This window comes from Ovis canadensis, chromosome 2, assembly GCF_042477335.2.
Source record: "Ovis canadensis isolate MfBH-ARS-UI-01 breed Bighorn chromosome 2, ARS-UI_OviCan_v2, whole genome shotgun sequence".
In the NCBI taxonomy this organism is placed as follows: domain Eukaryota; kingdom Metazoa; phylum Chordata; class Mammalia; order Artiodactyla; family Bovidae; genus Ovis; species Ovis canadensis.
Genome location: NC_091246.1, coordinates 141,913,301 through 141,974,248, shown reverse-complemented (window position 1 = coordinate 141,974,248; position 60,948 = coordinate 141,913,301). Strand labels below are relative to the sequence as shown.

Genomic DNA, 60,948 nt, shown 5'->3' with positions numbered 1-60,948 from the left:
TGCTGTTTACTGAGGTGGAAAGGTGTGGAGGTGAGTGGCTTTTGAGGAGGGAATCGGAGATCTATTATGGTATGTTATATTCAAAATGACATTAAGTAGATGGTTTAATATACGAATTTCGAGTTCAGAGGTAAAGTTTTGGCTGAATATATAATACCGGGAGTCATAGGAGATGATGGTGCTACTGCCCATGGGCTCAGATGATCTGTTCCTGAAAAACAGTCGGATCAAGTCAAACGTTTCCTGACTTAAGAACGTGTCATGCCTGAGTGCCCTGTTTCAGGTAATCCCCACGTTTCACAGGCAATCACCATTCATTCCAATTTCTATTGCCATTGTTTCGTTTCACCTGTTCTATTATAGGTTTTCCCTTCCCTGTCTGAAAGTAGAGCATTCCTATGAAATGTTTCACAACCTGAAATGGTGTGAGGAAGCAATTACCTTAGGACACATGTTGCTAACTGATGCACAAAATAAACTGAGATCCTGCACAGACAGTTCAAATCTGGTGGTTTGTTGCTGAGATGCTGACTGTTGTTCCCGGGGAAGAAAGTTGGAGGGGCCACTTTAGCTGCTTCCAGTTGCTCACCACCTTTATAATGGTGGTTGGTGGTGGCTGCAAAATAAGCGCTGAATGTTACTGCTATTTTTCATCTTTTTTTGGTAAAATGAAAATCCTCTTTGGCTTTCTTTCCAGTGTGAAAACCAGGTAAAAGTGAAGTGGTTATAAAACAAACTTTTGAAAAGCAGGGGATAATACAATAAGGGGATAAGTACAATAAGCATTGTACTTTCTTCATCATTGTCCAAAGTATTTTCACCTTTGTGATTTCTTTGACTCATGGATTATTTATATGTGCACAGTTCAATTTCCGGATATCTGAGACTTCTCTAGTTATCTTAATGTTGTTGATTTCTAATTGAATTATTGGTGGTCAGGGAATAGATTAGGTAAAATGGCAATTTCTTTTGAAGTTCATTGAGAATTATGAATTCATGACCTAAAATAATGTGTATCATGATAAACCTTCCATTTTCACTTGAAAAGAACATGTATTCCTCTACTCCACAGTTGCTGGATAACATGCTTTATAAAAGTTAATTATGTAATTAGGTGAAGTTACTTAATGACGTTTTTTCATATTCTACATATCCTAGTTTTTTGAGTGTGGTTGTGTGTTGGTCTAATTCTATCCATTTCTGAGATGGGATATTAAATTCTCCAACTATGATTTAACTAAGATTAAAATCTCCAACTAGGATTGTGAGTTTCTCTATTTCTCTCTTTAGCTCTGTCGGATTTTTCTTTAAAGTTTTGAAGTACTGCTATTAGGTTCATACATTTCAGAATTATAGGTCTTCCTGGTGAAACAATCCTTTTATCATTATAAAATATTCCTCTTTATCTCTGGTAATACATGTTTTGAAATCTGATTTGTCCTGATTTCAGTTCAGTTCAGTTGCTCAGTCGTGTCCAACTCTTTGCCACCCCATGAATCGCAGCACGCCAGGCCTCCCTGTCCATCACCAACTCCCAGAGTTCACTCAGACTCACGTCCATCGAGTTGGTGATGCCATCCAGCCATCTCATCCTCTGTCGTCCCCTTCTCCTCCTGCTCCCAATCCCTCCCAGCATCAGAGTCTTTTCCAATGAGTCAGCCCTTCGCATGAGGTGGCCAAAGTACTGGAGCTTCAGCTTTAGCATCATTCCTTCCAAAGAAATCCCAGGGCTGATCTCCTTCAGAATGGACTGGTTGGATCTCCTTGCATTCCAAGGGACTCTCAAGAGTCTTCTCCAACACGACAGTTCGAAAGCATGAATTCTTCGGCGCTCAGCCTTTTTCACAGTCCAACACTCACATCCATACATGACCAAAGGAAAAACCATAGCCTTGACTAGACGGACCTTTGTTGGCAAAGTAGTGTCTTTGCTTGTCAATATGCTATCTAGGTTGGTCATAACTTTCCTTCCAAGGAGTAAGCGTCTTTTAATTTCATGGCTGCAATCACCATCCGCAGTGACTTTGGAGCCCCAAAAAGTAAAGTCTGACATTGTTTCCACTGTTTCCCCATCTATTTCCCCTGAAGTGATGGGACCAGATGCCATGATCTTCATTTTCTGAATGTTGAACTTTAAGCCAAATTTTTCACTCTCCACTTTCACTTTCATCAAGAGGCTTTTTAGCTCCTTTTCACTTTGTGCCATAAGGGTGGTGTCATCTGCATATCTGAGGCTATTGATATTTCTTCTGGCAATCTTGATTCCAGCTTGTGCTTCTTCCAGCCCAGTGTTTCTCATGATGTACTCTGCACAGAAGTTAAATAAGCAGAGTGACAATATACAGCCTTGACGTACTCCTTTTCCTATTCGGAACCAGTCTGTTGTTCCATGTCCAGTTCTAACTGTTGCTTCCTGACCTGCATAGGTTTCTCAAGAGGCAGGTCAGGTGGTCTGGTATTCCCATCTCTTTTAGAATTTTCCACAGTTTACTGTGATCCACATAGTCAAAGGCTTTGGCATAGTCAATAAAGCAGAAATAGATGTTTTTCTGAACTCTCTTGCTTTTTCCATGATCCAGAGGATGTTGGCAATTTGATCTCTGATTCCTCTGCCTTTTCTAAAACCAGCTTAACATCTGGAAGTTCACGGTTCACGTATTACTGAGCCTGGCTTGGTGAATTTTGAGCATTACTTTACTAGCATGTGAGATGGGTGCAATTGTGCGGTAGTTTGAGCATTCTTTGGCATTGCCTTTCTTTGGGATTGGAATGAAAACTGACCTTTTCCAGTCCTGTGGCCACTGCTGAGTTTTCCAAATTTGGTGGCATATTGAGTGCAGCACTTTCACAGCATCATCTTTCAGGATTTGAAATAGCTCAACTGGAATTCCATCACCTCCACTAGCTTTGTTTGTAGTGATGCTTTCTAAGGCCCACTTGACTTCACATTCCAGGATGTCTGGCTCTAGGTGAGTGATCACACCATTGTGATTATCTTGGTCATGAAGATCTTTTTTGTACAGTTCTTCTGTGTATTCTTGCCACCTCTTCTTAACATCTTCTGCTTCTGTTAGGTCCATACCATTTCTGTCCTTTATCGAGCCCATCTTTGCATGAAATGTTCCCTTGATATCTCTAATTTTCTTGAAGAGATCTCTGGTCTTTCCCATTCTCACTTTCCCATTCCCACTCTGTAGTTTTCCTCTATTTCTTTGCATTGATCACTGAGGAAGGCTTTTTTATCTCTTCTTGCTATTCTGTGGAACTCTGCATTCAGATGTTTATATCTTTCCTTTTCTCCTTTGCTTTTCCCTTCTCTTCTTTTCACAGCTATTTGTAAGGCCTCCTCAGACAGCCATTTTGCTTTTTTGCATTTCTTTTCCATGGGGATGGTCTTGATCCCTGTCTCCTGTACACTGTCAGGAACCTCAGCCCATAGTTCATCAGACACTCTATCTATCAGATCTAGTCCCTTAAATCTATCTCTCACTTCCACTGTATAATCATAGGGATTTGATTTAGGTCATACCTGAATGGTCTAGCGGTTTTCCCTACTTTCTTCAATTTAAGTCTGAATTTGGCAATAAGGAGCTCATGATCTGAGCCACAGTCAGCTCCTGGTCTTGTTTTTGCTGACTGTATAGACCGTCTCCATCTTTGGCTGCAAAGAATATAATCAATCTGATTTCGGTGTTGACCATCTGGTGATGTCCATGTGTAGAGTCTTCTCTTCTGTTGTTGGAAAAGGGTGTTTGCTATAACCAGTGCATTCTCTTGGCAAAACTCTATTAGCCTTTGCCCTGCTTCATTCCATATTCCAAGGCCAAATTTGCCTGTTATTCCAGGTGTTTCTTGACTTCCTACTTTTGCATTCCAGTCCCCTATAATGAAAAGGACATCTTTTTTGGGCGTTAGTTCTAAAAGATCTTGTAGGTCGTCATAGAACCATTCAACTTCAGCTTCTTCAGCGTTACTGGTTGGGACATAAACTTGGATTACTGTGATATTGAATGGTTTGCCTTGGAAACGAACAGAGATCATTCTGTCGTTTTTGAGATTGCATCCAAGGACTTCATTTTGGACTCTTTTGTTGACCATGATGGCTACTCTATTTCTTCTGAGGGCTTCCTGCCCGCAGTAGTAGATATAATGGTCATCTGAGTTAAATTCACCCATTCCAGTCCATTTTAGTTCACTGATTCCTAGAATGTCAACTTTCACTCTTGCCATCTCCTGTTTGCCCACTTCCAATTTGCCTTGATTCATGGACCTCACATTCCAGGTTCCTATGCAATATTGCTCTTTACAGCATTGGACCTTGCTTCTATCACCAGTTACATCCACAACTGGGTATTGTTTTTTGCTTTGGCTCCATCCCTTGATTCTTTCTGGAGTTGTTTCTCCACTGATCTCCAGTAGCATATTGGGCACCTACTGACCTGGGGAGTTCCTCTTTCAGTATCCTATCATTTTTACTTTTCATACTGTTCATGGGGTTCTCAAGGCAAGAATACTGAAGTGGTTTGCCATCCCCTTCTCCAGTGGATCACATTCTGTCCGATCTCTCCACCATGACCACCCGTCTAGGGTGGCCCCACACAGCATGGCTTAGTTTCATTGAGTTAGACAAGGCTGTGGTCCTCGTGTCCTGTATTAAGGTGGGTCTTTTTTTTTTTTAATACTTATGTATTTATTTTTGGTTGTGCTGGGTCTCCACTGCTGCACTCGGGCTTTCTCCAGCTGTGGCGTGTGCGGTCCGCTTTCCATTGTGGTGCATGCACCTCTTGCGGCGGTGTCCTCTCTTGTGCAGCACGGGCTTCGATAGTTGCAGCACTCAGGCTTGGCAGTTGTGACTCTTGGGCTTAGTTGCTCCACAGCACATGGAATCCTCCCAGACCAGGGATCGAACCTATGTCCCCCGCATTGACAGGCGGACTTGCATCCACTGTGCCACCAGGGCAGTGTGTGTCTCTTGTTGATAGCACATAGTTAGGTCTTCCTTTTTTATTTAGTCAGACAATTCCAGTCTTTCAGTTGGTTTGTTAGATTTATGTACATTTGATGTAATTCCTGGTGTGTTCAGTTCAGTTCCACTGTTTTTGCTATTTTCTCTCTGTCTCGGCTATTTTTTATTCCTTTATTTCTCCTTCCTATCCTTCTGTTTGGGAGATCATATTTTTTACTATTCAGTTTTAGTTCCTCTATTGGCTTTTTAGCCCTGACACCACAAGCCAATAAAACTCCGGATATCTGCTTCAGGTCTAGCTGCCCCATGCAGCCTAGACATGGGAACAGCCTGTATGAGTGGATTTCATCTAGTGAGTGCGGGTCCCCTTTTTAAGGCTTGAAGGCCCTTCCAGTTTTTGCCTGCAGTGGGGCCTCTCCAGTATCTTCAAATAGTTGATTACATTTTGTCCACAGTTTATAACTGTTAGCAGTGGGAGAGTTATTCCGGTGGTGGTTACTCTGCCATTACCAACACTATATAACTCTCAGTTCTCTTAATCCTTTAAAAGTCTTTCTTATTATCTACGAGAACACCTCAGTTAGATATTGTTATTTAACATCACTTTTTGTTCTGTCCAAGAGATCATGTCTCAGACTTTAGAAGATAATAAAATCTAATAATAGATTAGATTAATAGAACATAATAATAATAATATAACTTAATAATCATGTTTCATACTTTATCCGTCTATCATTTTATTGACAGCCAATCATACTGCTTTTCCAATTGTAGCTATAATTTTAAGTTTTATACAAGTAAAATAAGTGTGAGTCTGTATAAAGAAAAGTAATTAGCACTAATAGTAGAAGGGTTACACAGTTATGGCAAAACATGAAATAATAGTGCTGGGAATACTGAAGTTAGGAAGATTCTTTTCAGTAACATACTTCCTCTGACCCTGAGACAGTGGTGAACGGAAATCTAGAGTAAGGAAGAGAAGTCAGGACAGGGAATAGAGATGAGAGAATTCAAAGGCTTAAGACCTTCAGTCCAGTGCCATTGTTAGAACCAATTTTTGTAACTTTAATGTAACTTTAATGTAAAAGAATACAGCCATTCTAAGAAGTTCTGTCTTTGGTTCTCTAAGATGTTTTTATCCTAATACATTATTAAATTTTGTAAGAATCAGTATAACCTTTTCAATTCCGCTTCTGATAAATGTTTTTTATTTGATTTTTGCTTTCTATTTCTAACCATTTTGAAGGCAGTTTAAAAATACATCTATAAGTTGATTTGCTTGAATGTCTCTGATGAAACTTCAGTTTCAGAAATGTCTATTATTTCCTTTTTTTTTTTTTTTCATGTGTTGATCTTGATCCTGAGGAGAGTTACGAAGTTTTCTTTTAAGTCGTCTAACTCTAGTCCTAGATCAGGTCCATAGCACCTGAAAAGTAACCCCTTTGTTATCCAAAGAATGTAAAGAAAATAAACCCCCAGGGAGGCAGCATTGACTAGAGATTAGAAAAAGGGGCTGTCAGGATGATAATCCAATTTAATCAGCTCTCCTTTTTCTAAACACTCTGCTTCCAGTTTTCCACCCTGGCTTTTTAAGGATTGGTATGACTACCTAGTGCTTACTTGTATTTATACAATGAAGGCAACATTTTATTTTCTTAACTAGGTTTTTAGTCGTTTCACTGTGGAGTAACTGGTTCTTTGATCTACTCTGAAGGATGGACTGAAGAAAAAAATCCCTGATTGATTCTGTTAAGGGCCTCGTGTCATGGACGTCTTACCCTGTCTTTTCTAGTTGCTGCTGTGCGAAAATTGACTTATGCTAAAACACAATGATGCTGTGTTTAGAAACACAAATACTTTTGAAGAGAAGTCAGTGGTCATTTGTATTTTCTTGTATATGTTTTTAAACTGTTTTTCTCTTCATCTTTGGTTTTCAGAAAATTTACAAAGGATATCACAGGTGTGGTTTTCTTTGTATTTGTTCTGCTTAGGGTTTGCTGAGCTTCTTGAATCTATAAATTTGGGAAATTTTCAGCTATTATTCCTTTAACTATTTGTTTTCCTGCCTTATTCTTTCTGTGCTTTCCTTCTAGGACTCCAATTACTCATATATTAAAACTTTATATTGTTCCCATAAGTCACAAAGTCCCTTTTCTGTTCTGTTCCCCGCCCCCCCCCCCCCCGCCCCCGCCTCTGCAATCTTTTATCCTCTGTTCTTTAGACTGGATAATTTCTAATTATCTCTCTTTATGTTCACTTATTATGACATCATAACCAATATTCTTTTAAGTCTATCCATTAGATATTTGATTTACGTTATATTTCAAATCTAGAATTTCCACTTGGTTCTATTTTTATACTTTTGCTTTCTTTACTGATAGCTCTTATTTGTTTAAGGACATAAAGGAAAAGTAAGCTTAGTCCTAATAACTTTTATAATCTTCCTTTGCTAATTTCAGTATCTGCAGAATCTTGAAGTTAGTCTGCATTGATTATGTATGAGTCATGCAAGTTTCCCCCTTTGTCTAGTGATTTGGGGTTTTATTCAAAACATAAATAATCACTGTAGAAACTCTGGATTCTGTTCTGTTTTTTCCAAAGAGTCTTGATTATTTGTTTTGACGGGAGGTTAACTGGGCCTGCTTCAAACTCCACACTCAGACTCCCCTGCAGTTGGTAGCAGCTGAAATTTCTGCTTAGTTTTTAAAGCCATAGATGAACTTCTTGGATCTCTCATGCGCACGTAGTTTAGGAATTAGCCAAAGATTTGGGCAGAACTTATGTGCAGCATTTGAGGCTACCCCTTTTTGATTCTCTTTAAAAAAAAAAAATCTTATTTATTTTTGGGCTTTGTCGCTTCGCTGCACGGGCTTCTCTCTAGGAGCTACTGTCCAGTTGCTGTGCACAGGCTTCTCATTGCAGTGGCTTCTCGTCGCACTGCACGGGCTCTAGGGCGTGTGTGTTTCAGCAGTTGCAGCCCTTGGGCTCAGTAGTTGCAGCTAGAATCCGAGGCTCAATAGTTGTGGTGCATGGGCTTAGCTGCTGGCCATGTGGGATCTTCCCGGATCAGGGATGGAACCCATGTCTCCTGCATTGGCAGGCAGATTCTTTACCACTGAGCCACCAGGGAAGCCCAGACTTCTGTTATTTATTTCTAGTTTGACTCCATCATAGTTATATAATACACTTTCTATAATTCACATTCTTTTTAATTTCAAAGTTTGCTTTATGACCCAGGATATGGTTTGGTTTCTCTGGACACTTTAAAAGAATGTGTATCACGCTGTTTTTGGATAAAGTGTTATATGAATGTTGACTAGGCTCTGCTGGTCGGTGGTAATGAGTTCTTCTATCCCTTTGCTGATTTTCTGGTTAATTTTATCACTCACTGAGTGAGGAGCGCTGAAATCTCCCAACTATAATTCTGTCCTTTTCCTGATACCCAAGCCCTGTAAATGTTACCTTATTTGGAAATTACAGATGTAATTTAAGTTAAGGATCTTGAGATGAGACCATCCTGGATTACCCAAATAGGCCCTGATCCCAATGGCAAGTGTCCTTATAAGAGACACAAGAGGAGCAGTCAGAGACACAGAGGAGAAGGTCATGCAAAGATGGAGGCAGAGCCTGGTGTGAGCAACCATAAGCCAAAGAATGAGGACAGCAACCCCAAACTGCAAGAGGCAAGGAACAGAGACGCTCTCCTAGAACTTCTAAGGGAGCACAGTCCTCTTGATACCTTGGTTTTAGACTTCTGGCCTCCAAAGCTGAGAGAATAGATTTCTATTGTTTTAAGCCACAGAGTTTGTGATCATTTTTTACAGCAGCCACAGGATACCCATACAGTAGCATACCTAGCCTTCCAGGCTCTAATCTGAAAAAGAGGAGTCCAAAGAGACACAGCTTGACCAAGCTCTCACCCTAGAGATTAGACTACCGTCACAACTCTGGTGACAAACTAGGCTAGATCGTTCAGACTCATCAAAGACAATAACTAGAATAACCAGTCTTTACCAGTTTCCACTTAGGAACTTATAAAGCCAATGTTTGTGTCCCATATGTTGGGACATTCATATGTTGGGAAATTCATGTGTTGATGTTCCATCTCCAGTGAAACAGAATGCGGAGGTGGGGCCTTCTGGAAGGAATGAGGTCATGGGAGCAGAGCCCTCATGAATAGGATTAGTGGCCTTAGAAGAAGAGATATGAGAGAAATTGCTTCTCTATCTCTGCTCTCCCCTGTTAGGATAGCAAGAAGGCCATCTCAAACCAGGAAGCACGCTCTTGCCAGGCACCTTGATTGTGCATTTCCCAGTCTCCAGAATTATGAGAAGTAAATGTTTGTTGTTAAAGTCATCCAGTCTATGGTATCTTTGTTGTAGCAGACTGAACTAATAGCAGCCAGTTTTTATAGTTTCTAAAATTTGGAATTTTGGATAATTCTCTTGCTGCCCTACGCAATCTTCTTTTCTTTTCTTTAAATTTTATTTACTTTTTCTGGGTACAGCGGTTCTTCCTTGCTGCACGGGCTTTCTCTAGCTGTGGCGCGTGGGGCCTGCTCTGCAGTTGAGGTGCTCGGGCGTCTCATTATGCTGGCTTGTCTTGTTGCAGGGTACAAGCGAAGTAGTTGTGGCACACAGGCTCAGTTGCTCCACAGCATGTGAAATCCTCCCAGACCAGGGATCGAACCCATGCCTCTTGCAATGGCAGGTGGATTCTTAACCACTGGACCACGAGGGAAGTCTGCAACCCTGTTTTCTTACTGGCCATTTGGTCTCTTCTGCTTCCTTGTGACATTAGCTCACAGTAGCCCTTAGTCTGCCTCGGACTCAGAGCATCATTGCTTTGCTTTCTATTTCACCACTAGCCAGTGTTATCTTCTGGTATTAACAAGGATTAACTAAGTTAAGAGAAAGAAAGTGACCATGGGACCACCAAGGTGTTAATGGATCAGTGGCCCCTGTCTCAAGTGTCTAATCTGATTGGGAGCAGGGGAACATTATCACCTGGTATCAAATGTGGTGCTTAACCATGTGGGGCTGGTTATTCAGATTTTGCCTGGTACAATACAGTAGTAAAGAGTGTGACCTCAGTCTAAGTTGAAATAGCTATGCCACTCTCCACATGTTCCATGACCTTGGGCAGGTTAATCTCTCTCAGTTTTTGTATTTTGCCTATAAAGTAGAGAAAATGAGCCAAGCCTGCCTTACCGGATTGGCATGAGGATTAAATGAGTACACGTCTGGCACAGAGTCAGTGTACAATACATTTTATTTATTATTACTGAGCCTGCCAAGTGTATAACTTTTCCCATTCTGTAGTTCCAAAGATGCCCAGACCAACATGATTGAGATAATACTTTTCTAGTCAAAAACTCATATTCCCATTGCTAAAATAAGCTCCTAAAATCATAACTATTTTATCTACAGACAATATCATGGGGCAGTGTCAAAGCTGCTTCTCAGTCTTAAGCGTTCACAACCTCCTGGCACTAAGCATCCCGTCTCTAGTTCTGCAATCCCTTCCTGCCATTTTGTTAAATACAGCCCCCCGTGTCTCAAAGGTGAAGAATCTGCCTGCAGTGCATGAGGCGCAGGAGGTGCAAGTTCAACCCTGGGTTAGGAAGATCCCCTGGAGGAGGGCATGGCAATCCACTCCAGTATTCTTGACTTAAAAATTCCCGTGGACAAAGGAGCCTGGTGGGCTACAATCCACAGGATCACAAAGGGTCAGACACCAGTACGTGACTGAGCACATAGCAGATCAGTAAATGGAATGAATAGTACCACCATCAGCGTCGCTGATACTATTTAGATATTATTTAACTACTTATTAAAGTATCAGTTCAGTTCAATTGCTCAATCGTGTCCGATTCTTTGTGACCCCATGGGCTGAAGCATGCCAGGCTTCCCTGTCCCACACCAACTCCCAGAGCTTGCTCAAACTCATGTCCGTTGAGTCAGTGATGCCATCCAACCATCTCATCCTCTGTTGTCCCCTTCTCCTCCTGTCTTCAATCTTTCCCAGCATCAGGGTATTTTCTTATGAGTCAGTTCTTCACATCAGGTGACCAAAGTATTGGAGATCCAGCTTCATCATCAGTCCTTCTAATGAATATTCAGGACTGTTTTCCTTTAGGATTGACTGGTTGGATCTCCTTGCAGTCCAAGGGACTCGCAAGAGTCTTCTCCAACACCACAGTTCAAAAGCATCAATTCTTTGGCGCTCTGCTTTCTTTATAGTCCAACTCTCACATCCATACATGACTACTGGAAAAACCAAAGTTTTGACTAGATGGACCTTTGTCAACAAAGTTATGTCTCTGCTTTTCAATATGCTGTCTAGGTTGGTCATAGTGTTTCTTCCAAGGAACAAGCATCTTTTAATTTCATGGCTGCAGTCACCATCTGCACTGATTTTGGAGCCCAAGAAAATAAAGTCTTTCACTGTTTCCATTGTTTCCCCATCTATTTGCCATGAAGTGATGGGACTGGATTGGAGAAGGAAATGGCAACCCACTCCAGTGTTCTTTCCTAGAGAATCCTGTGGACAGAGGAGACTAGTGGTCTGTTTCCATGGGGTCACACAAAGTCAGACATGACTGAAGCAACTTAGCATTGATGCATGTAACGGAGAAGGAAATGGCAACCCACTCCAGTATTCTTGCCTGGAGAATCCCAGGGACAGAGGAGCCTGGTGGGCTGCCATCTATGGGGTCACACAGAGTCGGACACTCCTGAAGTGACTTTACAGCAGCAGCAGCAGATGGGACTGGATACCATGATCTTAGTTTTTTGAATGTTGAGTTTTAAGCCAGCTTTTTCACTCTCCTCTTTCACTTTCATTAAGAGACTCTTTAGTTCTTTGCTTTCTGCCATAAGGGTGGTGTCATCTGTATATCTGAGGTTATTGATATGTCTCCCGGCAATCTTGATTCCAGCTTGTGCTTCATCCAGCCCAGAATTTCTCATGATGTACTCTGCATATAAGTTAAATAAACAGGGTAACAGTATATAGCCTTGGCGTACTCCTTTTCCAATTTGGAACCAGTCTCTTGTTCCATGCCTATTTCTAACTGTTGCTCTTGACCTGCATACAGATTTCTCAGGAGGTAGGTAAGGTGGTCTGGTATTCCCATCTCTTTAAGAATTTTCCACAGTTTGTTGTGATCCACACAGTCAAAGGCTTTAGTGTAGTCAAGGAAGCAGAAGTAGATGTTTTTCTGGAATTTTCTTGCTTTTTTCTATGATCCAATGGACGTTGGCAATCTGATCATACATATTGAAGTACATGAAAGTATTAATGCAATTATATTAAGTATATACATGTCAATTAATGAGGAAACTAAAAAAAAATAGATTTCTAAGAAATAAAGTAACTATAGAGACAAGCTCAGTTAACCATGACCCTTGCTCCAAGAAAACCAGATCCCCTGTTTCCTGCCTAAAAGTTAATACTGATGAGCACAGCGCTGGGTACATACTGGACCTATAGACAGAGTGAGGACGCTAATGTGGGCTCTTATATTTCTTTTTATAAGCCTGGGAACCATGTAATTCCAATAACCCTACCATTTTATGCTTCTCTCCCACTGGTTACATTCTTGTTCTCTCTGATTTCCTAAATATCTCTTACATTCTGTTTTATACTCATTCCTCCCTCTGTCTCACCCGAATAACATTAATTTAGACCTCATTCTGTGTCCTGGATAGCTGGAACAGTTTCCTATTTCCCAGCATCCAGCTTCCTTGCCCCCTTCCTGTACATTATTTTTTAATATACATATTTTAATTAATTTATTTCTTTGACTGTGCTGGGTCTTAGTTGTGGCATGTGGGATACAGTTCCCTAACCAGGGATCAGACCGGGGTCCCCTGCATTGGGAGTGTGGAGTCTTAGCCACTGGACCACCAGGAAGTCCCTCTTGTGCATTCTTTATCCTGGGACCAGAGTGATTTTTCTGTAGTGCAAATTTTACTGTATTGTTTGTTCTTTTGCTCAAAACTCTATTGCTTTCAGGATACAACCTAAACTGCTTAGGTCTTTCCAAATTCTAGCCCAGTGGGTTCCTGTGGTTGCTGTTAAATCATCTGCTGTTAAATCATGTGTTAATGCACCTGTTGGTACCTGTTTTCTGCTGCATTGCCTGGTAGTCCTATGTAGCAAAGCTCCTTCCTAGTCCTACTAACACCACCTCATCATCCCCTTAGTCATTAATGTGGATGTTTGATGGCACTTTGGAGTGCGTCAAGGCTGTATATTGTCACCCTGCTTATTTAACTTCTATGCAGAGTACATCATGAGAAACGCTGGACTGGAAGAAACACAAGCTGGAATCAAGATTGCCAGGAGAAATATCAATAACCTCAGATATGCAGATGACACCACCCTTATGGCAGAAAGTGAAGAGGAACTAAAGAGCCTCTTGATGAAAGTGAAAGAGGAGAGTGAAAAAGTTGGCTTAAAGCTCAAGATTCAGAAAATGAAGATCATGGCATCTGGTCCCATCACCTCATGGCAAATAGATGGGGAAACAGTGGAAACAGTGTCAGACTTTATTTTGGGGGGCTCCAAAATCACTGCAGATGGTGACTGCAGCCATGAAATTAAAAGACGCTTACTCCTTGGAAGGAAAGTTATGACCAACCTAGACAGTATATTCAAAAGCAGAGACATTACTTTGCCGACTAAGGTCCATCTAGTCAAGGCTATGGTTTTTCTAGTGGTCATGTGTGGATGTGAGAGTTGGACTGTGAAGAAGGCTGAGCGCCGAAGAATTGATGCTTTTGAACTGTGGTGTTGGAGAAGACTCTTGAGAGTCCCTTGGACTGCAAGGAGATCCAACCAGTCCATTCTGAAGGAGATCAGCCCTGGGATTTCTTTGGAAGGAATGATGCTAAAGCTGAAGCTCCAGTACTTTGGCCACCTCATGCGAAGGGCTGACTCATTGGAAAAGACTCTGATGCTGGGAGGGATTGGGGGCAGGAGGAGAAGGGGATGACCGAGGATGAGATGGCTGGACGTGAGTCTGAGTGAACTCCGGCGTTGGTCATGGACAGGGAGGCCTGGCGTGCTGCAATTCATGGAGTCGCAAAGAGTTGGACACGATTGAGTGACTGAACTGAACTGAACTGTAGTTGCAGATTCTGGTCTTGCTGAAACAGGAAAAGGCATCCCTTCCTCCCTTTAGAAAATTCTTTCATTAAATGTTAAAGGGAGCAGTCCATTCTGAGTTATATCCCCAGGAGGCACAAGTTTCATCAGCCTGTTTAAAGACCGTTAAGTGGAATGACTATGTCTCACTCCAAAACATCTCTTTGAACCAAAAATCTAAGTGGTCCAGGAGATTCCCAGCCTACCTTGAGTATCTGTCAGTCATTTCCTTTTGCACTGACCCTCATCAAGGGCATGCTGGTTCTCCTAAGGCTGGATCTCTGTATGCCTGAGCCAGACTGACAATGCTGATTGTTTTTTCCTCATTTCTTCCTGGTGGCCCATGAAGGGAGGACATGTCTGTGAGTTATGGATATTATGAGTCATGATCATGAAAATTATTTTTAGTTAAAAAAATTGCAACTTTTTTTTCCTGTCACACACCCTGTAGGATCTTAATTCCCCAACCAAGAATGGAACCTGTGCCCCGTGCAGTGTTAGCTCTGAGTCCTAACAACTGAACCACCTGGGAATTTAACCCAAACAAATCTATTAATATTACAGCAAAAAAGAACTGTGAACTACAATGACTTTTTGAACTATTAATAGTTCCATCACATTTTCCATAGTAATTTCTTCTCTAGAAATCTGGGAGAGGATAGGATGGGAATGTGGTTTTCCTTCTCACTTCCAACACATTTAACCTGACCCCATGAGTCCTTATGGAATCCAGATTTTTGGTCAGCTGTTTGTTGTTGTTATTTTTTAAAAATGTGGTGATATGTACATGAAATTTATCATTTTAATCATTTGAAAGTGTGCAATTCAGTGGCATTAAGTCGCTCGCTCAGTCGTGTTCAACTCTTTGCGGCCCCGTGGACTGTGGCCCGCCAGGCTCCTCTGTCCTTGGGATTCTCCAGGCAAGAATGCTGGAGTGGGTTGCCATTTCCTTCTCCAGGGATCTTCCTGACCCAGGGATCGAACCCGGGTCTCCTGCAATGCGGGCCTACGCTTTAACCTCTGGGCCACCAGGTGTACTCAAAATGTTGTGCAGTCATTAGCACTATCCATTTCCAGAACTTTTGCATTGTCCCAAACGGAAACTCTGTATGTGTTAAGGAGTCATTTTCCTCCTTCCCTTCAGTCCCTAGTAACCTCTATTCTACTTTCTCAATTTTTCTATTCTACGTACTTTATATAATATTTGTCCTTTCGTGTGTCTGGCTTATTTCAATTAACACAGTGCTTTTTAGGTTCATCTATGTAACAGAATTTCATTCATTTTAAGGCTAATTAACATTCCATTGTATGTATATACCACATTTTTTGCCTATCCATTCATCTGTTGATGGACATTTGTGTGCTTAACACCTTCTGGCTATTGTTAATAACACTGCTGCAAGCATGGGTGTACGAGTTTATCATTGAATTCCTGCTTCAAGTCTTTGGGAATATGCCTAGGAATGGAGTCGATGGATCATGTGGTAATTCTATGTTTAACTTTTTGAGGTCTGCTGGTGGACTGGTTTTGAGTTGTATAGATTAATGTGCAGATTAGGCTCCTCCCTAGGGTCCTGATCAGTATCTTGAGCTTTTAACCAATCTATAGTCAACCCTCAAGTCTCCTTTTAGCTAATACTCAGACTTCCTCTCTCTACAATTCTCTTTGCACAGAGTTGCTTAAGAGGAACTGATCTGAAGAAGAAATCAATGCCCTGGAAAATTCACAAGTAGGACAGTTTACAATAAGCTGTCTATGCAGCAAACAGAGAAAAGAAACTTTTCATACCCTTTTTTTTGGTACTCCCTAGTTGTTTCCTATGGTGAGAAAGTGCTGAAGTGTTAATCACTCAGTTGTGTCTGACTCTTTGCAACCCAATGGACTGTATGTGGTCCACGAGGCTCCTTTGTCCATTGAATTCTCCAGGCAAGAACATCCTCCTTTCTCCAGGGGATCTTCCCAACCCAGAAATAAAGCCCTGGTATCACACTGCATGCATGTTCCTTACCATCTGAGCAACCAGGGAAGCCTCCCAGTGGTGGTGGTGGGATGATCAAATTAAAAAACAAACCAAAAACTTTTGAGTAAAAACAAACAGAAACCTTGCTAAGTACAAAATTTTTAAGAAGTTCTGGAAGGAGAACAAGTTAGAAGGAAGTTTGGATCATAAAAATGTAGGCAGAGTTATAGTTATAATTCAGCTTCTGTAATGTTGAAACTGACTGATTCAGTAATTAAAACTTGACTTTATCTTATTCAGTGTTTAATGGTGCCTTAACACTAGCAATCAAGTATTTCACAATAGATAATGCTTATCCATGAAAAACCAAATATTTCTTTTTGCAAAAATGGCGGGATTTGCATTCACGTTTCCATCTTCCATTCTTGCATCAGGCATCAGATTCAATAAACTGACCTACTTAAAATGGTGTTGACATATGATTAAAAGCAAACATACCAATACGGTTTGGAGGCATAGGATTTATGAATTTGACTGAGCCAGGGTGGTCACGGGCTGGGCCCTCATGCGGAGGGACTTCTGGCAACAGAAGGGTAACTTTAGAGTTTTTTGGTTTCTTGCCTTTGTGCATCCTGAAAGCAGGCACTGGGCAAGTAAATCAATAATTAGGGGGTTATTTAAAGTAGAGATTTGTCACCTGACAGACCGCAACCTGTCTATATCCACAAACACAGTGACAACTCTCCCAGCCCTTTGTCCCCACGTGTGTGGTGGCTATTGAGGGTTTCTCATTTACAGAGCAGCTTGGGTTCAAGTTACCTTGCTTGAAAGAAGGAAAGGTGGGTGGGACTAGAGCAGCACACCTACGGGGGCATTAGCTTTGTTTTGAAATCCACCTAAAAGGGATACCTCTTATTAATTTTTGCACTCTTTGTCCTAAAACCAAGCATCTTGAGGTCGAGATTGACTTAATTCACCTTGTTATTCTACAGGTGCTGAGTGCTCAGATGCTCAGGGTCAAGTACCAAACTTAATAGGAAATGAAATTCTTTGTGCAAAGTGAATAAAAGCGATGAGACAGCATACAGCCATCCTGAAAGTTCATAATAGCCTGAGGAGTTCAAAGCTCTGTTAGAGGAGATTGGTATTTTAGAATGTTTCACAGATTTAAAATTCCTCCCACAATCATTCTAGTTGGTAATAAGTAGTTACTGAGGACCTGCTGTTTTTACAGCCCTTGGATCAGATACTGTCTGTATATGACAGGTATGTGCTTATGCAACGTCAGGTATGTGCCTACTACCTGTTGCTCTGGCCAGTGACCTCATCATCTCTGCTCATTGAATTTCCATTCTTACTCATTTGCATCTTTCATTCAAAATGAACATTTTACCAGTATATGATTAACACAGTGACTTAAAACCTTTATGAAGCAGCTAAAATTACAAGACTAACTGGCATTCCCTTTTCTAGGACCCTGTATGGAACTGCATATGTGTGTGTGTGTGTGTGTGTATATATGTATATATATCTGCATGTGTGTGTGTGTGTATATATTTTGGGGGGTGCTGTGTTGGGTCTTTGCTGTGGGCAGGCTTCTCCAGTTGTAGTGCATGGGCTTAGTTGCCCTGTGGCATGTGGGATCTTTGTTCCCCCTACTCCACAAGGGGTCAAAACCACCCCTCCCCCAGGTCCCCTGCCTTGGAAGGTGGATTCTTAACCACTGGACCATCAAGGAAATTCCAGGACTGCATATTTAACACTACAGTATATGTCTTGATTGACATATACTTTAATTTTGTTTCAAAATTTTAAAAAAACTTTGTATCATAAAATGTTTCAGATACAAAAAAGCCCACAAGTGAAATTGTAAGACACTCATGTATCTACTACTCACATTGAACACTTTGCCATTTTTTCTTCGTACTGTTTATTTTTATTTTTAAAAATATTTATTTATTTATTTGACTTTACCAGGTCTTAGTTGTGGCACATGGGATCTTTACTTGTGGCACGTGGAATAGCTCCCTGACCAGGGATCGAACCCCAGACCTCCTACACTGAGCACGCAGAGTCTTAGCCACTGGATCACCTGGGAAGTCCCCATACCGTTTATTTTTAAAGAAAGCGTTAGAGATAGAGTGGAAAACCTCATCTTCCCGTGTCCCCCATCTTTCCCTCCTTAGAGTTAACCTCTATCCTATTCTAATCGCTCATGTCTTTATATACTTTCATAGTTTATGTATGTTTTGTGTTTTTAAAATTTGCATAAGGGGTATCCTTTACCAAAATGTTTGCAATTTGCTCTTCCATTCAACATTAAGATTTACCTACATTGATGCACGTAAGCTATGCCATTCCTTTGAACACTGTTCAAATTCTCTTGTATGAATATACCACTGTTGCTGTCTCCATTTCCTTTCTGAGGGCCATTCAGATTGTTTGTAATATCTTACTATGGTATACAACACTACTATGAATGAACAATCCATTCCTCTGGTCCAGTTAGCTCTGCCTTCAAAATGATGTATCTTAAAATCTGACCACTTTCTGCCTCATCCCACAAACACCCTAGTCCAAAACATCATTTTCTCTTTTAGGGGTTCCTAAGTGTCTCACTCTTGCTCTCCCCTTCCCATTTAGTATATAGTTCACGCAGCTCACGGAGTCTGATTGGGTCTTTTCTTCATCAGAATCCTTCCCCGCATACCTGATATAAAGTCCAAGCTTCTTCCATGGCCAGGGAGCCCCCATGTGATCTCTCCCATGCCCTCTCTTTCTCTACCTTTCTGTAGTTCAGTATGGTCTGCTGCTGAGCTTCTGTTCACTGCCTTAGAGCCTTTGAACTAGCTGTTCACTCTGTCTTATGCCAGCTCTTCCTTCATCTTCCTATGGATTCCTCCCTTTTTTTTTTTTTAATGTATTTATTTATTTGGCTGCACCAAGTCTAAGTTGTGGCATATGGGATCTTTAGTTGTGGTATGTGTGATCTAGTTCCCTGGGATCGGATCCGGGTCTTCTGCTTTGCAAGCATGGAGTCTCAGCCACTGAAGTTCCCCTCCCTTGTCTTTATTTGGGTTTTTGATCAGATAACACCTCCTTTCCTGTTTCTATTATCTGAATTGGTACCTCTTTTTATTTCCTATCCCTTTATTCTGCTCTTTGCTTCCCTGATAGCTCAGATGGTAATAAATCTGCCAGCAATGCAGAACACTTGGGTTTGATCCCTGGGTTGGGAAGATCCCCTGGAGGAGGAAATGGCAACCCACTCCAGTACGTTTGCCTGGAGAATTCCATGGACAGAGGAACCTGGCGGGCTATAGTCCATGAGATCACGAAGAGTCGGACACTACTAAGCAACTAACAGTTTCTTCTCAGAAGTGATCACATCTGAAATCATCTTATTGTTTAGTTCCGCTCCTCCACTAGAATGTAAACTCCCTGGGCTTTATGCCCTAGTTCTCAGAATAGTGCCTAGTGTTACAGATGTTGGCAAGCCTCAGCTGAACAAACAAACAAGGGAGCACCAGTACAAGCCTCAATGCACCTTCTCCTGAACAGTGTCTTGGAAACTTGTTGATGGTGAAGCACAATAAGAAGTGCACGTTTTATACAGCATACACACAGACAGGCACAAGAGTTTCCGCAAACAATATACTACTCTTATTTTTAAAATTCTATTTCAAAAAGAAAGAAAATATGCTAGTTGCAACCCATGGAATTGATTTCAAAATTTGCCAATGGGTTCTAACTCACAGTGTGAAAAACTTTGTTTTAGAGTATATACCTGTAAGTGGTTTTGCTGAACATTCCTGAATTGCTCTCCAAAGTGAAACATTTACACTAGTAACATCGTTGCAGGGATTTCCTCATATCCTTACCAACACATGGTCTTAACAGGCTTTAAATTTTTTTGCCAGTCTGAGTGAAACTATCTGTTTTAATTTGCATTTTCCTGATTACTAAAAAGAACAGCCCAGTGATCTTAACCTAAAAAAATAATGTAAACTATATTATAGTGCCCCCGGAGGACGAAGCGGATTCTTTACCAACTAAGCCACAAGGAAAGCACCAGTAAGCAAAGTGACTTAATCTTTCCCTTCCTTAGTTTAGCAATTCCAAATTCTCATCTGTTTGATTTTAGTGGCACAGATTGCATTTCCAAGGACACAGCACTAAGGACAATTTCAGTTCATTCACCATTCATGCAGTCATTTATTTACTCAACAAATATTTATCGAGGGCCCACTACTGCCAAGGAATTTCGAAGGACAGACCAACAACCTCTCGGCGCCTACCTTCCAGACCAGGAGTTCTTTGTCCCTGGCATTGTGGCACAGTGACCACGGAGCGGGAAGACTCCGAGCAAGTCCCCTCCAATTTTTCCAATCCACATTCTCTTACGTCTTGTTCACAAGCTTTTGTCTCCAGTACACCCAGAGAGGAAGCAGTATGTTCATCTCTTCCTGCAAAGAAGTATTCCCAAGAGAAGTTGGGAAGGAGAAAACTGATGTTTCATTTCAAGCATTTGTTTTAAAATCTAAGATTACAATTAGCCTCTTTTAAAGCAATCCAATTTATTTAACTTTTTCTTCTCAAAGCAACCTTTTTTTTTCCTACTCTCTACATAGATTTGTTTTAAAGCTTCACACTTGATCTCGTTGTAATGTCAGGTTCGATTCAAAGGGCCATGAAAAATCTCAAGTTCTTTCTGACTTAAGTGATTACAAATTTTGACAGAAGAAAGGAGCCCCAAATCACATTATTACAGTCTTTAGCTTCTATTCTTCTATAATCTCTAGACTTTATTATCCCATAGTTAAGTCTTAACTAACATCAGACCTTTCTTATTTAAAAATCACAAGGCTTATGTAAAAGAACTTCCCGTGCTTTCTGGAAAGAAAGATAAGGGATTTAGCTCATTTTATTACTTTAGATAATGGTGTGGTTACCAGATAAGAGGTGCTAGCTATATCGTGGGACAGTGTCTGGGCTGTTGGGAGTTCGTGCTCCAGTCTTTGATTTTTATTTTAAATAACGTAAACCGCACGCCTCAGGGAAAGTGCTAAGTGCGGAGGCTGGCACCGCTCTCCATTACCCCCTGTCTCCCGCTTCCCCACCCCAGCCCCAGAATTCATGCAAATTAGACTGCTATCCCCGGGGCAATTTGACCCATTTTTTCGCGCCATTCTGTAGGGACCGTGCAGCTATGTAAAGAGAGAGGTCCCGCAGCTTCCAAGGCAGTACTTTTCCAAGGCGGATCTTAGTGGACTGCAAGACTATTACTGGACTTTAGCGTATCTGGAAGGGCTGCTTTTTTCTCGGGGCCGAGTGGGTTTTGCGCGGGTGGGCCGTTACCAAAGCTGGCAGGACCTGGGCCTCAACGCGGGAAAGTCGGCCGCGCCCCGCCCCTCCGGCCCCGGCTCTGCACACCCCGCCCGCCGGCCCGCGCGGCTAGGGCTCCGGCTCCTGCGCTGTGGGACGGCGGCGCGCGCGGCTGCTCAGCTCTCCCCGCTCCAGCGCCGGCCGCCAGCATGGACGCTCGCCGCGCGCGGGTGAGGCTGGACGGGCTAAGGCGCGGGATGGGCGCGGTGGGTGCTGGGGGCGGGCTGACCCCCTCCAACTTCGCCGGCAGAGTGCCCTTATCAACGGGTGGCAGTCCTGGGCGGCACCCGTTTAGGCAAGCCCCAGATTTTGTGCACTTGGGGGTATTTTGGAGACTATGCACTGTGTCCAGCGGGCGTGACACCCGGCGCGCGGGCGTGACACCCAGCGCGCGGGCGGTCAGAGTTGTGAGGTTTGAGGTTTGCAGGATGCTTTGCAGCCTGGGGGAGCTCAAGGCCACGTGCGTCCGAGGCACACGTGTGCTGCGGGCAGCAGGGGCGGACCGGTCCCCCATTGTGTCTGCTGGTCCGAACCCTGCCCGCGGGGCGCGGAGGGGAGCGGGACGTGGAGGAGGGTGCTGCCTTGCAGCCTCCCTGACCTTTCCCGTGCGGAGCCCAGGGAGGATGAATGTCTAGTAACTCATCCTCCTGGGCGCTGGCTTCCTGCTTGTTTTTCCCTTGGCCGTGCTGGCAGGCGCATCTAACTGCTGAAAGTTGATGGGTTGGGAGTTTAAAGGTCTTGAAAACCTCTCTTTAGAACTTGGGTTGCCCGCACTTGAGAGGGCACTTACGGTCACAGGAGGTGATTAGTGCAATGGTGGTCTCATCGGTTTGCCGACCATTTGCTCGTTTCCTATTCCCTTCCCCATCCCCCAGCCTTTCTTGCAGCAACAGGACGGAGCCCTGAATGGAACATGGAACGTTACTGTTTACTCTAACGGAAACCGGAACGGAGGGTCTGCCCCAGGAGAGGTTAGAGGGTGGGGGGTTGGGTGAAGAGGAAGAAAATGACAAGCTTAAAATAAATAGCTGGGGTAAGGGGCCCACGTGAGGGGGCTGGGGTACTCTGGGAGTGGGTTGGAGAGGGCGTGTTGGGGGCGTAGTTTCAGAGATACCGCTTCCCGAATGGACCTTGACATTGGCTTTCAGGATGAAGAAAACCACATGTAGCAGGACCTGGAATCTGACATCCCTGGGCTCAAATTTGAGCCATCATGGGACTTGAGTAATCTGTTTCACAACTCTACGCCTCAGTTTCCACCTTTGTTGCAAGGAATTGCTTAGTGCCTGGCACAAAAAATAAAAAAACCTGCTGAATGGTGTTTGTTATTACCTACCTGCCAGGAAAGTCCATGACCGTTTGTGTTGCTTCTTTCTGTCTTATTCTCCAAGCATACATTTGCCTGTTAACTAACTTCGCATGCGCTGACTTGTTAACGCCCAGCCCAGCAATTATTTCCCTGAAAGCTTCCAGTAGAATACCTACCTTGAGGCAGTCTTGTGCCTCTGACTGCAGGCAGGTAGATAGATGATTGCGGGAGGGCGGGCGTGCTAATAAGTTGCTTCAGTCCTGTCTGACTCTGCCACCCTATGGACTGTAGCCCACCAGGCTCCTCTGTCCATGGAGTTTCCAGGCAAGAATACTGGAGTGGGTTGCCATGCCCTCCTCTAGGGGATCTTTCCTCCCCAGGGATTGAACTCCCACCCACGGCTCCTGCACTGCAGGAGGATTCTTTTCCTTTGAGCCACCGGAAATGGTGATAATTCCTGCAGCAGTGTGAGGAGCACAGCTATTTTAGGAGACTGCGGACTCCTTCCAGCCCTGTGATCTTGGGCAATCTAGTTTCACCTACCTGGTACTTTTAATTTGTTCATCTGGAAAATAGGGAGTTTCTGAGACCTCCGCTATTAGGTAGTACCTCTACCTATTATCACATTTTCATGATTTTTAAAAGGACAAGACTGAAACTTCCCAAGATGATTGAATGGAGTCTGTTGAGAAGCACTGACTGGGTGGTTGGGTTCCACCATCATGAAAATAATTTTATTTTCAAGAGAAATGTGTAACGTCAGGTGTAGAAAGAAGATCAGAAAGTTATGTTCCCCCTACACCTCACGTCTTGGCATTATTTTGCAGGACCCATAGCAGAACTTGCCTTCTTAAAGTTTTCAGTGTATGGAGTCACTTCTGTTATTCCATGGCCATATTTCAGATATGAGAAATATAGGAAGTAATACAACAGTAATGATATTCATTGGAAAGACTGATACTGAAGCTCCAGTACTTTGGCCACCTGGTACAAAGAGCCAACTCACTGGAAAAGACTCTGATGGTGGGGAAGATTCAGGGCAAGAGGAGGAGAAGGGCATGGTGGAGGATGAGACAGACAACATCACTGACTCAATGGACATGATGAGTTTGAGCAAACTCTGGGAGGTCGTGAAGCACAGGGAAGCCTGGCATGCTGCATTTGATGGGGTTGCAAAGTTGGACACGACTTAGCGACTGCACAACATTTAAGAAATCTCTTATTATTAAATATGAGGAAATGGTAGAAACTGCTATCTTTTTTACATGAAGTAGATGTCAGTTGCATATTCTAATGATTGGTGCCAGGCAATTCATTGTGTTTATGAAGGAAAGAAGCATTTTCATATCCATAGGGCATATGTGTCTAATAAAAGGGCTTGTAAAAACTTAAGACTTGTGCAGCAGTGAAACTACAGAAAGAGCTGAATGGCCAGCCTAATAGAGCCCTGAAGTGGAATTGGGAATTCTACCTGGGTTTGGAAGACCGACCTTTAACTTGGTTCTTGTACGTTTGTTCACTGGGTTGATATATTTGATTTGTAAAGACTTGTGCAGAAATCACTGTTCCCCTCCTGATTGGCACAAGGGCTGTTTGAAAGTCTGTCCTCTTGAAGTAGAGGTGCTGCCCAGGATTTGAGGTTTGAGAAATTAGCATCACAGTACAGAGCCCAAAGCTTACTTAGAAAGACCTCATTAGCTTGATTTTGGCTGAGGGAAAGAAATCACTCTACCATTTTGTACTTTTGAAGTACAGTCTAATTTCTTTTTTTTTTTTTAAAGGGCAGATTTTAGCAATTTAGCATTTAACGCCTTGGGAGCTCAGTATAATGTTAAGAGTTTGGGAGTTTTTAAGGTGGGTTAAAGGGTAATTCCACAGGTATTTGAATAAATTGATACCAGTGTTCCCTCAAAGGGATCTCTTTAGGATTTTACCTGATTTTGGAAAATTTTGTGGCAATTGCAAACCCTCCTTTTTCTTTGTAGGATATAAGAAATGGACATACCTCCTCTGCACTGTTTGAACCTACTCAACTCAAAAATGATACCTTTCTTTAGATTCTGCAGCAAGCATCCCATTTAATAGTATGGCCATTTCCGTTTGCAGCAAAAGGATTGCAGAGCAAAGAAGAACTTCAAGAAATTCAGATATGTGAAGTTGATTTCCATGGAAACCCCGTCATCCTCTGATGACAGTTGTGACAGCTTTGCTTCTGATAATTTTGCAAACACAGTAAGTGCTGCCTGAGAATAAACAGAATGGAGTCTGCAGTGCTCAAAATGCCCCAAATGCTTTGTGCATGATTAAAACTGCTTGCTTTTTGCCTACATTTCTATACAGCTGTTACGAAAATACAGTATGCACTGTAATTTCTTTTCACTTTTTGCTGTGGTTCTAGGTAGTAATTGTTGGAGGTAGATTAGCTACTTATTCTATCCTTTTGAAATGTCGCCTAACCTAACATGCCTGATGATTTGCCATAACAACTCAGAAATCATTTGTAAACCTCTGAACCATTTTTCTTTGTAACAAAAGCTATTCTCTTGTAGTGCACTTGTAAATGTGATTTGCTCTCTGCACGGTTTACGGAAAATTGGTTCTTCAAAAAGGAAAAAAAAATGCACAACCACATTTATTTATTTATTTTACAGAAACCTAAATTCAGGTCAGATATCAGTGAAGAACTGGCAAATGTTTTTTATGAGGACTCTGATAATGAATCTTTCTGCGGCTTTTCAGAAAGTGAGGTGCAAGATGTGTTAGACCATTGTGGATTTTTACAGAAATCAAGGCCAGATGTCACTAACGAACTGGCCAGTATTTTTCATGGCGACTCTGATGATGAATCATTTTGCGGTTTCTCAGAGAGTGAGATACAGGATGGAATGGTGAGTTTGAGAATTTCACCAATATCAAGCAATAAGGTACATTTAGAGGCATGACATACTTGCTTAAAAATCTTTTTTCCTTATGATTTTCATTTTAGTCATGCCAGAAGGTTTTGTTGACTTTTAAGAAAGTTTTAAGAGTATTTTCTTCATGTCTTAAAGCAGTTTTTTGCTAATGTAATTCTAATAGTAAGGCTTAAGGATTTTTGTAGTCTCTGAAAATCTTAGAAACTTGTAAGAAACAATTGGCCAGCATGCAGATTTCTGTGGCCACAGAAGTGAAGCCCAATCAGAGGAAGCAGAGATGTCCTCAAGATGAGCTCCAGTGACATTTAAGTGCCCAGACCAGGGCCTGACATAGAGAAGGCCTTCAGTAAATGTTGCTTCCCATAGAGGGTCTATACCTGCACCTGGAAAGCCTGTGATAACTCGCATGCAGGAGCTTGAGTGCAGGTGATGACAGTTAGGGCCCTGCCTGCTTCTGCTCTTGCTCCTTCGCTGGCTTTTCTTACGCCTGCTGTCTTACCTTTAACCTCTATTGTCCTGCTCAGGACGCTGCTGCCAAGGATGCGCCTCAGTCCCACTCTTACCTGAGCATGCTGTTGACTTCTGTGCATGTTTTCCTCTTAGCAACACTTTCTCGACAAAGGAAGTGTGTTTTGGGTGCATGCTCTTCAGCTCATTGTGGTCTGACACGGGTCCACTGCCTGGGACCACAGTCGGGCGGCGCTGATATAAGTGAGAACACCTAGCCAGGGAGTGTTTTATCATGACGTAACTTCATGATAGTGTAATGTTTTCTCCTAAGAGGTGATGCTGATCTGAATCAGTGCGTAATGGAGTTATTGGCAGCACTGCTCTCTGAATCTGGGTATGACTCAAACATTGTCTATCGCCTGATTCATTTCTGGGCAGTGTTTCAGTTCTTTGTAGATGCTGTTTGTTGCAACTGAGAAAATGCCAATGCCAATCGATTAAAAGGCTTAAGGATTTGTAGAAGATTTTTTGTCATTTTATGTTCTCTCAATCTGCGCACTAAAAATAACATAAAGGTTATAAAAAGCAATGAGTTTGTTGAAATGTTAAAAAACGCTTCTTCCATTTTGGGACTTTATGGGTGGTATTTTTTACTTCTCTCTTTTTTGTAAGTTTGTTTTCAACAATAACCACAATCAATTTCAGAATGTTTTCATCACCCCAAAAAGAAACCCTGTTCCCATCAGCAGTCACTTCGCATCCTTTCCCAGCACCCTCAGTTCCTGGCAACCACCAGTCTATTTCCTCTCCTAGGTTTGCCTGTTCTAGGCATTTCATATAAATGGAACCAAACAAAATGTGGTCTTTTGTGACTGGCCTCTTTCACTTAGCATGATGTTCCTGAGGTTCTTCCATGTGCCATTACTTTGTATCTTTTTATTGCTGAATAATACTCAGCTATAAATATTCAGACTATATCACGTTTTATGTATCCATTCATCAGCTGATGGATGTTTGAGTTGTTGGCACCTTTTGGCTCTTTTGAATGGTGCTGTTGTGAACATTCATGTGCAAGTGTTTTGTGGATATACACCCCTGAGCATATACCTAAGAGTAGAATTGCTGAGTCATACAGTCTCTATGTTTAACCTTTTGAGGAACTGCCAGACTGTTCCAAAGTGGCTGCCCCATTTTACACTCCTCCCAGGGTTTGCAGGTTCAGGGTTTTCCACATCCTTGCCATACTTGTTTATTTGGTTCTGCTAGTAGGTAGAAAGTGATATCTCGTGATTCTGATTTTCCCTGGTGGCCAACATTAATACATTTTAAGTGACGGAAACATTACTTTTGGAATCTGAAATTTAAAAAATTTTATGCTTACACAAAATGGATTAGAGAGTTGTTGTTAATGTTATTTAGTTCCTAAGTTATGTCTGGCTCTTGTGACCCCGTGGCCTGTAGCCTGCCAGGCTCTTCTGTCCTTGAGATTTCGAGAGAGGTAGTCAGATTCATAGAGACAGAAAGTAGAATGATGCTTGCCAGGAGTTCTGGGGGAGTAATTGTTTAATAAGTATAGAGTTTTAGTTTATGAAGATGAAAAATTTCTGGAGATGGATGGTGGTGATAATCGTTGCAAAACACGGAGCCTATTTAATGTCACTCAACTGTACACTTAAGAATGGTTGAAGTAAAATTAAAAAAAAAAAAAGAATGGTTGAAGAGTAACAACATTGTAAATTAACTATACTCCAATAAAAATTAAAACAAATGGTTAAAGGGGTAAATTTTATGTTATGTATATTAAAAGTAGATTAGAGCATTGAGACATCTGTAATATAGTTTAATACTACCATAAGTATGGAAATCATGAGAGAACATATTTGTCTCTAGGGGAATTCCTTTAAAATACATCAAGATTCTATTTTTTGAAGAAGTGAAAAAAGAAGCTGGGATTTTTCACAGTTTAAAAAATGATTCAGAACCACCTAGAGGCTGTGACTGTGGCTTAGTACAGTGTGTCCCAGGAAAGCTCCTAGTTAATCGGCCCTCAGGTTGTTGTGTTTATTAGTAATTCCTGATTTTGTTACTCAGAGCCGCCAGTTAAACTTGACAATTAAAGCGTTCAGTGCAAATGTATTTGCAAGTGTCTTTTGTTCCAAAGGCATTGTGTAGTCACACTCTTGCGGACTGTGTGACAGTCAGCAAGTCATTAACGCCTCACTTGTTCTGATTGACCAGAGGCTGCAGGCGGACCGCGAGGGCTGTCGGACCCGCAGTCAGTGCACGCGGTCGGGACCTCTCCGCGTGGCCATGAAGTTTCCCACTCGAAGCACCAGGGGAGCAGCCAACAAAAGAACAGTGCCCTCTGAACCCCCAGAGAATTCTGTGACCGATTCCAATTCTGACTCAGAAGATGAAAGTGGCATGAATTTCTTGGAGAAAAGGGCTTTAAATATAAAGCAAAACAAAGCAATGGTAGGTATCTGACTTTGAAGGTGTCAGAACTGATGACCCTTCCCAGCATTTCTCTAAGCCACCTGTTGCTTATATCCGTGTCCTAAGAACTATTTTCCACGTAGCTTTGAAAATGTCATCATATATGCTTCAACGTGTATTTCTTTCCCTTTTCTAACTTTTCTGTTTTTTCAGTCTGTGAAAGTTTTGGGAAATGTACAGGGGAAGCAAACTGAGTCGTGCTGCTGTGATTTCTAGAATTTGCTTGTTTACAGCAGTTACTGTAAACCAATAATTTCTGTTTAATTTCCTCCCTTTCTAGCTTGCAAAACTCATGTCAGAATTAGAAAGCTTCCCTGGCTCCTTCCCTGGAAGGCGTTCCCTGCCGGGCCCCAGTTCAGTAAGTGTAAATATTTGTTTGTGGAATGGTGTTTGGGGTAGGTCTGAGGTGTTGTGATAGTTGAAAGTCCGATTTTGTTATTTTGTGTGATCTTGTAGACAGAGGTGATAGAGGAAGTCTAAAAGATCTCTGGGACCTCTTCCTTGCACCCCAGGCCAGGTGTGGGCCCTCTACCCCATGCTCAAATCACCCCCCTTTTTTTTTGGCTGCACTGCGTATCATGTGAGATCCTAGTTCTCCCATGAGGGATTGAACGCACACTCCCTGCAGTGGAAACATGGAGTCTTAAGCACTGAACTGTCAGAGTAGTTCCTCAAATGCCTTTTGATTGGTTATTTCTCTCCCTCCCACTCAAATAAACTAAGCCCCTCAGGGGTAGGGAAGAAAAATCGAAAGTTGTTTTTTCTGTAACTCCAGCCCTTGGAACATTTCTACCTGGCATGGTAATCTGTCTTTTTAAAATCTGAGAATGAGAAAAAAAGAAGAAACGATTTCTTAAACCAAGTCATGGCCTAATATATGTGATTGTATTCTGAGGAGCTAAGCTTGTGCTACTTAAGAGATATTGTAGAAAAGGTTTTTTTTTGTTTTGTTTTTTTTTAAGAAAACAAGAATTTTTCCTTACATCTTTATCAAATCAAGAGTAAACAGGTCATCCCTTAGTTTGAGAGAAACTGGGCTTGGTGTTACAGAAGCTGAATTTCAATGGCTGTATTATTTCTGGGCTCATTTCCCATGCATTACAGAAAGGATGAAGGAAAATGGCAAGTGGAGCATTCCTTTTACTTATGGGAAAACCTGCCTCAGGAGAAGCTGCCGCTTGTCATTTTGGAATAAGTGGGTCCATCCTCTGTGTTTTCTTCAGCGTCCGAAGACCCCGAGGAGGCGCACATTTCCAGGTGTCGCCTGCAGGAGAAATCCTGAGCGGAGAGCTCGTCCGCTCACAAGGTCTAGGTCCCGGGTCCTTGGGTCACTCATGGCCCTGCCCACAGAGGAGGAGGAGGAGGAGGAGGAGGAGGAGGAAGACAAGTACATGCTGGTGAGGAAGAGGAAGCCCATGGTCGGCTACATGAATGTGAGTTCTCTGCTTTTGTGCCTGCTCCTCTGTTTGTCATCTTCTGTGGGTCCAGGGATCATGGACAGAGGATGGGAGCACATACAATTTCAACACCAATGATCCATGTATATTTTTAACTTAAAAAAATCAATTAATTTGTCTGTGGCATGCGAACTCCGAGTTGCAGCATGTGGGATCTAGCTCCCCGACCAGGGACTGAACCTGGGCCCCCTGCGTTGGGAATGTGGAGTCTCAGCCACTGGACCACCAGGGCGGTCCCCAAGGATCTGTATTAAATGGCCTTCTCAAACCGTCCACAACGGCTAAGGTCACATCAGCTTGTTTTGCTGGCTCTTGGTAGCAGGCACGAGAATTAAAAAGTTTTCTTGGGCTTTTCTTAATTATAGGAGTTGCTTCAGTAATCTTGTTCTGTGATCCTCAGTAAATCCCCTTTCTCCGTAAGTTCCAAGACCGGTTTCCAGGTTGAGTTCTCTGTGAAGGAGTGGCAAAGCGAAGGTCTAAGAGTCAGAGCTGGGGAAAGCGAGCCAGGAAGGACGCTGCTCCTTGATTCTCGTTATGCAGGAAGATGACATGCCCCGAGGTCGTCGCCCCGGACCCATGACCCTTCCCCATGTCGTTCGCCCGGTGGACGAAATCACAGAGGAAGAGCTGGAGAACATCTGCAGCAACTCCCGAGAGAAGATCTATAACCGTTCATTGGTCAGAGCCTCTAAATAATGTCTGTACATGTCCCTGTCTGTGAGAGGCGTTTTGCTCATGTTCTAATGGTCTTAGCGCATGGGATGTGTGCCTGGGTATTTTTTTCATGTAAGAAAAGAGAATTTTGTAGCATCCTTGGGATTTAGCCTGGTTAGTAAGTTTGCAGTAGTAGTAGTTGCTTAGGTAAATCTTCAGTAGCATTAAGTCTTTTCTCAATTTAGAAACTGATTTCATTCAGCCTAAGTAGCTGTTAATGTGTGCCTACATAGATGGGTGCTGAGGATATGCTGCTGCTGCTGCTGAGTCGCTTCAGTCGTGTCTGACTCTGTGTGACCCCATAGACGGCAGCCCACCAGGCTCCCCGTCCCTGGGATCCTCCAGGCAAGAATACTGGAGTGGGTTGCCATTTCCTTCTCCAGTGCAGGAAAGTGAAAAGTGAAAGTGAAGTCACTCAGTGGGGTTCAACTCCTAGCAATCCCATGGACTGCAGCCCACCAGACTCCTCTGTCCATGGGATTTTCCAGGCAAGAGTACTGGAGTGGGGTGCCATTGCCTTCTCTGCTGAGGATATGGTGGTGTGCTAAAGACAAACAAGATTTGAGCAAGCTTTCTTTTGCATAAGATCTTTTCTTGAGATAGTTTTGATAGCATTAACTGTTGGATCTGCCAGTTGAATGGAATCACCATGCTTAATACTTTTCATGGCCTGGTGTATACATGTGTATATAGATGTGAGGTAGGATTCAAAGAGAAAAGGTCAGACTACCCACAAAAAAGGACATTCTTTTTTTTTTTTCTTTTAATATTTTTTTTTGTAGTCAAATTTCTCTTTTTTTTCTTGGTTGTGAGGCTTGTCCTCAGCAGTAAAAGCACAGAGTCCTAACCACCAGGCTGCCAGGGGATTCCCAGAGAATGACTTTAAGATTTTCTCTACAAAGAATAGTGTTTCTATTTTTCTTCTTATTTGCAGGGGTCAACTTGTCATCAGTGCCGCCAGAAGACTATTGATACCAAGACAAACTGCAGAAACCCAGAGTGCTGGGGCGTTCGAGGCCAATTCTGTGGCCCCTGCCTTCGAAACCGTTACGGTGAAGAAGTCAGGGATGCTCTGCTTGACCCAGTAAGGGCCTTGAAGGGGTGATCCTGTAGGCTCCAGGGTCAGCTATGAGCTGATAGGGGCAGAGAGAGATTGAACTCTTGGAGCTGAAAGGCAGAGGAATTCATAGTGTCGGGTACTGGACAGCTGTGAGCGCTTGCGGAGCACTGGGGACCTGGCCGTTGAGGGCAGGTCCATTCTCTAGTTCCCATACTGGTAGTGGTTGTGTGACTTTTTCTGTGGGATTTCCCAAGGGAAGTGATGCATTAACCACATTATGTTTTTTTGTTTCTTTAATAGTAATAAAAAAGATCTGAATGCAATTGATGACACCCACCTTGGAGGTTAAACAGGAGTAGATAAGTAAGGGGTGGTAAGGTTTGGCTTAATGGTGCCTTTTCACGCTTCTCCTTCAGAACTGGCACTGCCCACCGTGTCGCGGGATCTGCAACTGCAGCTTCTGTCGGCAGCGAGATGGGCGGTGTGCGACTGGGGTGCTCGTGTACTTAGCCAAGTACCATGGCTTTGGGAACGTGCATGCTTACTTGAAAAGGTAGGGCTGGTTTTTCTCTCTTCTGCACCCCAATCTTAATTTTTTTTTTTTCCTTAAGTACTTTTCGTATTTTTTTCCTCAAACTTTAAACTCTATTTTGTATCGGGGTATAGCTGATTAACAACGTTGTGGTTGTGTTAGATGAACAGTGAAGGGACTAAGCCGTACGTATACATGTGTCCATTCTCTCCCAAACACCCTGCCCCTGTTCATTTTTGTTATCTTAATAAAGAGAAGGTGGAAGTCAGGATAGCAATCACGTGGAAAGCAGGAGAGGCACGTGGGGCGTCAGGGAGCCTTGCAAACCTTCCTCTGGGTGGTGGTGATGCTTGTGGGCCCTCATGTGTAAAATTTAAGCTGTGCACTTAAGATGCATGTTACAACTCAATAGAAACATTTCTAAAGGAGTGAATTAGGCTCTCAGAAGATTATTATTATTTTTGTAACTTTTTAAAAATAAAGTATGGTTAATTGACAATGTTGTATTAGTTTCAGGTATACAGCAAAGTGATTCAGTTACATGTTAATATATTCCTTTTTTGTATTTTTTCCATTACAGTTTGTTACAAACTATTGACTACAGTTCCCTGTTCTATCCAGTGGACCTTGTTGGTTATTTATTTTATATGTAGTAGTTTGTAACTGCTAATCCCAAACTTCTGATTTGTCCTCCCCCCAACTCCCTTCCCCTCTAGTAACCATGTTTGTTTTCTAGATCTGTGAGTCTGTTTCTTTTTTGTAAATAAGTTTTTATCTGTGTCATATTTTTGATTCCACATGTAAGTGATATCATATGATACTTGTCTTTGTCTAATTTAGTATGATAATCTCTTGGTCTATCCAGCTGGTCCATCCAGATTGCATAATTTCATCCCTTCTTTTTTATGACTGAGTAGTATTTCACTGTATATATGCACCATATCTGCTTTATCCATTCATCTGTCAGTGGACACTTAGGTTGTTTCTATATCTTGGCTATGGTAAATAGTGCTTCTGTGAACACTGGGGTGCGTGTGTGTTTTGGAATCAAGTTTTTATAAGAGAATTCTTAGGCCAAAAACTGTATCCTGACATGTTCCCTCTTCTCTTTCAGTCTGAAACAGGAGTTTGAAATGCAAGGATAATAACTGGAAGATCCACTCCCTGCCTTCCACTTCGCAGGTCTTCCTTGTTAAAGTCTTCAGTTTTGTCATGTGATTGAAACCCAGGTTAAGAATTCTGAGGCTCAGTCTGTCTTACAGGCAAATCAAGTTGTTCCCATTAAATGCACACGTGTGTCTGGGCATCACAGAAGTGATGTGCTCCACCCTCCTGCAGTTTCTCCTTTGCTTTTCTGCCCACCCCTCGCCCCATGCCGTTCTCTTATTTCCAGAGATTCTCCTCCGTCGTTTAGTTTGGGAATCCTTTTTGAACGGCAGTTTTATGAAAGCATGTTGGATTTAATTGGCGTTGAAATAGCCCTGGAATCCACGTATAAAACCAAGCACTTAGAAACACAGTAGTAGTAGTAACTACCTCTATCCAGTTTCAGAGACTGTCCCTGTAACTTGCTCACATGTAAACACCGGGTCTGATATAGCGTTTGTCAACCTTTTTAGCAGCATCATGGCACAAAAGTCGTAAGACCATGTGGAAAAATTAGGTGATTGTTGGCAAGTGGAGTATATGACTTTGGAGGCTTCTGAGGAGAATATTTCGTGTATTTTGCTTGTGATTCAAGTTGTCACAGTTGAGGCTTAGTTGCTGCTGATTTCCTCTGCCATGTGCATCTGGCCCACACGGTCACAATGTGAAGGTTCGAGGACAGGACTAAGCTTGAAATCATTGTAGAAAAGCCATCCTAGGAAGTTGAAGATGGAGAGGCTTCAGGAGTAGGCCAATCTTTGAATTCATGGAATAGAACCTCAGGATAATTGAGTTTGCCAAATTTATTTCAGTTCATAACATAAGGTGTTTCAAATAAATTCTTGGTTATTTTGCATGGAAAATTGATACTTAAACTCAGCTACAATCCTTTGCAGTTTTTGCTTTCTTGAAATCATAAGCCAGGCATAGAGGATTCATGTTCAGGCTTAAAGCACTTTTATAACTGAGAAGTGCCTTTTTTGGTAAAGGGTGACTGTCAGCAGTTCGTGAACTTGCCACCTCTGCCAGTTGAGTTTCTGGGCAGAGTCGTGTGTTGTCTCTCCCTTGCCCTGCTTTGGCATGAATCAAATCTTTCGGTAGAGGTAGACGCAAAGTGTGTGTGTGTTCGTTTGGCTTTGCATCTGCAGCCTGTAGCTATGCCGTTCAGTTCAGTGTTTGGTGCATAATTGGACCTTGAATCAATAGATGTAAATAGAGCTTTTGATCTGTTACGCTTTTATACAAAGTTTTTTTATTTTAATAATAAAACATTTTGTTTTAGCTTGTGTTACTTTTTTAAAAAAATCTTTGCTACTCAATCTTACTGCACTGAGTCCTAATGTTTCTTTCCTATTTAAACAAAAGACCATTTCTGCCTTTTCAAGACCCACCTCCGCCCTTCTGGCTTAAGTTTCTGATGACCAAGGGCTAGCTCTTTTGAACAGGGCCTGATTTGGTGATGTGATTAATAGCTGTGAATCAGAATCAGCTAAGATGGCTACATCGACACATAGAAAGTAGGGACCCATGAAGTTTTAAAAATGTTTTCTTTCCCTTGGCCATTTGCCAACACAAGAACCAACAGCAATTTCACAATACCTGGGTATTTATTTTAGACTCCCTGTATCTTGAGGCCTGTTCTAGGACTGAGAGACTCAAAAGACAGAAACAGCATGGTTCAAAAGTTCTCTTATCCCATTCTTTTATTTTTTAATTTAAAAATTAAAAACATTTTGGGGCCATGCTGAGCAGCATGTGGGATCTTAGTTCCCCCGCATTGGAAGTGTGAAAGAAGTCTTAACTACTCGACTGCCAGGGAAGTCCTAGTACCCATTCTTCACATTAGGGTTGGCATACTACAGCCTCTTAGTTAGAAAGACAAAGAAAGGTAGGAAATTGAGAATTTTGGAGGGTGGGAGGCCAGTCTGTAGACCTGTACTGTAGCACATAGTTCTGGGTGAACAAGCTACTTTGTTGGATACCAAAATGGGGAGGCAGCCTGTAGGATTGCAAATGGGCATAGCTGGCCACATAGGAAACTTTTAAAAACAACTCTGTGCCTTGAAAGTTTGTTGGAAGTGCTTATTATCAGATGAAAGTACTTGCTGGTAACCCATGATTGCAGCAGTGTTCAATCCAGCATTATGAAGACTGGCCGAAGAAGGGATACTAGAGTTAGTCCAGCACCTCCTAAGTACCAGATACAGTGCTCAGCACAGGATGTGTGTTAGGCATTTTGGAGATGAGACTCAACAAGGTTAAGTATTATAACTTAGGAAAACTCAAGAGCCATGCCAGCTGTTGTAGATAATAGAACCAAACACTGTTCTGAGGGCTTCTGATAGACTGGGTTACATGTGATAGGTAAGGCTACATACGTTGATCGTAACAGGTAATACCTGCCACCCGTAGTTACATGTTTATTTCACTTTCTCTCATAAGAATGAAGTCATTGGAAGCAAGACCACTTTGATCCAAATACTCATGTACTCTGGATTCAGCACGTGGTTACTGAGGGAGTTCCCTGGTGGTTAAGATTCTGGATTTTTACCTCTATGGCCTGGGTACAATTCCTGGTTGGGGAACTGAGATTCCCACAAGCCACACAGCCAAGAAAAAGAAAAGCTTACTAAATATTTATCAAATGACTTGAGGTTCCTGGACAGGAAAGTTCCTGAGATTTGAGCAGAAAGAACTAAAGTCATGGTGGAGGAGAAATAATGGATAAGTCCCAACATTTGTTAATCCCAGCATTAACCCCTGTGAGGTATAATCTTTCTTTGTGATACAATGCTTAGCTTTCTATGAAGCTGCAATGGTCAATTCATTAAAAATCATGTATTTCTAATAATGTGTTTTTCTATGGGAAAATACAATTTAGTTCATTGTACTAACTTGAAAAAATACCACTATTCAACTAAATGAAGAATTTGTATTGAGCTGTTAATGAGCTACAAGAAGATAATTTTACATACAGTAGCTCTAAATGGTATCCATTCGGGGAAAATTTGAGGTGGCAAAAATTGAGTTCATGGACGTTAAAAACTTACTGTAAGAGAGAAGATACCCTCCCCTACTGTGTGTGCCCATCACTGATTTGAGCAGTGGTCCATCCTGCTTCATCTATACTCTTGCTCCCCCCAGTCCATTGAATTATTGTGAAGAAAAACCCAGACATATGACATTCATACATACTTCACTATTTCTAAAAGTATACCTAAATAAAGTTAGAGTTCCTTAATATCAAATATCCAATCGTTCAAATTTTCACTATCCCACACCTCACCTTCCATTTATACAACTGACCTATTTGAATTCAGGACTCCTAATGCTTATTTAAAGTCTCTTAATTATTAGGTTTTCCCTCCCTTTATTCCCCTTGCTGTTTATTTGTTGATAAAAGTCATTTTTTTCCTGAAGAGTTTCCACATTTTACTAACTGCAACCCCATGGTGTCATTTAGCATGTTCCTCTGTCCTCTCTGTTATATCTAGAAGCTTGATCGGGTTCGAATGCAGCAACAGTACTTTATTTTGTGAACTGACATCAGAAGACTTTTACTGGTCCTGTTCTCTCCCTTTTTGTACTGTTAATAGCCACCGACGAACATTTTCTGTAAATTCTCTCTTCATTAATCAACTGGGATTTCCCCTCAACTATTTAGTTATACTAGGTACAGTTTTTACACAACATATGTATTAAGGACTTGATTTTTTTTTTTTTAACCAGTTTTCAGGTATCTTCTAATGGTGCCTAACAAGGGTTTTCTTGTTTACTTGTTTAAGTATCATTTCTCTTGGAGTTCTCAAATATTTGATGTGTTTCAATTCATAGCAGTTATTCTTATTGATGCCCAATTTGGGCCCATTGAGAGAGCTGTCACATAGGTCCCTGCCTCCTTCTGATGTGACCCCAGGGGTCTTTATAATTCCCTTTGTTTTCTAGTAAGACAGAATGCTCCAGGCTCACCCTATACATTATCTACCTCAAACTTACTGTCAGCCATTCCTCCACTGTATTTTGTTTTCATAACACATTTCTTTTGTATCTGTATATTACATATACACACAACTTACATAAATGAGCTCATGTAAACAAACTATAGCAATTATATGTAAGTATATTAGCGTCACTATACATAAACATGGTTTCAGAACAATAGTGCCAATATTACTACTTAGATATTACTGAAAACAGTTAAAGATCTTTCTCTTTTCACCCTTATTGTAAGTCCTTTGGTACTGTTTTTAAAGTCATTTTAAACTCTTTTTATGGTTATTAAGTTTACTTGTGTTATTTTGCTTTTGTTTTTGAAGAAGTGAAGTCGCTCAGTCGTGTCCAACTCTGCGACCCCATGGACTATAGCCTACAAGGCTCCTCTGTCCACAGGATTTTCCAGGCAAGAGTACTGGAGTGGGTTGCCATTTCCTTCTCCAGAGGATCTTCCCGACCCAGGGACTGAACCCAGGTCTCCCACATTGCAGGCAGATACTTTACCATCTGAGCCAAGACAGCTTTTTAAAAAATTAGGATTTAATTTTGTCTTCTAATGATGTAACACAGTTACATATTTCCAAAGTCGAGCTTATAAAATAAGATGTTTTTAGTGAAGTCTAGATTTTCTTTCTGTCCTTCCACCCTGTTCCTTCTCTCCCTCTCCAAATTAACATCTTACACTTTTTTATGACTTACACTCAGATTTTTAGAACTATAAACAAATATGTATGTATATCTACTCTTTTTGCCTTCTCAGATAAATTATAGTATCTGACTCACTATATACTTTTAAAAAAACTTTTTTACTTAATATGTGTGGGAGAGAGTCATAATTTAATTTTATTATACAGAGAATTCTGAAATATGCTCATATACATGAACATGAAACTTAGCCATAAAGTTTCAGAGAAAAAGATGTTGCACAAAGTGGTTTCCTCTACTACTCCAGCATTGAAGAACATACTGTTCTGTGAGTTTGTGCTAAGATACTCAGATTCTCTCTTCTCACATTGAGCTTAGTAGGCAAGCCATATTAGCAGGAACCATTATTTCATTTTTATTTTCATTTGATTATACATTCTTTAATAGACTAGTCCTCAAGTATATCTTCTAAAATGAATAGCTGTAAATGTTTCTCAAGGGTTTCCCTGGTGGGTCAGACAGTAAAGAATCTGCCTGCCAATGCAGGAGACGTGGGTTCAATCCCTGGGTGGGAAAGATACCCTGGAGAAGGAAATGGCAACTGATTCCAGTATTCTTGTCTGGGAAATCCCATGGACAGAGGAGCAAGGTGATTGCAAAAGAGTCGGACCCGACTTAGCGACTAAATAACAACAAATGTTTGTCAATTGTTAAAGACTATCCAGTATGGCTTTTTAAAAAGTAGTAATTACCACAGGAGCTTGCCTAAATTTTAAGACATGACCATTTTGAGAAACCTAGTGCTTTAGGAGGAAAAATATGTAAATAAAATTCCTTTATGCAAATGATTCTTGCAATTCTCGTTGCCAGTCAGATTTTTGTAAATCATGATAAACAGATGCTACTGAACTAAATGACTAAGTAAAATTATGGAGATAGATTCTATTTATCTTCTTTTTCAGCGTTGGGGAGAGGGAGAAAAGGATGATCAGGGCAGACACCAAGAACTCTATTAATTGATTTCAGTGAAGTAACATGTGGGATTTCTAAAATATTGGAGAGAGCTGACAGACAGGCCCTGGTAAGAGAGAGGTTTGACTTCAACTTAGTTTGCTTTACCAGAAAACTAGGTTTTAGAAACAACCTAATATCAAGCTTGCCTAGTGTTTAGCATTTTTATTTTTTTAGTTTTTATGACTTTTATGAAATCCTTACAAAACAGAATACAAAATTCTGGCATTGACAGTTGGTATAAAGGAAAATTTCTGAGCTGTATCAGTTTGCCTAATACAGTGGAGTTAAAAGGCTTGGATGTTTTCTTCCTACTTCAAAAAAATTTTGATTTTTTTTCATCTTTTTTACACATCTTAACACTGAAACTATGCTGTGACCCCTTTCCCTAGTGTGGGAACAGCCTGGAAGCGAGGCTGCTCATTCATAGTCATGGTTCTTACCATTCCTTCCTGGCTGCACCCTCTGACATGGGGGAGGAAGTACTGTCCCACCTTTGGAAAAAAAGAAAAACAACTCATAACTCAGCTTTCCTGAGTAAAATGGCATGGTGCCTTGCAGCGGGGGAGAGCCCATTTGTTTCTTTTCTACAGAAAGGCAGAATCTCCAGTTTTAAAATGTGGAATCACTAATGGGAGAGAAATGGTGGTGGGGGTGGGTGGCCTCCCTACGCCCGGAGTCTTTGGAAAGGCCAGTCCATGGATGGGCACGTGGGGGTGGTGAGGGGCAAGGGCCTCCCACTAGCCACCACAAACTGTGACAACCTCTGGGACTTGGAACTGCAGAGCTGGCGCCCGAGCCCCAACGCCTCGATCTTCCCTCCAAGTAATTCTTCGAGAGCAGGGAAGGGAAGTCAACTGATGTTTTAGAAAACTGAAACAGGACAAATGGACTAAAAGCTGGAGGATGGTCTGCGCTGCATGCCCTCAAGGCTTAATGTTTGCTTCTTGTTGCTTTTTTTCTTAATTTAAAAAGATTGAAAGATGTACAGTTCCGGATTTCCCTGGTGGTCCAGTGGTCAAGAATCCACCTGCCAGTGCAAGGGACACGGGGTTCCCTCCCTGGTCTGCAAAGATGCCACGGGACAGCTAAGCCTGTGCAGCACAACCACTGAGCCTGTGTGTGACAACCACTGAGGCCTCTGTGCGCTAGAGCCTGTGCTCCGCAACAAGAGAGACCGTCATAATGAGAAGCCCATGCATAGCGAGAGCGTAGCCCCCACTTGGCGGAAACTAGAAAAAGCCCACGAGCAGCAAGGAAGACACTGCATAGCCAAAAATAAAGTTAATTTTTTTTAATGTATAATTCTGCGGCTTCCAGCACATTCATGGTGTTGTACAACCATTCAGTTCAGTTCAGTTCAGTCGCTCAGTCATGTCCGACTCTTTGCCACCCCATGAATCGCAGCATCCAGGCCTCTCTGTCCATCACCAACTCCCGGAGTTCACTCAGACTCACATCCATTGAGTCAGTGATGCCATCCAGCCATCTCATCCTCTGTCGTCCCCTTCTCTTCCTGCCCCCAATCCCTCCCAGCATCAGAGTCTTTTCCAATGAGTCAACTCTTCGCATGAGGTGGCCAAAGTACTGGAGTTTCAGCTTTAGCATCATTCCTTCCAAAGAAATCCCAGGGCTGATCTTCAGAATGGACTGGTTGGATCTCCTTGCAGTCCAAGGGACCCTCAAGAGTCTTCTCCAACACCACAGTTTAAAAGCATCAATTCTTCGGCGCTCAGCCTTCTTCACAGTCCAACTCTCACATCCATACATGACCACAGGAAAAACCATAGCCTTGACTAGACAGACCTTGGTCAGCAAAGTAGTGTCTCTGCTTTTGGATATACTATCTAGGTTGGTCATAACTTTTCTTCCAAGGAGTAAGTGTCTTTTAATTTCATGGCTGCAATCACCATCTGCAGTGATTTTGGAGCCCCCCAAAATAAAGTCTGACACTGTTTCCACTGTTTCCCCATCTATTTGCCATGAAGTGATGGGACCGGATGCCATGATCTTTGTTTTCTGAATGTTGAGCTTTAAGCCAACTTTTTCACTCTCCTCTTTCACTTTCTCAAGAGGCTCTTTAGTTCTTTGCTTTCTGCCATAAGGGTGGTGTCATCTGCATATCTGAGGTGATTGATATTTCTCCTGGCAATCTTGATTCCAGCTTGTGTTTCTTCCAGTCCAGCGTTTCTCATGACGTACTCTGCATATAAGTTAAATAAGCAGGGTGACAATATACAGCCTTGATGTACTCCTTTTCCTATTTGGAACCAGTCTGTTGTTCCATGTCCAGTTCTAACTGCTGTTTCCTGACCTGCATACAGATTTCTTAAGAGGCAGGTCAGGTGGTCTGGTATTCCCATCTTTCAGAATTTTCCATAGGCAGAACATTTTCATCAACTACCCCCCCACCAAAAGAAACCAGTCACTAAGACAGTCACTCCCCATTTTCTCTGTCCTCAGTCCATAGGAACTCTGCTTTCTGTCTCCTGGATTTGCTTGTTTTGGATATTTGGGAATATATAGTATATGACTCTTTGTGTCTAATTTTTTTCACTTAGCAAGTTTTCAAGGCTCATCCCTATAGTAGTTATCAGTACTTTATTTCTTTTTGTGGCCTAATTATATCCATTTTATGGTTATGCCACAGTTTTCTCAATCAGTAGATGAGTATTTTGATTGTATTCACTTTTGTCTCTTGTGAATAATGCTGCTATGAACATTCATTTGCAAGATTTTGTTTCAACATTCAATTTCAACCTAGGAATGGAATTGCTAGGCCGTAAGAGTCATAATTCTTTGAGTAACTGCCAGAATACCTTTTTCACTTGCTTGATTGTACTCTTTGGTGCACTGAAGTTCTCATTTTCAAGGGGTCCTTTGTATTGATTTTTTGCTTTTGTTGCTTGTGTTTTTGATGTTATATCTAAAGATCCATTGGTGGGCTTTCCTGATGGCTCAGTGATAAAGAATCTGCCTGTCAGTGCAGGAGACACGGTTGTGTCCCCGATCCAGGAAGATCCCTGGATCATAGGAAGATCACTGCCATGGGAGCAATGAAGCCCCCTGTGCCACAACTATTGAGCTTGTGCTCTAGAGCCCATGAGCCACAACTACTGACACCTGCACTCTGCAACAAGAAACCGCTGCAATGAGAAGCCTGCACACTGCATTTGAGAGTAACCCCCTGTCTTCAACTGGAGAAAAGCCCGCATAGCAACAGAAAACCACCACTGCCAAAAATAAAATTTTTAAAAAGGAATCCGTTGCTAAATTCAGCATCATGAAGATCTATACCTATGTTTTTCTTCTAGGAGCTTGACATTTTTTAGTTTTTACATTTTTACATCTGTGATCCATTTTGAGTTAATTTTTGTATGTGTGCGAGGAAAGGGTCCAGTTCCATTCTGTTGCATGTGGATAGCCAGTTGTCCAAGCACCATTTGTCGAAAAGACGTTTTTTCCCCATTGGATGATTTCAGCACCCTTGTTGAAAATCAGTCAACCAGATATGAGTGGGTTTATTTCTGGACTCTTAGTTCTGTTCCCTTGATCTTTGTGTCTGTCCTTACGCCATGACAACACTGTTCAATTACTAGTTTTGCTGTAAGTTGTGAAATTGGAACATTTTCCTCCAACTTTCTTTTTCAAGATTGTTTTGATTATTTTGGGCCCTTTGCAATTTCATGTGAGTTTGAGTATCAGTTTATCCATTTCTGCAAAATTGGAAGTTGGAAATTTTATAAGAATTACGTTGAGCCTATAAGCTGATTTAGGGAGTATTGCCGTGTTAACAAAATCAAGTCTTCCAATGCATGAACATGGGATGTCTTTCCATTTATTTAGGCCTACTTTAATTTTTTTCAACAGTGTTTTCTAGTTTCTAGTATAGTTTCTGTCTTGCATCTCCCTGGTTAAATTTATTCCCAAGTAATTTACTCTTTTTGATGCTATTACCATTTAAATTATTTTCTTAATTTCATTTTCAGATTATCACTTACATATAGAAATACAACTCACTTTTGTATATTGAAGCTTACTATTGTTTTTAAGGGAAATTTTCTCACCCGTGCATCCTTGGAATTTATGCTTGTTCTTTGGGTTTAACAGTCAGACCTGCAGTCTTTCTAAGAATAGAAAGACTTAGAGGATATTAATACCTGTAAGGATATTAATACCTGCTGAAGGATATTAATACCTCCTTAGTCTCATCCATCTTGATATAAGAATTTCAATACTGTCTTGTTTCCAAGAAGTTTTGCTCTTTAATTAACCAGGGAGGGACTTCCCTTACAGCCTAGTGGCATGGATCACTGGTTAGGGAACTAGATCCCACATGCTGCGCCGAAAGATCCCGTGTGCCACAACTAAGACTCAGAGCCGCCAGATAAATAAATATTGTAAAAATGTGAACCATACTACATTTTAAAATGCTGACTGACATGTTCAGATGGAGAAAAAAGGGAGATACGGGCAATAAGCTTATATTCATCATATTTTTAAATTTATTCTTATTTTTTAATTTTCTATAAAACTGAAATTTCATAATTTAAATCAGCCACATCCTGCCACTCACAGGTAACCATAGGGAAGAATTGGATCACATGGGTGTTGAACTTAAGTATTGTTAATGTTGCTAAGATCATACTCTGCATATAATTTTTGTCCTTTCTTAAAAATGTCTAAATTCTGTAATAGCAACTCACTGTTAGGAAACATCAATTTAATCACTATAAAAAAGAATAATTTTTTTGCATTTATTTATAATAGGCACAACCACTTTGGGCATGTCTTCATGGTTTTTTGTGTTTTTTTTTTTGGCCATGCCAGAAGGCATGCAGGATCTTAGTTCCTTGACCAGGCATAGAACCTCTGACCCCTCCAATGGCAGCACAGAGTCTTAAGCACTAGACTGCCAGGGAAGTACCCACACACACAGTTGTTTTTTTTTTTTAATTAAAGCATTACACATACATTTTTTTTAAAAATCAAATATTTCTGAAGGATTCCTAATGAAAAGCAACAATGTCTTTCTCCACTTCTCCAGAACCCCAGTCCTATTTAACTGCAATTTTTACAATTTTTGAGGGATAACCTCCATATGTCAAGTAATATTTTCCCGATATTTCTCTCTCTCTCTTTTTTCTGCTTAAAAAATAGACTTATTTCTTGAAGTTCTGAAAGTCCCAGGCTAGTGTGCTAGCAAGCTCTGAGGCTTCTCTCCTTGGGTGGCAGATAGCTGCCTTCTCCCCGTGTCCTCACCGGCCCTTTTCTCTGTGCCCTGTTACACTATCTATTGATCTCTTGACCTTGTTTTCCCCACATCCTCCTCATCCCTCAAGGCCTGACCAGAATAAGCATATTGGCCTGATGTTAGAAGCAACTAGAATTTTGTAAGCGCTTACATGTGCCAGGCACTCTGCTGTAATGTTGCCATTTTAATCCTTACCACAGCCAAATGAGTTAGTTGACATCATTCTAGTTTAAAGGTAGGGAAACAGATATTCAGAGAGGTAAGAAACTTGTCCAAGTGTGGCAGATTGCATTTTCCAAAATGTGGTCACAGTAGTGTTTCTGGTCCCACCTGCTTTTCCAGAACTCTGCTTTCCCAGAACTCCATTGCCTTGGAGTATTTCCTTACTCCTTAAGCCAGGGTAAGCCTCTGTGGCTGACTTAATGAGTAGAATGCTGTGGAAACACTGCTGCTGCATGACTTACAAGCCTGGCTTTATAAACGTAGAATGCTTCTTACTGTCTTTCTCCCCGTGGATTCTTTTTTTTTTTTCTTTCATTTTTTAAATTGAAGGATAATTGCTTTACAGTATTTTGTGGTTTTCTGTCATAGGTCAACAAGAATTAGCCATAGGTACACCCTTGTCCCCTCCCTCCCAAACTTGCCTCCCATCTCCCGCCCCATCCCACCCAGAGCTCCTGTTTGATTCCCTGAGTCATACAGCAAATTCCCATTGGCTATCTATTTTACATATGGTATTGTAAGTTTCCATGTTACTCTCTCCATACATCTCACCCTCTCCTCCCCTCCCCACCCCCGTGTCCAAAATGACTATACTGCAAATCATTTTGTAAATTATCTGTAAATGCAATCTACAGATGCCCGTGGATTCTTACCACGATGTTGTAAGGAAGCCCATGCTCCATGAAGAAGCCACACGTAGGTTTTCCAGCTAACAGCGTCAACTGGAGGGCCCAGCTAGTACAAGAGCTGGCATTATATCCAGACATGTGAGAAAAGAGGCCCTCAGATGGTGCTCGGCTCCAGCCCATGAGTCACTCTCATCCTTCCAGCTGGGGCCCTGGACAGTGTAGAACAGAGACAAATTGCCCCTTAATGCCCTGTCTAGATTCCTGACCCACAAAGTTGGTGAATGTGACAAGAAACAGTTGTTTTATGCCACTAAACTTTGAGGTCACTCGATACACAGCAATGGATAACCAGAACATCAAGACACTGTACATCTGGTAAGTGACGGACCTTGGGTTTGAGACTTGTTTCTCCTCCAGAGTCTTTGCTTGTAGCCACTAGGCTCCACGGTCTGTGAACGCTGCTGTATTAGTTGGCTAGGGCTGCCATAACAAAGCACCACAGACTGGGTGGTTTAAACAGTAGAAATGTATTTTCTCACAATGTGGGAGGCTAGGAGTCCAAGATCACGGTGTTGGCCGCATGGGTTCCTTCTGAAGCCTCTTTCCTTGGCTTGTAGGCACCATCTTCTCCCAGTATCTTCACATGGTCTCCCCCTTCGCTCACTTGTGTCCTAATCTCCCCTTCTTGTAAGGGCAGAACCCACACGTATGACCTCATTTTACCGTAATTACCTCTTAAAAAGTCCTCTATTCAATTACAATCATATTCTGAGGTACTGGGGGTTGGAATTTGGGGAAGACACAGTTCCACCTATGACAGCTAGCCACGGGGCGGGGAGCTCTGGCTCCTAGCTCACTCTGTCCTGTGCCTTCATCTACTTACCTTCCAGGGCAGTGGTTTTAGAGCCTGGCCGCGCATCAGAATCATCTGGTGAGTTCAAACAAGAAGAGTTATAGCCACGCCCTAACCCAGACCAATTCAGTCAGAAACTCTGGGGCAAGACCTGGGTACCAGCATGTTTTTAAAGTTCCTCGCCCTGATTCTAATGTACAGCCGGGGTTGAGGATGCCCGCCCTGGGGTGGAAGAGAGGTCTGGTGAAAGCACCGAGTCAGCCAGGACAAGTGAGGGTCCCCTGGAGCAGCCAGCTGGTGCTTCAGCTACTGGAAGAGAAATAAAACTGACAGAGAATCCCAGTGATTTACAGTAGCTTAGGTACGAAGAGGCTGGGGTATCCAGTGGGATAAAAAGCACAAGATGGAGGGGAATATCCATCCCACTAGTTAAGATGTGAAATTCCATTACCTGACATTAGAAACCAGAATAAAAGGGGGGGGGGGGGAGCACTAGGTATCCAATGGTGCTAAGATAGCATAAGTGAACAAGGGCTTTGGTGTGAATCTTCCCTTGTTAGAGCCTGGTTTTCATGTCTTACTTTGAAAATATGTAACTGAGCAGAATTTATTGACTCGATCTTATAAAATATGAAAATCAGCTGCCAGCAATATTGTTCAGCCTGGGAGCTCCAGACTCACATGTCAGGAATTGATGACATGCGGGTTCCTTGATCTCGGTTCACAATCGGAAGTCAGCAGCATCAAACCGTTTCTACCTCGTCCTTCCCCGGCCAGCCACACTCGGCAGACCTCTATTCCATTCTTTCCTTCTGACTCCCAACCTCCCGCTTTGGCTGTTTCTGGGACTGTTTGTTGCTTCTGAATTGACACAAGGGATGTTGCCTATTCTCAAAGTCATAAATTTATATTAGTATTACTACAGTAAATTCTTTATGAAATAAAAATCAATAGTCACCGACATCCTGAGTAGTGAGGAAAATAATTGTTTATGGCACTCAGCTTAAGCTGTTCTGGTAATCACGTTGAAAAATACAATATTTATTCATTAGATCAAATTTAATGAGGCCTCCTGGCAGTAATTATAAAAATTACTGTAGCAGTAAATTACTAATGAGTTGTGATGTGCTTCCTACCTGTGAAGGACTGGGGGTTGAAAAAGCCTGCTATCCAGATGAGGATATGAGGGGGGGAGCCCCACAGGCTCCGCGCTGCTCCCTCACCCAGGCAGGAGAGGAGCAGTGTGCCCACAAAAGCAAACAAGAAAAAAGGCCAAGGGCGTGCAGCCCTGGGGGTGGGGGGAGAGGATTTCTTGCAGCCGTCGGAACACGCTCAAGATTAGAGCATTCTTTTCCCAAAGGTGAGCATCATCTCAGCGGCTTGGAGTTACTGGCGTGCTGGGGTCACACAGGAGCACTAATCTGATGCCTGGGAAGGACAGAGTTTCCTATTAAGGCTGGGAAATGATTCCAGACACACGCCGCCCCCTTTAAGTCTGGGGGCTCGACTCTGACCGCGGAGGTAAAGGTTCTGCCCGGTGCTTTCAAAACCAGCCGCTGAGCCTCTGCTCTAAGCAAACACAGTTGATAGTTTCTTACAAGCTCCTGGGGGTTTCTTTCCTCCTCGGAAGGCTCAGAACTGCCTAGAATTTTTGTTCTTCTATTTGGAGCCAATTTTTTTTTTTCTTTAAAGATGCAAGTCATTAATTTTGATAGGAGATCTATACATGGAAAAGTCAGAAAACATTGATCTGAGGTCAGGTACAATTGAGAAAAAATATAGCAACAGAGTTAAATGGGCACATTAAACCTGAATGAGGTATGGTTCAACACAGCTTTGTACTGCAGTTCTCTGGATTAATATAAATGGTGGATACTGCTGAACCTCACAACAGGGCTACTATGTTGGGGCCCTACGATAGCCTTTGTTCCCCAGACAACCATGGCCTTCCCATGAGGGACAAGCCATAACTGGTGAGGACCTCCCACCACCAACTGCTGGAGTCAGGTACCTGGTGGAAACGCCCGCAGAAGCCTCAGCACAGCATCCCCCTCCAAAGCAATGCCTCTGAATAGCAGGCAGGCTGTCGTCTGGAGTGACAGCTATCTATTCAGGTGGCGGCTGCTTTTGTCTTCTCACTTGTAACACCACGAGGATTTTTGTTTAACTTTCAGGATTCTGACAGCATCTCAGAATGTCATACTCCGAGTGGGTCCAGCCCCTCCTCTCATGGGGAGGATGCGGTGACATTAGAGTGTACATTTTTTTTTCTTTAAATTGCAGATGCCTTAAAATGAGATTGTCAGGTTTGTTGGCTCGTCAGACGACAGTATCAAGATTGTCACAGTGTATTATACCACTATAATATGATCATGGTACACGAAACTAATGAGTAATATTGTACTTAGTGGTGGGACTGAGTCACGTTAACACTAAAAATGGTGAGCAGCCTTGCGTCTTACCAGAGAACCTAGGAAAAGTGTTATCCTGCAGGACGTGAGGCCAGAATTTCATCATCCAGGGGAGGTCAAGAGCCCTCCTAGGAGAGGGAGGAGTAGTGGGGTCAAGATGAGGGATATTTGGGGAGACCCGAGCAGAAGGGAGCTGGGGGCCCCTCAGGAAGGCTGAGTGAAGCTACCGGTACACAGTGATTGTTGAAGGAAGGAGTCGGTGTCAACTGTGAGTTTTCCTCACAATTAGAATCCTGTGGCTAAACTAGAAGCAATTTAAAGAGGAGTGTTATCTGCCTTGCTTACACCCTTCTTTGCCATTCATTCCTTCATCAGATGTTCATAAGCCCTCCTGTGTGCTCAGCCCTGGGCATCAGGCACCCAACGGTACAGGTACTAGGCACAGGCCTGCCTGGCAAGGTCTGCAGTGCAGACAGTGGACAAGCCTAAGTACAAACTAACGTGCATTGTCTGTGGGCTATAAGTGCTGGGGAGGAAAAGGCCTAATTTAGAGAAAGCAATTCTGAAGCTGAGAACTCAAAAGATGAGGAATTAGGAGGGGAATGGTGGGGCAGGGAGCAGCATTCCTGTGCAGGAGGTCACGTGGATCCTGTGTGAGCTGACGGAGGGTCAGAGGAAGGGAGGGAAGAGGTGACCCCACAGTCACCATTTGAAGAACATGACCTCTGGGGTCAGACAGACCTGAGGCTGAATTTGGGTCCGTCAACCTCCCTGTGTTGACAGGGAGAAAGAGCCTAAATAACATCATCTGGAAAGCCCTCAGCCAGCACAGGTCCTGGCGCGTAGTAGAAATTCAGTATGTGGAAATAATCATTATCATTACTGAGGAGCAGGTTGGTGAGCTTATTGCCATGTGGTGTGCAGATAACCCAAGTGCCTGTTCCATGGTGGTTGGACAGTCAGGGCGTTGGACAAAAGTAAGGCATGTGCACTCACGGCACTGCCATCATCCCTGAGTCAGGGCATAGAGGAGAACACAAGTGTAGTATTTATGCTGATACAGGACAACAGTATCCCAAAGAAGACATTCATCTACTTGTTAGCATCAAGCAACGCCTCCACATATGGTGAATGAGCTTGCACATCATAGTGTGAGATTATTTGTTCAGTGCACAAACTGCACAACTGTCCTCTGAAACCCTGAGTCCCACATGCCATTCTCTGAGTGTCTATAGAGTAGTCAGTTTCAAGCATGTGTTTTTTCTCTAAGGCAGACTGCTCTTGTGCCTACTAGTAGAGAAAGTCTGTTTCCTAAAACTGATATGATTTTCAGGGTTTATCTTTTCTAAAATATGCACAGATTCCCCCCTGTACTAATGTTACTGCACACAACAGTTGTATTTGAAGAAGGAAACTTACCCACAAGAACTGCAAGAGAAATGAAAAATGTGTACCCAGAGCCCTCCCAGAAGTCAAGGATGTCAGTGTTTAGAGATGTCGAATTGGATCTTTGCACTTCTGAACTCCATGACCCCAGACTCAAGAGTAGTCTGGGAAAGATGAAGTGCTGGGCTTTCCCCATTGTTCCTATTCCAAGAGCCCATCAAAGGGCTGGCTGAGATTCATTTTCCATGACTGGCTTATGAACATATTTATAAAGGATTAACCTGGGCCCAACAGTCCTGGAAAATGATATGGTTAAAATATTTTATTCCATGTTGTCTTCTTGATCTGTGCCTTCCCCTATTTCTTGATAACAAGTCATTGTCATTGATGGGATTATATGCATTCTAGTAGTCCTGCTAGGGAAGACGTAGCTGTTTCCAACCTGGACATCCAGAAGGTGATAAAGCTCTTATTTTCTGAGAACTTTTGTCTAGAGGAAAAGTGTTCACTGCTGGGTTGACTGAGCTTTATAGCCCAAATGGCTGAACAAATGAGTCGTGGGCATCCTCAACTGGCTTATCCCTTCAAAATGCATAAAGCGGGGAGCTGTGGGGAGGGGGGGACAGGAAAGAGGCAGGAGAACAGACACAGGCTGGAGACTCACCAGTCCTGCCAGGGGCGGCTTTGTCTGGCTCGGCCTGTCTCTGGTACCCAGGGCACCCGCACATCCTCACGCAGCTCAGCTCTCCCTCGCCTGCAAGCCTGCTGCCCCGAACTCTTTTTAGAGCGCCAGGTCTGAGTGTGGCTTAAAGGGCCATCTGCTACAGGCACATGGTCAGCCCTTTGTGGAAGCTGCTTATTGGGGGTACTTTAGAACTCAGCCTCTTTGTCCCGAAAACAGCATACTTCTGTGGGCTTTTTTTTCCCCCTAAATTGAACCACTCCTGTCCCTAATTGTATCACTCCCGCTGTCACCTCCTAGCCATCAGAGCCTGTGGCATGGTTCTGATTGTGTTGCCGTGTGTCCTTGAAGCATCCTTTTTGTTGTGTTCAATGGCTCTCCTTCAGCTCACAACACAGTGGTCGCAATGGTCTCCTAGGGTCACCCATTCTCCACTGAGGACCAGCCCAGAAAAGCTCAGTCGTAATGAACGGGGCTTCAGACGGACAGACACACACGCGGGCTTGAGAGCCCTCCTGGCTTCGGCCACTCTAACAAGATTTTGTCATTTGTGGCTTTTGCACATTGGAAGAACTTTCATCTCTGAGTTTCTATGGGCTATAAATACTTGGTAGGTTAAAAAGGAATCATTCAGAACATGAAATAAACATAACCTGTCACGTACACAGCAACACACCTCAACGGAGCCCTTCAACTTGGAGGCCAGAGCCGCGGGAATCTGAGACGGGCCTTCCTTCATCTCCTCTCTCATTCACTTCCCTCCCGGGCTGGACACTGCTCTGCTTGCTGACCTCTTTTGGTTGGATATTTTCCTAATGAGGCAGGAGGATGAGGTCTCCATGTTACTTGCACCTTTTAACCACTAAGTGAAAACTCGATTTAGTTGGGATGGGGGGAAAATGTGTACAATGTACGGAAAACATGATATGGATAATATGTATCTTCCACAAATAAAGAAATGAGCTTGCCACAAGCATGCTCTGCCTCAGTTCTGAAAAATCCCTACCATCCCTGCTCTCTGTGGCTTTGTTTTTTGAGATAGGTGCTTTATTATTATTTTCAGATTATAAAAGAAGTATGTGATTGTTGTAAAAAAATTAAGTTATGGAAAGATAGACTAAGAAAAATCAGCATCAAGCATATTTTCCAAAGATCGTATCATTAATACCTTTGTCCTATGTTCTGTATCCATTGAGATGTAAAATACACAAAGAAGGCACACAAATCATTAACGCGTGACACAATACTAAAAAAAATTTTTTTTCAATAGTATACATTCATATCATGACCACCTACATCAAAACATCCCTTGCATCATAGCAAACTATTGCATCCCCTCATAGTCCACATCCCTCCAGAAGTCCCTTCCTGAGGACATATACATATACATATCCCATTTTTAGACTTTGTTTTTTCTGTATTACACTTTTTAAGCTTTGCTTATGTATAGCAGGTGTTTTTACAAAAAAGGAACCCACCACTTCATATGGTACTGCGATCAGATCTTCTCATTTTATATAATAAAAAATTTAAAATTCTACATTTAATAAAATATATAGCATCACTTTATGTAATACCAATAAAATCTCACCTGTAATATACAAATATATAATTTACGTAATTATCACTTTCCTATCTTTGTCATTAAATCTAAAACTAAACCATCATTTGTCATGGCTGCATCGCATTATTAGATGTAGCGTAATTTGCAAACTAACGTTCCCACTGATGGACATACAGCATTGTTCCCTTTTGATCGCGTTTAAGAATTGCCATTAGGTTAACATTTACGAGCAAACTTATTCCAAAGGTTTTGTAATCCTATTTTACCGTGAAGTGTGAGTATTTCTTAACTGCTTCTACATGTTTATGTTATCCATCTCTTGTTCTTTCTCGCGTGGACATGCTGAAGGAGTCTGTGCGTGTGTGTTCTGTTATTTTCCTGCTGTAGTCTCAGCCTAGCCCACTCTTGGAGCAGAAGACAGAAAGGGTGTTCGGATCCCCACATCACGTCAAGAGGTTTTAAAAGTCACTTAAAAATTCTCATCGAATTTCACTTCATTTCTTGACAGGGGCAAAAAAAAAAAAAAAGGTATCTGACTCAAGTCCTCTTATCCCATTCTTAATGAAACACCACCCCTTCCCCTGGAATAGAAAGCACCTTCACAAATACGCACGGTGCGTTTCTTTCTGCTCTAATCCACGAGTATCACTGCCCTGATCTCTCAGCTTCCACCTCAGGGTTTTTGTGTAATACTTCATGCTTTTTATTAGGAGTTACAGTCTTACACAAAATTCCAGTGCTGTGGGTTGGCACCCGCCCTGAATTTTCAAATCAGGGGTTCATTTTCCTGGTCAGTTATTTAATTTATTTTTGAAGACATCTTTTATTTTCAGTCAAAATGACAGGGAAAAATAATTCGCAGAGATATGTGTTTAAAGTAAAAGGGGGTTTTATTAGGATGTTTGTTTATGTCGTCGCTACAGAATTCTTTTTAGTCTAGAAGCCACAGGGATTATTATTTCTTTGTCATGGAATCCCTAGATCTTTGTGGGAGGCCTAGAAGAACCAGTTTCTCTTCCTTTAAACAAATTCAATTCAATTCAGTTGCATTGGCAGAGCACACCAAAATCTTATTTTTCTCAGCGAACGAGAGGAAAGTCTGCCTGAGAGTTTTCTAAACATGGATTTTTCATCCTAATTTTTACCCCAGGGTGAACTATAAATATATAAATATTAGTTTATATATAATATACACATTTATACATAATACATATGTATAAAGTACACATATCCTTTTCTCCAAGGTAATGAGGGCCCATGAAATTTCTCTCCTAACCCCCTTCGTGCCTTGGAGATTATGTATGAATGAAAGTAAAATTTTCTTATAGGCTTAAGAGAAATAGCCAAGCAAATGAACACTTGTTTGAAAAAAACTCAAACATCTGAAATGTAAAAAATAAAATATGGTCTCTCACAATCCCACTACCGCAGGATTAACCGTTGTTAATTGTTGGCATTTGTATCAAGCTTTAGAAATGAAATATGGAATTGCACTATTCATATCATAATGCAAAATGCTGTTTTCACTCCACACATACTGGGCACATCTCTTTAGCAGAACAAAAAGATCTACCTCATTAGAATGGCAGTAGAAGATTCCATAGTATGAATCCCTATAATTTTTTAATCATTTTTGATCAATGGACATTTAGGTTTCTACAGATTTTTCTATTTAAAAGACTGTATATAATGAATCTAAACGTCTCACAGGTCCAGTTATAATTCTAGCCACAGATCTTAGCCAGTCCCAGTTGGCGGTCGATTGGTGATGGTTTTTATCCATTTTTATTCCCAGAAAGGAAGGAATAGGGCCACCTACAGCCAGTGACCTGCCTACCCAGTACACAAATGTAAATATAAAATCTATTTTTCCTTTTTCCATCCCAGCCTCTCCCCAACTCCTACCTCCCACCATACCTTCCCTTTTGCCCCTCAACCCCACATCAGACGCGGGAAAAAAGTTTCCAAGAGAAAGTTTTGGGCTTCACCTAGGCTGATGTATCAGACTCCTTTGGAGAAATGACTACATTATATTTTTATAGTTCCATTTTCCTAGCCTCCTCCTACAAGTTCTCTAAATTGCTCTACATTTAAAACTGACGACTATGGTCTCTGAGAGGGTTTCTGGTGACTGGAAGGTTTATGATTGGTGATGCAATGCAATAGAGATTTCACACCAAGTCCCGCATTCCTGAGTCTAACAAGCTGCTCTTGAGCCTGACAACGTTTGGCATTTTGAGTCTTCATGTTCATGCTCCCGCTCCTTCGTCAAGGAAAATAACAGGACACCAATAAGCTGAAAACTGCACCAAGAGGATGGCTTTCAGACTTGCATGTTAAAAGGGCAGAGTTCTGTGTGTTGTATTTATACTGTCAGCCAATGAAAAACAGACAAGATTTAAGAGAAAAGAAAGCCTATTTACTAGTGCAAAGTACACAGTGGTTCACTTTACATATTTTCTTGATGGACACAAAGTGACATCCATACTGACTGACTGTCAGCATGCGCCTCTCCACGGAGCCAGGCCCTCTGTGATGGATCAGTCGGGCTCAGGCAAGTGTCAGGAAGATTATCAAAAGAAAGAGCTGTCTGTAGTTGTTCCCTTTCTGAAGAGATTGACAACTCACCCTCACAAAAGGAAACATTAGTGTGCTATTTGCGTCTCTGAGAAAGACTGTGATAAGATGACGTGATAAATGGTGAGGTGGGGGTGGGAGGGAGGTTGCCGTAAAAACACACAAGGTAGCTAAATTGCAAAGAAAACCTCAACTCGCACAATTGATGAGGCTTGTTTATTTTAAGGTGAGCTCGTCCGAACTCCAGAAGTGTCTGCAAAAATTTTAGCATAAGCTCTCTAACCAGTGTTGTCCACAGCTTGACGAGAACTCTTAAGAGAAATCTTAAATATTATGTGCCTTCCCTTTTGTGTGTTTTCTCTAGTTGCTTCACGAGGACCATTGATGAGAGGGAAAGGGAAAGTCGTGTCCAACTCTTTGCTACCCCATGGGCTATACAGTCCGTGGAATTCTCCAGGCCAGAATGCTGGAGTGGGTAGCTGTTCCCTTCTCCACGGGATCTTCCCAACCCAGGAATCGAACCCAGGTCTCCCTCATTGCAGGTGGATTCTTTACCAGCTGAGCCACCAGGGAAGCCCTGGACCGTTGATAGCCTGCATGAGAAGACACAGTGTCCCATGAAGCAAAAAGGAATTAGGTAGATCTGCCCCCTCCATGAAATCCAGAGTGGGATCTACATCAGGCGCAGCCCCAGGAACAGGGGTTTGTATACTGGATTCACGGAGGGCCTTTATTAGATTCTGAAACAAACTGGATGAACTTGAGTGTATCCAAGTAGGAAATTGCCCCCTAGGGATGCTCCACCCCTCATTAATTGCAGGGATGGCACCGATTTCAAGTGTTTCCAGGCCATCTTGGCAGGCCTGCTTCCCAAGCTAATATGCAGGAGGTGCGACTCAGTGAACACGTTGCACGTGGACATGAAAATGCCTTGACGGGCAGCTGAAGCCCACTTGGCACCTGCAGGAAGCAGTTGCTTATCTCCTCACTGACCCAGTATTCTTACAACACTCCCAGCCCCCCAGGGTTCTCCTGGGGGAGTCCCCCCTCCCATGGCAAACCAGGCAGATGGGAGCAGAGGTGCTTCTGGATCTCACAGTCTTGCTGTAGGAGCTCAGCCTTGGGCCAGGCTTGTCCCTCTGCGTATGCTCAGGGTCTGGGACTGAGTGGTTCCTTAAATAATACTTTCTGCATGTGCTTGATCAAGAGTTGCTGAGAGCTCTGGGAAGTTTTCATTTAGCATGGATCTCAAGAAGAGGGTTCTGGTGAGCCTGGGTCTCTATATGCCCCAGCCAAGACAAGGACCTCTGCCATCGATTCTTCCCACTCAAGCTTCCTACATACATAAGCTCTTGCTTTTGGAGTTCATGACAGAAGCTACCCAGCCATGATAGAGGCTACCCAGAATCAAGACAGGCTCTTATATATGCCTCTGAAAGGCCAAGTGCCACCAGAGGTGGAGAGGAAAGGCTGGGCTCTGCACACTGTCAGCCATGTACACACTGACAGGGAAGAAAATAGCACTTTCTGTCCACATTTGGGTGTGAGTAGAAAACATGGTCAAAATCAAATACCAGTAATAACAATGGGAGCGGAGAGCTTTCTGATTTTTTAGAAAACGCTTCTTTAGAACCCGCTCTGCGGGTTCTGCTCTCTACGATTATATCCTTCCTTTGATGACCAAGGGAAAGGCTACCCACTCCCTTCTCCAGGGGATCTTCCCAACTCAGGGATTGAAACCCAGGTCTCCCACATTGCAGGCGGATTCTTTACCAGCTGAGCCACAAGGGAAGCCCATGAGTACTGGAGTGGGTAGCCTGCAATGCAGGAGACCCTGGTTCGATTCCTGAGTTGGGAAGTCCCACTAGAGAAGGGACAGGCTACCCACTTCAGTACTCTGAGCGACTTTCACTTGACTTTGATGACCAACTTAACTATATTTTTTAAATGCCATACTTTGTCCTGAGACTTAAAGCAACTTGAATCCTCATGTTATTAGCCTTTGGTTTCTGAGTGGTTCACATTTCACTGAAAAGTGTTCTTTTCAAGAATGACTGGGTGAGTGGCTGTGTTGATGTGTTTTCTTACAGCAGTGGAGGGGCTACAATGAGTGATAAGATGCATTTTTGTTGATCAGTGAGAATGACGTGCTCAGGTTATGCCAGTCACTAATTGGGTGACTTTTTACCACAATTTGGTGAGAGCATTGGGAAAATCCCTCACCTGCCCACAGAGGAGGCCAGATACAGGTCTGGGTCTTGCCACATTTAAGAGATTTCTGGGGCAAAGGGGCTTCCCTGATATCTCAATTGGTAAAGAATCCGCCTGCAATGCAGGATACCCTGGTTTGATTCCTGGGTCAGGAAGATCCACTGGAGAAGGGATAGGCTACCCACTCCAGTACTCTTGGGCTTCCCTTGTGGCTCAGCTGGTAAAGAATCTGCCTGCAATATGGGAGACCTGGGTTCGATCCATGGGTTGGGAAGATCCCCTGGAGAAGGGAAAGGCTGCCCACTCCAGTATTCTGAGCTAGAGAACTGAGCGCCGAAGAACTGATGCTTTTGAAGTGTGGTGCTGGAGAAGATTCTTGAGAGTCCCTTGGACTGCAAGGAGATCCAACCAGTCAATCCTAAAGGAACTCAGTCCTGAATGTTCATTGGAAGGACTAATGCTGAAACTGAAGCTCCAATACTTTGGCCACCTGATGAGAAGAACTGACTCATTGGAAAAGACCCTGATGCTGGGAAAGATTGAAGGCAGGAGGAGAAGGGGATGACAGAGGATGAGATGGTTGGATGGCATCATCAACTCTATGGAGATGAGTTTGAACAAGCTCCGGGAGTTGGTGATGGACAGGGAAGCCTGGCGTGCTGCAGTCCATTGGGTTGCAGAGTCGGACCCTAGTGAGTAACTCAACTCATCTCAAGTGGGAGATAGAATGACTCCTTCTCCTTGGGCTGATCTTTATCTTGTGAAAGCCCCCTTGGCCCTGTCTGAGCCCCTAGAGAACCCGTATCACCATTAAATCTTGTTGTCTATTCTTGATCTTCTTCCTCTTCATGACCACATTTAAAAAATAAAATCTAACTTTCCCTTTTCTACCCTAGGCAGCCTCCTGTTCCCATGACAGGTTGTGGGACCCTTTAACCCCGAGGAGTACCAAGGCAAACCTGGAAACTTTCAGGAGGCCCTGAATCTAAAGTGATTTAGAAACAATAGTTGAGAGAAATGGTGGATAAGCAGAAAGTCCGAAAAGGAAACTCTTGTGACGGCTGCGGAGAAGAAGAGAGGCAAGCAAACTAGAAAGGGGAATCAGGGAACTGAAGGAAAGGAGAGGGAGACTGTTTGTGTGTTAGAGAAACAGAGAAAGCACTGAATCCAAGGAAATACATCAGGTTACCTGAGTGAATCCCTCCCCTGCCGCCAAAAAAAAAAAAAAAAAGGCCACAACCAAAACCAAGCAACAATAACAACATCAAAACCCAGAGAATGGAGTCCTGCCCCCAAGTTTTCTAAGGTCAGCAATACACACCAGGTAGTCTGAGTGAACTCCAGGGGCTGGTGATGGACAGGGAGGCCTGGCGTGCTGCGACTCATGGGGTCGCAAGGAGTCAGACACGACTGAGCAACTGAACTGAACTGAACTGAACTGAATCTGACCTTGACACCAGGTGGCTGAAGAGACGGCACGTGAATTAGCCTAAATGACTTTACCCTAAAACGCCAAGCCTTGTTCTCTAAACCAGCCCCTAAGTTGAAACAGAATTTTAAGAAACCTAGATACCATGTAATCCAGTGTCCTCAGTTTACAGCCAAGGACACTGGGTCCTCAGATGATCAAGGATGACCAACCAACCAAACAAAAGATGCAATCCATTATGCCAACATTGCACTTCATTTAACCAGCTATATGACTTTAGCTTTTGTTGTTGTTCGCCTTTTAAAAAATAAAATCTACCTTAGATTTCACTGCCTTTTGGTCAACAATGGGAAACTAACATGAAAACATAAATTGAGATGGTCTGGGCATTATACTTGATCAATGCGGATGCACAAAGGAGATTGCTGAAGACAGTTAATCGAGAGGAAAAAATCCTCACAAACACATGTGCAGTGACGTCTGACGTAAAACAGATTATTGAAGGGGGAGCATAATTTGACTAGTATTCTCTTTCCATTATAGTCAATGCTCTGTACCCGCGGGGGATGGTTTCCAGAACCCCTATGGATACCAAAATCCTTGGATGCACAAGTCTCGTATAAAATGCTGTAGTATTTGCATATAACCCATGCACATCCTCCCATATACTTTAAATCATCTCTAGATTACTTGTAATAGCTAATACAATGTAAATGCTATGTAAATACTTGTAAATACAGTGTAAATGCCATGTCAATAGTTGCTGGTATGTAGCAAACTCACATTTTGCTTTTGGGAACTTTCTGGAATTTTTTCCCCTAAGTATTGTCAGTTGTATGTCGGTTGGATCCCTGGATGTGGAACCCAAGGATACAGAGGACTGAATGTATCTTTAGAAAGTTATAGAGAGCAACTTGCTATTCTAGAAGTGATATCAGATGTAGCTTGTGAGTTTTTGGAAGTTTTTAAAGACTATTATACAGTAGACTCATCACATGTAATAAAAAACAGAGGAATTCTAAATATTTTTGGTGTCATTCCAACAGCCAGTTAGTATGCAGGGGTCTATTTGTCCTAGTTGTATCTGACTATGGTTTTACCTAAATTATACACCCAATGAAGCATTTGGATGAAAAGAAAAGTTTGATATTAGAACGTGAATCAGCAAATATTGGGCACGTAGAATTACCCCGGACTATTAAAAAGCAATTTATTTTTTGGGGAAAAAGAGCTGAAAAAATATTCTTATGAGGAGGAAAATATAAAAAGGAAAATATTTGCAGATGGTTGCAACTGATATGGTATATTGAAACCTGTTTCTCTAAAACAAATTTCTTACATGGCTAGATCTTATGATTTCAAAGAGTGGCTTATGAAGTTTAATTTGTTTTATTGGCTATTTTTTTTTAAGCTGTAGAGCCATTTCCTGCTTTGCTTTGGTCAAATTAAAGGGAAAAGAAAAAAAATCAAACCAGAAAATAGCCATGTTAAGCAAAATCGATGACCATATAGAACACACTTTGCCACTCTCATGAACAATTTCCCATCTCTGTGTGTTTATGGACCTCTTCCTCTGAGCATCTCTGTGTGTTTACTAATTGTCGATGGTGTCCCCTCACAATGATGGGCTCTCAGACTGGTGAATGGGCTGCCTAGTCACTCTCAGGAGCAAGGTCTAGCTGAGGGAACAGGGCATGCAGGGTCAGTCCCCCCTGAGGCGGTCTTTGATCCGTGCACCTAGGTCAGCTCTGGAACTCTGGTGAGAAGCTGCTACCAAACAGGGCGGGGCCAGCAAGAGTTTGCTGCCTGGCTGGCTCGCCTAGCAAAACCCTAGCTGTTGTCATCATTGCTCCCAGGAGGTGCCCTGATCAGACGCACAAGCCAGTGATTCTGTTGAGGCAGTCATATTGATAATGACCCAAGATTTATAATGTGTCTGTGCATGCCTAAATGACTCTGTATTACTAAAACAATGTACACAGAACACAGTTACAAATTCTTCATTCTAACCAGGCTGTTACTGGTTCTTTTAGCTGAATTGTTATGAAATACTAACATGGCCTTTTTTTTTTTTTAAGTGGGGAGAGACAAACGTTCCCTCTCTTTTTTGAAACTCTGTCTCGTAGCAAACCATTATTATTCCATTTGTCCCAAATTAAACAATTTAATATTATAGAAAATGAGTTTTCTCTATTTAAAGGAAATCAAGTAATGTAGTTTGCAAAGTAAAAGGCAGGGTTTCATCTTTTAGACAAGAAAAATTAAAAGAGAGAGAAAGACATGTATTGTCTATTTAACAATCAAAACACTCCAATAAAATAAAATAAAATTGTGATATAATAATGAGTTCTGTTTCAAATGGTTTGCTGTGAACTGAATTGTGTTCTTTATATAACCGAGTGACAAATGGTTTAATTCAGTATCAAATATTCATGAGCAGTAAATGTGCTACATCACCAGAACAGGGATAAAATCATAAACAAATACTGTAGCATGATGGTATCTAATGAAGTGGACATCTGCACTGGCTTTCAGTG

At 42.3% G+C, this 60,948-nt stretch overlaps 1 protein-coding gene and 1 long non-coding RNA gene across 3 annotated transcripts; both read left to right on the top strand.

The window, feature by feature from the left end:
• The first annotated feature begins 21,502 nt into the window (after positions 1–21,502).
• CDCA7 (cell division cycle associated 7) lies at positions 21,503–33,902 on the top strand. Of its 2 annotated transcripts, XM_069574298.1 has the most exons (10): positions 21,529–21,635; positions 24,881–25,006; positions 25,426–25,662; positions 28,378–28,614; positions 28,916–28,993; positions 29,859–30,068; positions 30,633–30,770; positions 31,741–31,890; positions 32,283–32,419; positions 33,513–33,902. In XM_069574298.1, exons 1-10 carry the CDS (start codon positions 21,615–21,617, stop codon positions 33,541–33,543), a joined length of 1,365 nt encoding a protein of 454 aa, XP_069430399.1. In that variant the 5' UTR covers positions 21,529–21,614; the 3' UTR covers positions 33,544–33,902. The 2 variants fall into 2 exon arrangements, with proteins under 2 accessions (XP_069430398.1, XP_069430399.1); XM_069574297.1 differs by lacking the exon at positions 25,426–25,662 and having other exon boundaries at positions 21,503–21,635.
• On the top strand, positions 22,362–22,781 carry LOC138432772 (uncharacterized). Its single transcript, XR_011253977.1, has 2 exons — positions 22,362–22,436; positions 22,614–22,781. It is a non-coding gene; the product is annotated as an uncharacterized lncRNA (long non-coding RNA).
• Positions 33,903–60,948: the final 27,046 nt, after the last annotated feature.

What these genes read in the sequence shown, in the direction of transcription:
- CDCA7 (XM_069574298.1), top strand. Translation starts at nt 21,615, where the DNA reads ATGGACGCTCGCCGCGCGCGG. An exon ending in GGGATGCTCTGCTTGACCCA is followed by an intron (nt 31,891 to 32,282) that starts GTAAGGGCCTTG and finishes CTTCTCCTTCAG; the next exon opens with AACTGGCACTGCCCACCGTG. An exon ending in GTGCATGCTTACTTGAAAAG is followed by an intron (nt 32,420 to 33,512) that starts GTAGGGCTGGTT and finishes CTTCTCTTTCAG; the next exon opens with TCTGAAACAGGAGTTTGAAA.